Genomic DNA, 72,089 nt, shown 5'->3' on the forward strand with positions numbered 1-72,089 from the left:
CGTCTGCCTTCTTCAATACTCCAAACAAAACTGATACCAACTCTGCCAAGGTCTCTTCAACCGCACACACAGGAACTGCAGCTACTCTCCCAGATTTCCCATTGCCGCTCCCGTTCTCCTGCTTTGCTCCAGGAGAGCCCTGGCAGCCGAAGTCCCTCCAGGGAAAGAGCATTTTTTGTGTCAGCTTCCCTCGGGACTGCCACAGCATGTCATTTCCAGAGGTGAACTGCATCCATCTTGTAGTAGATACAGGTAGGATACGCTGAACTACAGCACACATAAAAGCAGTTGGAAGAAGTTGTGCAGCCAAAAGTTTTTAGCTGCACAATTACACCCCTCAGGGCTCGAGCTGTGTTATTTATAGCTTTCCATATCCTCTCATTCTGCCCCTTTCTGGTTAACAAATCCCAGATATGCCTGGGTAAGTACTTCAAAATTGTAAATTCAAAGAACAGTTACAATAGACAGCAAATATTTACAATTACCATGGAAAATAACTATACTCTCTGCCATGCTCTGTCATTTTAAATCTCTTTTAGGCCTGATGGGCTGAACAACCAAGGTAATTACATTCAAAATACACCTAACCAGAGTCAAGTAACTATTCTTTCCTAGACTGCAAAGCCATAAAGAAGATGAGATGCAACATTGATGGTAGTAAACTCAGTGATAATTTTAAGGCTAAATCTGCTTCTCTCTTTTCCATTTACACGTTTTTTCTCCAGATGGGTCTTAAAAGCTTGGTATCATTTGCTAACTGATTACTGGCTTAACTGACACCCAGTTACAACCAATGACAATAAAACCTCCAGATCTTTCAAAGGTATTTCAATACTCTTTGTCTTACCAAGGAGTCACTGATGATCCTGAGGTGCTGGGCCATCCCTTCCACGCCGTGGCTGGGTGACACAGCCCTGCCAGCAGCAGCCATGCGTGCTGAGTGAAGCCTTTCTGCCCCTAAGACCAGGAGGAATTTGTCATTACCTTCTGAAGAGAGACACCAAAATCCTTTCCATGGAAGACTGACAAGGATCAAAGGAAGGCACGGCACAGTCAGGTTTCTACTGCTCTCATCTACCTGAATCTTGCAAGAAAGCAGATTACCTGTATGCAGATGCTTAAGTACTCCAATAATTATGGAAAGTTGTTTGCATACATTTCAGCAGGACCATCTGAAGCATCTATACAACTCTTAAATACTCAGTTGTGCAAATGTTTTCCAAAATTGCATGATAAAATGGTATTAAATTAGCTGTCTTATGGGCCTCTTTTGATGCCAAGCCATTTATCTCTTTTAAGAGGAGAATTTGGAAGTTTAAAAACTTATGGTGAATCACTCCATATATCCTCTAGAGAACAAGCTGTTGAAAATGAGTATATTTACTTTGCCTAGTTGATCCTTGAGAAAGAATTAGAAAGCAGCTTATCCCCGAGTTGGCCCTGAGCAAGTATGGACCTTTAAGGGTGTCTATCTCTGACTCCAGATCTAGAATTTGGATTTTATGTCAAGTTTGTCTCTATCGATAACAGGTCAGAATCACGCAGTCATGTGGTGGGTTAACCCTGGCTGGACACCAGGTGCCCGTCAAAGCTGTTCTATCACTTCCCACCTCAACCGCACAGGGGAGAGAAAATATAATGAAACACTTGTGGGTCAAGATAAGGACAGGGAGAGATCACTCACCAATTACCGTCATGGGCAAAACAGACTCACCTTGGGGAAATTAGTTTAATTTATTACCAATCCAATCAGAGCAGGATAATGAGAAATAAAACCAAACCTTAAAACACCTTCCCCCCACCCCTCCCTTACTCCCAGGCTCAACTCCACTCTGGACTTCTCTACCTACCCCCCCCCCCAGCAGCGCAAGGGGACATGGAACGGGGGTTGGGGTCAGTTCATCACACGTTGTCTCTGCCGCTCCTTCCTTCTCAGGGGGAGGACTCCTCACACTCTTCCCCTGCTCCAGCGTGGGTTCCCTCCCACGGGAGACAGTCCTTCAGGCACAGACTGCTCCAGTGTGGGTCCCCTGTGGGGTCACAAGTCCTGCCAGAAAACCTGCTCCAGCGTGGGCTCCTCTCTCCACAGATCCACAGGTCCTGCCAGGAGCCTGCTGCAGCGCGGGGTTCCCACAGGGTCACAACCTCCTTTGGGCACCCACCTGCTCCGGCGTGGGGTCCTCCACAGGCTGCAGGTGGAGATCTGCTCCACCGTGGACCTGCAGCCCAGCCTGCCTCACCATGGTCTTCCACACGGGCTGCAGGGGAATCTCTGCTCCAGCGCCTGGAGCATCTCCTCCCCCTCCTTCTTCACTGACCTGGGGGTCTGCAGGGTTGTTTCTCTTACATGTTCTCTCTCCTCTCTCCGGCTGCCATTTCTGTGCCAGCTGCAACTTTTTTCCCTTCTTAAATATGTTATCACAGAGGCGCTACCACCATCTCTGATGGGCTCGGCCTTGGACAGCGGCAGGTCCATCTTGGAGCCGGGTGGCATTGGCTCTGTCAGACATGGGGGAAGCTTCTAGCAGCTTCTGACAGAAGCCACCCCTGTAGCCCCACCACTACCAAAACCTTGCCACACAAACCCAATACAAGTCATTAACAAAGTAGGAGTTAATTACATTTCTTCCCCACTAGCCTTAACAGGTAAGTAAAAAGGTGACTGCATATGTACTCTAACAATCTTTATGGAAGGGTGAACTGAACAAACATGTCAAATAAGCTAAAATAAATAGTTATAATGATGTAATCAGCTGTTGGTTAATTCTCATTTTCAGATCAAGTCCTGTGTTAACTTTTCTACTGGTTACATTATACAGTTCAAGGGGTAATCTACGTAGCTGTTCATACTCATCAAAAGACACATGATACATATTTTTTGTAAAAAAATTAAAATACCACTCATTTCCACCCTTAAAGATCATAATTTTGGGTGTTTTTTATCATCTGTAACACTGGATAAAATCTGGGTACACTGCAGTTTAGTAATCCCTAAAGTGCTGCTTTTCAGGCCAAAGAAGCTGTGCAGAAAATTTTGTGAGGTCATCAACAGAAAAGCCTCTGTGCTGGTGAAGGATAAAAAAGAGATTTTAATCATGAAGTGTGGAGCTGTAGTATACTTGCTTAAGGGTCCTCAGATGCATTAGTGAAATTGAATTTTGCCACTCCGACGATGGAGGAGCCAGGGCTTCAACCATGGGAAGGGGCAGAACCGCCATGGGAAGCTGGCAAAGGTGCAAAGTTTGCTGGGTTTGCTGCTGTCAGGGAGAAGGACTGGGCACTCCTATGGGGCTGGGCTGCCTACATGTGCCCTCATCCTCACATTCCAGCAGTGACTTTCCCCATTTTGCCACAGGCAATGTAAGCAGGAGGGGCATAGCCACGTAACAGCCTTCAGCAGTCTGCTGTCCTAAGCAAGTACCAACACTGCGCCTGCCCACAGCTGGCGATAGGGTTTAATTATCAAGATGTCCCCGTGGCAGACAAGTTCCTACTCCTAGGATCAGGGCCTGCTATCACCTTTTGAATGCATAAAGCAGTAATTTTGCAATCACTGGATACATGAGCGCAATAAAAAAATACAAGCATGCATATCCGATGTAGAAGGATCCTCAATTTTCTTCCCAACAAAAGACTTGTTTCAAGTATTAAGGGCAGATACTCAGTTGCTATAAATTGCCACATGGTACAGACATTCAGAATTCATTTGAAATTCACAGATATATGACAATTTTCATTATCAAACAAATCACACATAGTAGAGCATGGTAGCTGTAATTATTTGTTTTGTGGTGTACATAGATGGCTGGAGCAAGTGGGAGCTGCGTTATGCAAGACGACAGGCAGGCACCCAGCCGGCTGCAGGCACCACACAAACAGACAGTGTGTAACTAGTGGAGAAGATGAACAAAAATCAGTGTGTGATGAAGACAGGACAAGTTGGATGATGGGTTAACATAACAGCAAGAACATGGTTTAGTATCAACTAGTCAGGTGTATATTTTATATAAAAAAGAAGCCACTGGTAGCAGCAAGCACAGTATGAATGTTACAGCTAGGAAAATAAATACATTTTAGCTGATTTTAGGGCCTTTTTAATTTCCACATTTATTATCAAATTCAATTTCCCTGAATTTGCTCACTCGTAGCTATATTTGCTTTCTAAAATAGCTTCATGAGAATATCTGGTTCTTTGTTGTCAAATTGGTTATAGAACCACTCATGAACAGTGTTGGAAGTGGAGTTACACAAAGTTTGGTAACTAAGGTATTTGGGCAGCTAACCTGCTAACTTCAGAAATATATTTGAGTTCATCCTGCTTACTCATCTGTCATTAATGATACTCAGATTCCCTTTCCCTTATTTTCAGCTGACCAGAGATGAGAAGCAATCCCATGTGGCAAGACTTGACAAAACCCCTATTACCAACAGTGAGGAAAAAATAGCCAAAGCAGGGGAAGAAGCCTTGGGCTGACGTACATGCTACGCGTCCTCACACAAGCATTTCTAAGGCTTAAAGACATTTTGTGAATAGTTTGCAAACAGAAACAACTGCAAACTGAAAAGATTATTTATTATGAATGGCTTGATGGGATTTATTTACCATATCAGCTGGGAAATGTTTATTATTTCTAACATATTTAGTAAAATATTTAGATTTTTGAAGTGGAATCAAATAGGAAAATATTCAAGCTATGTAATTGTCTTCTACTCATGTTGACTGGAAACATCTCAATATTTGCAACTGAAATAGTTATTAATTAACAACGCTAATTTTCTAGACTTGTTCAGACTACACTGTTGATTAAACATCCTCAGGACCCAGTGAGAATAAAAAACGAGCACGTTATGACTTGTCAGTTACACAAACATGACTTTCAGCTACCAGGAAAGTCTTTGAGCTACATAAATACTTACTGCATTCCTACAAAACACAAACCACATGGTGAATCGCCTCCGCTTTAAAAAGAATGGCAGCACAATTGGATGTAACTAGTCATATGCTCTTTCACTGCTTAAATTATAACTTATTAATAAACAAGAGAAAAAGCAGAGATATTGCAAAGTGGTCAACACACATTTGTGAATAAACCTTTGTGCCCACACATCTATGCAAATATGATCCACATTTGATTTCCATGAGTGTCACTTTTTCCCCACATTTTTGTAGTTAAGTCCTGCATTACTTTCTAAGATAATAAGTAGTAGGAAAGGAAAAAAGTGATAGAGGAGACAAAGACTATCTAATTAAATAAGGTATCTACCTCCTCCCTGGTACTTCCATTACATCACATTCCCAGAAAACATTTTCTGAAAATCCATTCGTTCCAGATATCTCCTCATCTCCAGCTAATATACACATAGCTAATTCTGCTTTCAAAACACTTCAGTCTTAATTTTTTAACTGGTTCACATTGGAACATTTGTCTCGATCCATTCACGTAGGTTAGAAATGGCAGAGATCCAAGCACAAATCCTTGCAGCACTCTGAAGTGTATTCTTGCTGGGATAAGAGACCTGTTCTTTTTTTGTGCTAGTCACTTCTTAACCGAAGCCTATGCTTTCTTTTTCTTGGATGCTGGTCCTGCACTGCGTGCATGAAGACAAAGAAGCCTGTAAGAGATCATTTATACTACCTGCAAGCTCAGGTGCACTGGACCACAGAATGTTCCTCTGAGTCATTTCCTCTGCACTGCCCTTAGAAATAAAGCTTCATCTCCTTCTTGTCTGCTTCATTCTTTTTACTACCAAAAAAGTACGGTAATTTGTTGGTCTATAATACAGCACACATCAAGGATTTGGCCTCTATTGTGTTAGAAACTACACAAACAAGGACGAAAAGAAAATCCTTGCCCTAGAAAGCTTGCTGTTCTGACAATTATGTATGCTAAGTTACAAAACACTAATGGACTAGATCGATACGGCATTTGCTATGTCTTCCCTTGCTTTGTCCTTACGGAAAACAAGGAATGCACTCAGGTCACCCGCAGCCAAGCTGTAATCAGGTAGCAGGGAGTCACAATGGAGGTAAATCTTGTGGTAGATTTGAAGACGGCTGTATGAATGTCTGTGGAGAGCACAGAAAAAAACAGAAGTATATTTGCAGGACTTGCATGCAATTACTATAAATTTATGATGACATAGGTATTACCCTTCAGACGACAAAGGCTGACACAGCTTAAAGACCAGATGATGAACATTCACAGAGACGTAAGATCCATTCAAGCCTAGAGGCCCAATCAGCGCGTAACATTAGGACATGGCAATGGAAGGAGAGAGGCGGCTGCCCGTTTGTGTAGCGGCTTGCAACTCCACAGCCCAAGGAACTAGGTTTCCATTTGCACTTGGATCGATTAAGGAGCGCTGTAGAAAGCTCAAGCTGCTCTCTGTAGAGCCATAGCACGATACATCAGGTTGTCTACCCCCACATCCTGACAGGGTCAATGGCACAATAAAATCGAGTGACAGCTTTTCTAGCTCATCTCCTCTCCTCTCATTCCATCAAGGCATTTGCCTTCTAGAAACCATTCACGCAGGAACACTTACTCCTTGCTGCCCAGCACTTTTGCTACCGCAGACATAAATCAGAGGCAGCCATTACGCTCTGATCTCAGGCTCCAGGGCTCCGGCAGCCCAGCCAGGACATCCCAGCCAGCTGACTGCCAGGCTCTGTCCCCCCATCCTGCTCCATCATCTGCTCCCCTGGCCTCTGCCTCCCCCCTTTTATTGCTACCACATGCAGAGATCTGTAACCGCGCAGCTGGTATTTCCTTGGAGCAACAGTTATTTCCTCGGAGGGGTTTCTTTTTTGGTATTATGGGGCAGGTCACAGAGCATGACTGTATTGAGGGCAGGAAATGGGGCGCAGGCATAAGCAATCCCCACGTGCAGGCAACAGAAGAAAATGGCCTAGGAGCATTCAAAGGAGAAAAGAATTAAATTGGCTGCACTGCTTTTTGCTGCATGCCTCAGTAATGCTTTCCCAGGAGGCGATGGGGGCCTACTTGATCGACAGCCAGAGGCATGAGTTAATTCTACATCTCTCGACAAAAAAAACTTGGAAGATCTTATTAAAACAAGCAAACCCCAGCCTTTTTAAAAGGTCCTTATGCAAAGACTGCCTGGCCCAGGCTGTGCAGTGCCTCCACAGTAACTTCATACTGACCCCCACTGTTCACATACTGTGAATACAGAAGGCCCTGGGACAGCCTGGATTTCCTGTGCATGCAGAAAAGTTAATGTACAGCACAAATGCTTCTTCCTGAAAGTGCTGGCAATCACTCTGTCGTGGAGTTGCTCAGGATTTGGAGAGACACAGCACATGGGCTGGAATACCTGAGGAATTACTCTGATCAGGTTGCTGCATGCCAGGAAACCAGGGACAAACATGAGAAAAAAATTAAAATCCACCTGGGAAAAGTTTTCAGGCAGGAGGAGAATGTGTCCAAGATAACCTAAATATGCAGTAGCTGTAGTCTAGAAGATAACCTTTCAGCCCTTACAGATGACCGGAGGATCACTCAGCCCATTGGGAAAGGAGAGTGTCAATCCTTCCAGCCTTGTCTGCATTTCCTGATCCCACTGGTCTCTTCCTCCCCACCCCTCACTTCTCCCTGGGATTCACCTGCCATTGCCCTAGTTTCTCTCTCTCCCCACATCTGCATTTATTCACCCTCCTGACCTACACAGGGATCTGTCCATACTGCATGCAGCTCCTCCAGCCCCTCCCTGTGATCATCTGTACACACCATTTCTGTCCTTTCTGAGAACTGAACATTTTCTGAATTTTCCACTGCACAGAGACTACACCTCTTTTTATACCCCTGTGCCTTCGCCCTCTCACCATCCTAAATCACTTTTCCCCCAGAACATAAGGAACTTTATTTTTTCCCCCTTTTTTTCTGATTATGGTTCCAGCAGCCACTGCCTTGGGTTGAGTCAGGGTCATTTCCACTTTCCTGTGGAAAAATCTACCCATCTCACATAAAAGCTAGCAGTCAAAAGGTCTTTTGGCACCTCTGCCTCTCATTATAGTTTAGATTTGCAAGTGAAAAACTCTCCCCTGCTTAGAGAACTTCCCCCTTTTCTTTTTCCCCATGTTTTTTTTATAAATACCATTCTTCATGTTATTCTTCATGTTATTCTCCCTGTAGGGCAGTTGAGTGACAAGCATTAGCTGGGGTAAGCTTCAGCCATCGGGAAGCACCATCAAAACATGTTTTTATTTCTCTGGGTTTCTGGAAAACTGCAGCAGAATGTGACAAACGTTAAGCAAAGCTATTTTTAGCAGAGGGCTTTATCCCAGAAAGCTTTTACCAAAACCATACCAAGCGCATCTTGCTGCCTGGGGCATGCCGCGCTCCGCCAGCGCCCAGGCGGCTGTCAACCATTTCCAGAGCTCTGACCTTTCAGCAAAAGTCTATCAGAGCTGGCATTTTGCCCCAAGATGAGTTGTGATACCTAGGCTGGAGCAAAAGGGGGGAGATCCTTAAAGGCAAGGAGAAGAAGTCTTTATCTAAAGGTGGAAAGCGTAATCATATTTTTTAGTGACTGGCAGGTGCTGGGAAGGTTTTAGTGACAGGAGGAGCAGCAGGTATACCAGTCTATAACTTCCTTTCCGAAGACAAGGATATAAAATAAACCGAGTGAGAGGATGCCAGTATTCACATAGAATCTGGCTTGTGTATATCAGCTCGATCATTCCTGGAAATAAGTTTCTTATTTTCTGACCTAATTTCTTACAGGATTAAATCTTGCTCTGTGTTTTGCAGAAGATACCTGTTAGAAGAGCTCAGGCTGCTCTCTCTCTGATGAGGAGTTCAGGATTTTGTTGCAGTTTGGTGTGTTCAAGGTCAGCAGTCAGGCTATGCTGGAGCCCACAGGCTCCCTACTAAAAAGAGAGACTTGTTGTACGCTGCGGAGCTATTTAACAAGGTCAGTTTGTTCAAGTAAAGGTCTCTTTTTCAAAAAGATTGTTTGTGACACAAGCAATCCCAAATGTTTTCTGCAAACCAAATTTATCATAAAACATCATGTCTGCATGTATATTTGTTTCCAGTACTTTAGAGGTAATAAATACTAGGATGTTAAATCACCATAAAAGAAAAGGGAAATTTTTCTAGTCTTCTACCAACAGACCATGTCAGCTGCTTACTGGAAGCCCAAGGAAAAGGAATAGCTCACTGAACTTCAAATAAAACCAAATGCAGGCTGAAAAGATTGGCATTGAGTAAAGAGAAATACAATGCACATATAAAAAGCAGCAACTCTACTTCCTACTTGAAAATTTTATATAAGATTTCTGTAATATGACTGAGCTTCAAATTAGACATCTGTTTAGACAGATTACTTAGCACCTTGGCACAGATGTTCTGTGTTTTTTATTATAGCACTTTAATTAAAGAACATTCATCAGCATTCACTCAGCACAGTTAAGTGCCACTTTGAATAGAGCTGCCCTGGGAATGAGTTCTATGTGCCATTTGTAATAGCAGCTTTAAATCAGATGGTGATGGCAAATGATTGCCACGAAGCCAGTCACAACCTTTTTGCCACTACCGAGTGGAGAAAGAAGTCAGGAGGGGACTCGCACCCTCACATCTGTGCAGCAGATGCTGACACACCTTCCACCCCCCACTATCCCCAGTGTCCCTGGAGGGAGGGGAGCAGGCACTGAACAAACCAGCAGCTCTGCCCTGCTGCCTCCCCCCGCTGCTTTCTGCTCTCTTCCCACTGGCAACCCAGCAACGTGTGCTTTAGCAGTGAGGGGTTTTCAAAGTAAAAGTGAAGGTGAGGGGAAAAGGTGACATAAAATTTGTCTTAGCTAGGCAAGGTAACTGGGAGTAGTTTAGGCTAGATCCCAGGAAAACTACAGAATGCTAGCCAGGGAGGGTATGGAACAGTCCTTCAAAAATATGTGCCAGGTGATGGAGTCCAAAAAATAAATTCTTAAACACTATGAACCCAGGATAAAAGTTTACAAGTTTAATTCCACATCCTTGCAAAGTATTTCTGGCAATTCAGTGTATTCATCTCACAAATGTTTCATGTCAGCCTCTTGCAGGTGCAGCATGCCTTCTACCCTGGGCTCTGCCTGGCAGAGACCTGCAGAAATGACTGCCGCATACCACAGAAATGTGCTGGGTGTGTTTGATTTGTAGAGAGCCTATAATTTGCTTCCTATCTCTTTTTAAACCCATTACATCCCTAACAATGGAAGCTGTCAGGTGAAGTGATTTTGTCAGCCAAATTTGAGAGACTGCACATTTTATGACCATTAAAGTTTCCTGTAACTTCTCACTTGAATTTTTCCACGTCTAAGAACATGGATTTTTTTCATTTGTCAAATTCCAAAATAAGCATCGGCAGTGATAACAACTTGTCAGCTCAACAGGGAAAGAACTGGGGATTTCTTTCCCGAGTTATTTCTATTCTTTTAATCTAATGATTAAAATGTTTAGTATAAAATGCATAGACAATCTAGGTCATTAAGTTGCACTCACACTCTCTCTTATGGTACTCCCATTTTTGACCCCATGGGTTTGGTTTGAGTTACCCGCAGAGGAAGTTCTTCAGCAGTAGGAGGAGAAATATGTTCCCCAAAGCTTAATTTCACCCCAGCAGTTATAGTACTTTTCTAGATTGTGTAAGGTGCACACTTGTTTCAGCCCGAGAAGATGCTGAACCTTAAACTCCCCTAAGGCGTAGTCTCACCTTCAGCAGAAAATGCCGACCTGGGTCTAAGTGGGGAGTAGGTTTACAGCAGCCTGAAGCTGGTGTGTCAGCTTTTGCTACCCATACATGTTTTAAGTAGACATATCCATACGCTTATGTTCTCCCAAAGCAGTGCGCTGTTGGGAGGTAGGTAGCTTACCCACCAAGCAGGGAGATCAGTCAGCTAACATGTGTCTTGAGCTCCACCTTGCCGGACAGGATCCCAAGTGGTCTCTTTTTATTAAACTCATAGTTTCTTCTGAGAGTTACTCTTAGTTGGACCCTGCCCTGCCTTTTGTAGTTTTTTAAACTGCTGTCAGTATCTAACCGTTGAGGACAGCTGCCTGTCCTTTTCCTCCGTGTTAGTAGGGCACACAGCAGAGGCTTGGCCGAGAAGTGCAGTGCTCCCTAGTTATTCTGCTGGGGCACCCTAGGGTAACTTGCTGGGGCTTTGGGGCAACATACACCGTAACTCTTTTTAGCATTGTTTCTAAAACGGTTTTGTGAGTCTCGTTCTGCAAGTGTCCTTTCTCTTTACTCTTGTGAGGGTTTTTTCTGTGCTATTTTATATCAGTAGAGAAATACAATATCAGAATTCTGCAGGCCCTGTGTACCCTGCTTCAAATCCTATTTACCTTTCGTAACTACATGAAACAACAAGTTGGATAAATATTTTTCCACGAGGAATGGATGAGAGAAAGATGGAAAGAACAACATGTGACAGGTCTCAGTGAGTTCACTTAATGTATTACTGGAAGGCATTCAAATACTTCAGTAAGAAAAGCAGGCCAAAAGGAGACAAGGATGGAGGTAAGAAGCATTGAGTGTTCATGATAGAGTTTTTTTGAAACCACTAGAAAGACTGAAGTGACCTTGGTTTTCTTACATACAGGGCAGGATATTTTGTGGGTACGGCTACTTAAAACAGGGTTTAACAGGATCCAGTCTTTAGTTAAATATCAGTGTGGCTGTATGTTAAGATGCCATATTGCAAGGGTAGGTACAGTTTCTCATCAAAGTGTCCTGTTAAAAAACAAAGCGGAGAAGAAACCATTTCCTGCCTAATGTACCCGAGAAACCTGATCCTACGGGAAGGTGGCCATTCTGCAGAATAATTCACAGTTCAGTCATTGTTCATTTTTATAAATTGAAATTCTCTGAGACCAGTGTCATATACCTGACTTGCTTTGTGCCTTATGGCAGAGTGCAACATTGCCCACCTTTCTGATGCTAGGCCTGCTATCCCTCTTGCCTCCCACATTTAACCACTCCATCAGCTGTACCCTCTGATTGCATGCTGCACGCACACTGGGATGAGCTGATGCAAGCAAAATACACACATTTGTTTGGGGTAAATTTCCTCTTCCATTTAGTAAGCTGAAGAAAAAATCTATTAAACCAATTTTGTTTGTTTGGGGCAGGGAGGAAACAGATTTAAGATTTTTTCCCTAAATTTAATCTCAATTTTATTTTGATATTTCAAGAGAAACCAATTCCGAATTAAACAAAAATCAGAGCATTTCTCAAAATTACCTTCAATTGAAGGCTGAAACTTGAAATGAAGTGTTTTATTCCATCCCCATCAAACGTTCTCTATCTCAGAAGTGGTCTGGAGCTGGAAATTCAGATCCAATGTACTCAGGCACACAAACTTCTTCCTTATCACCCTCCCTCCTACACTGCCTCACTATAACATTTCCCTGTGGTTTTGCAGATGAACCTTTGAGCCCTGGGGAAATCACAAAATAAGCATTAATCACCTGCAGGACAGGATTCTGTTTTTTTCCTTCACTCAGTGCCATCAGGAGCAGAGACAGCTTCTTCAAAAGAGTGGATCGCTGTTTCTGTGCCCTTCAAGCTACTTTGTCCATGACGATGATCTGGTCTGTGTCAGAGTTCATTTCATTTTTTCTGCTTTCTGACTTAGTTTCAAAAGTCCTCTTAGGCTTGTATGCAAGCTAAAAGTAACTTAAAGTCACAACTTTTATAAGAGAAAGCATTAAAAATAAAATGCAAAAATCCCTCAGTAGTATTTGCAGCTTGGAAAGAGAGAAGAGAAAGACAGTGGTCCCCATCAGCTTGAATGAACGTAGAGCAAGGCACAGACAAAGCTCTGTCTGCCTTCTCACTCCTAGAAACCAGAATGGTCAGCAAAATAAATGGTGACAGATACTGGAAAGGACATGCAGGGCTTAGTTATGTAAGCTTCATGGGTCAGGGAATTTACAGACTACCAAAACCAAATGCCGATGTTCAGACCTGTGATCTCCTTTTTAACCAGCTTGGTTATGGGAGTAGGCAAAGAATACAGCAGCCTGCAGTGTTTTGGAGAGGTTTTTTTCTAGTGTGATTTAGTTATTCTTAGTATTAACATAGAAACAGAAAAAGACACACCTACATCCAAAGAGCAGCAAAGGATGAAGGGTGCTACCTAGCATCCAGATACTGCTAGGAACAATAGTTTATAAACTGTAAAACTGGAGCTGTCTCCAAAGGACAATTCTGAAATTCTAGAGACAGGTCTTCAGCAAACTGAAAGACACAGACATAACTTTAGAAGTAATGAATTTCCCTCAGCAGCAGCAGAAGGTATCTCAGTGTGCAAACAGCATCATGGTCAGAGCCTGACCCCTGAAAGAAACAACAGGCTTAAAACAGAAGAGTGGCTGAAAGTTACACACAGTGGCTTACACATAATCCCTTTCTACCAATTCTGATGCCATTATGATAAGATTCTGACCCACATTTTTATTTACTCAACAAATTTGTGTCATTGCAAAGGAAAATTCTGAAAATTTATAGATTTTTATATATATCTATATTTTCACAAAAACAATTTGTGATCTGTTATGGAAAAAAAAAAAAGAAAAAAGTGGGTTTAATTGGCTTCCTTGTTAGAAAAGGTAATTTTGAAGCCTTGCTGCACAGAGGCATGAATGTGTACTTTGTGTAGAGTTCACTGTAAATGTGTAAATAATCTTAGAAAAATTGGTGCTGAGAGAATTTTGGTTTGAAAATCAGTTTGCATGACTATGAATATAGAGCTGGTTAGGTTCATGTATTAGAGCACAAAATAACTACTTTTTAAAAAAAGACAGGAGTTCATGCATACAAGGCCCATCAGCTGGATGCCTACGTGCAGAGAGACACAGAAGACCTTTGCTTGATCGACCTACAGCAAGTGTCTGAAAGAGAAGTGTCCAGAAGAGATGTGGAAATATAGATGAAGAGCGCCGTGCCTGTATAATGTCAGTCACCGCTTCACGGGTCACCGCAGGGGAAGAAAAGGAACAATCGGGCTGCAAGACCTGTGCTCTGTACATACTCTTGCCGCTTGGGTTCTGTCTGTTCATTATGTCGTAAATACTACACTGCCTTCATGAAAATACCAGGTTGCCTAAATAGCGCAGCCGGTTAGATCTGTTTCATAGATGATACACGCACGCAGCGTCTTTTTTTTAATCCTGCAAGGGGTCGAATCTTGTACTAAAAAGAAAGCGTGCCGCAGTTCGCTTGAATTTCGGGACAAACTCCTAACCGGTAAATGCCGCCGGTGTGTTTTCACCTGCAGCAGAACCGAAAGCGGCAGCGGCCCCGGCGATCTGGTGCAAAGAAGCCGAAGCGCCGCGGGCGCGGGGCAGGCGGGGCGGGGCGGGCGCGCGGCGGGGCGGGGCGGGGCGGGGCGGGGCGGGGCGGGCGCGCGGCGGCGGCGGGCGCTCAGCGCTTGCTGCACAGCGGCCTCTCGCGGCGCCCGCCGGGGCCGGGGGTCCCCGCCCGGGGCGTGCGGAAGGAGCCGAAGGTGCGGCAGCCGCTCCCCTGAGCTTCTTCTCTGTAATTTGGGATTAAAATCTGCTGGCGAGCAATGAGCCCCCCGTCCCCGGCTGTGAACTGCCGTGAGGCGGCCGGTGCTGCCTGCTGAGTTACGCAGCTTTGAGCATAAGCCAAAGGAGCGGGAAGGGCGATGGGAATGCCTGCTGAGCAACTCTGACCCTTCCCGAAGAGACTCGTCTCAGTCAGCTCTGAAAGCCTCACGGTTTTGGCCCCAGCCCAGCAGTCCACCCCTATTCAAGTAAAAGTCACGCCAGCCTGCTACTAACTTCATCGTTAGAGGTAACAATTTCCCGTACTCCAGCGCTCCCCATCCAGAATGTGGCTGTGTGCAGGTGCAGAGACAGGTCCCGCTGGAGAAAGCTCATTGTTCGAGCAAAAACAGGGAGAAAGAGAAACAGGAGCTGTGAAAGTGAGACAACTTGTTGAAGAGTGTAGCATAGGCAATCAGCTGTTAATTTGCCAACAGTTTTGCTCATGTCTCGGATTAGTGTCCCTTCACTAATGCCAAACAGGTACATCCATCTTCATCCATAAATGAACAAGTAAACAATAAAATGCGTTCTGCCAGAAATCAAGGAAGATAGGAAACTACGTTTTCCCTTTCACACAGTTTGCATTTATCTGACCAAATTCAAAGTCCGTTCTGCGGATGTGTAGATCTGTGAATGCCGTATGTTTAACGCTTTGCTTTCATCATTTACAATTTACTGAGCTGTTCAGTAAATATTATTTACACGTGCTGCAGCAGCCCAAGCTGCAGGACTGGTTCTTCAGAAGTACATCTTGGAAGTGGATCCTTCAGGCAACAGAGCACATTCTGCAGCATGCCAGCACCATCAATCTCAATGAAAATCCATGGACTGACTAGCTCTGGATTGAGCCCTTGAGACATATTTTACGAACACACAAGTTTGGTCATCCATATTAGCATAGCAGCCAGCAGCACTTGAGTTGGCAATAGAGTTGCATCATGCTGGAGGTTGAATAACCTTTCAATAAGCATGATTTTTGTCCTTAAGACTGTAGACAAATTGAAATCAAAGTGTGAGTAGTGTGCGAGACTAACATGAAAGGCACACAGACTGTAGAATGAGAAACGAAACAGTAATAACCCCACATTTTAGCTGAACTGCCATACCAATCCTATAGCAGACCTGCACTGTCTGGATCTAGAACTAGACCATAACTAAAGTTTCATCCCAGCTGACAGTCCCCATTTGTGCTGTCTCCTAAACTGTTGTGAGAGATCCTGTATTTGTTATCACTGTCTTGGAAAACAACTTCAATGTGCTGTCAAAGTTCCCAGCCTCAGGGACAGAGGGTGTGCAAAGCATGCTGCCCGCCCCTAAAACATGGCAGTGGAGCTTGGTGGAACCTAGAAGAGTGGCCTGGGATAGGTCTTATTCTGTAACATGCCTTCCGTGTGCTGATGTCTGCTTTGCCCATCACAGGTTGACTGATAGTAAACTTTTTTTGCTCCCAATAGTTCTGCCAAGCCATTCCTGACAATCCTGTACGCTGCATAGACTGAATCATATAGGTTGAGTAGTGATACAATAAACAAAACATGATTATTTGAACAGTTTTCCATTTAATTTCCAATTTTGTTTCTACAGTAGAGGCTGGATATGCCAAACAGATCTCTGTAAATTCTTTAATACTTGTAAAAATTGTTCAAAGTTCAAGTTCCCGAAGCTGAGGAGCTTCAGCCAACATTGTGCAGCAGTACTCTGGATCCTTATTCTGCCCAAAGAATTTTTCCAGAGATTTGTTTTGTATGGCCCTCATTTTTCCCCTGGACTTTTAAAGTTAATAACAAGCAATTTGTAATAATTTCAGCTCATGAGTCTTGGTATATTTATTCAACAACATAAAAGAGCTGCTCATCATCCAGTTTTGTTAGTGTCTCATAGCTCTAATCTTGACCTAGTTTGTGAATGTTTTATTTATCGACAGTGGGCTATGCAAACAGCCTCATCTCAGAGGGATTGCAAATACAGGCTCAGTCCAAGAGGACGCAGCTTCTCCAGCGCACCCCCACCTCCCCCATTTTTGTTTTTGTCAGCTACTCCCTCCCTCCTAAAAGGTCTTTCAAGCTTCATTTTTCCTTGACAATGTTTCTGTCTTTCTTTCATCAAGAAACATTGCCAACAACATATACTTAAAATTAATTTCTCCTTTCTCCTACGAACTATTGACTACAAATCACGCACACAAATCTTGCAGCATTCTTGGGAAGTGTCTGTGATGGTATGACTCATTTCTCAGCTGAGATTGCAAATACTTTGCAAGCTGGGGCTTTGCATTTTTCTCATCTTTCAATAAAAATAATCCAGGAAAAGAGACAGTCTGGAGCATCAAGGAAAGAGGAGCAACAGAAACTCTGAAAGTAAGTTGAGCACATACCACTAGCTTCATCAAAATCCACATCTAACACTGTAAATCTGTTGCACTGGGCTTCCTGGTGCTTTATGGCACTTCTAATTTAGAGAACAGACAGACTTACTAAGTGGATGAAAAGCTGGACATGAGCTGACAATGTGCGCTCACAGCCCAGAAGGCCAACTGTATCCTGGGCTGCATCAAAAGCAGCGTGGCCAGCAGGTCGAGGGAGGTGATTCTGCCCCTCTGCTCCGCGCTGGTGAGACCCCACCTGCAGTACTGTGTCCAGCTCTGGAGCCCTCAGGACAGAAAAGACGTGGACCTGTTGGAATGGGTCCAGAGGAGGGCCACAAAAATGATCAGAGGGCTGGAGCACCTCTCCTATGAAGACAGGCTCAGAGCGCTGTGGTTGTTCAGCCTGGAGAAGAGAAGGCTCTCGGGAGACCTTATTGCAGCCTTCCAGTACCTGAAGGGGGCTTATAAGAAAGATGGGGACAGACTTTTTAGCAGGACCTGATGTGATAGGACAAGGGGTAATGGCTTTAAACTGAAAGAGGGTAGATTTAGGTTGGACATAAGGAAGTAATCTTTTACAGTGAGGATGGTGAAACACTGGAACAGGTTGCCCAGAGAGGTGGTAGATTCCCCATTCCTGGAAACATTCAAGGTCAGGCTGGACAGGGCTCTGAGCAACCTGATCTAGTTGAAGATGTCCCAGCTCATTGCAGGGGGGTTGGACTAGATGACCTTCCAAGGTCCCTTCCAACCCAAACTATTCTATGATTCTATGATTAAACCCTTAATGTCAACATCTGAGAACATTCTTCAGCCAAAAGACCAAAAAAACCAAAAACCAAAAACTGCAGTCAAAGAAAAAAACCTACACAGAGCCACAGAAGGGGTTTTTGCCATTTAGTTCTAAACCAGAACATGACGTTTCATAGTTGCACATAGAAACTAGCCATTTACACCCTCCCCCTTTTGCTATACCATTACAAGAAGCTCAGGGAGGTGGACTCCTAGCAAATTCTGAAACTACTCGGACAGAAGGTGTCTGCTTTCAAGATAGCCATAATACTGTTTGCAATACCAGAGTAATGCTGTACCTAGCAGCCACTGCCTGAGAAAACCAACATCAAATGAGAACAAATAGAGACTTCCACTGCAGGAGAAGTTATTTCAGGGACAAATGTAACAGGCTTTAAATGAAGCAAATTGACCCAGGAAAAGTGAAATACTCCTGCCTGCAGAGTGGCACAGGTCTCCCCCAGAGAGAGCTACAAAGCCTCATGGACTCCCTGGGGAGGCTCGGCTCACCACCCTGAGACCCTGGGTCAGGCTTGGCCACGGTGGCACCTCAGAGCTGCTTCAGCTCCGAAAAACCTCCAGAAAGATACTACAGCTGCTACAAATTCCCACGAGAAAAAGGAGCCATGGCAAGAAATGGGCAGAGCTTGGGGGCGAGGGTGGAAAAAAGAAGACAACTCCTAACCTCTCTAACCAACCGTCTCTCTAACCAGCCATGGCTATTCTGACTCTTGGCTCCCCATGTGGTCTCAGAGCAGGTACTGCCTCCCTCTGCCCATAGCATATTTACGCATTGAATTTACTTTATTATTTTCTCGTCATGTGCCCAAGGTCCACCTTCTGGCCCAACTCTTTGTCTTTACCTCTCCCCCAGCTGTTACCTTCTCAGCATCTCATCAGTATACACTTTCAATTCCCTTTGAGACTGTTTATAAAGGCGTAAAGGAACATAAATTCACAATATTCCCCCAAATATATTAGAGGTTTGACTACTTCACAGCATACTAAAACTGGACTGATACAAAGAGGCTTGAAAAGGTAAAATTCTGTGAATATCCAGTTTTTAACTACATTATATTTGGCTTTGCTTATACTCTTTTTTGTGTTCATTTTGTCAGGCTATACTAACAAATGAGTTTGCTGATATTATTTATGGGATAGTAAATCTTATGTGCAACAACATAAAATTCATACTAATGAGCAGAAATCCATCACTGATCTGTATGTTCAGTCAAAACAAAAATAAATATCTAAGACTGTGAATATCAAATTCTTAATAAGTCCTGAAGATACAAAATTTGAGGATTAAATTATTCATAAAATTTCCACTGACTTCAAATAATAAGTATATTTGACAAATTTGTAACTCATTTGTGGTTAATTTGTGAATGGGAAAAGGTGAAAATTGCCATATATGTGATTCTTGCAATTTATTTCAAATAATAACCTCCTAATTTTAATCAATTTAGACTCTTGAAAGTTTGCTAATGAAGCCCACTTCAATTAGTTTAAAGAAGATTTTATCACATTCCAAATTGATTTACACTGATATGATTTCCCTGCAGTCAGTGGAGCTAAACTGATTTATTTCTGATGAAGATCTAGCTTGCAACAAGGTACTAGAGATGGGCTGCACAGAAAGTGCTCACAGCTGGAGGTGCCTGCAGTGGTGCCCCTGGGGCAGGGGAGCTCTGGCTGGTAGAGAATTCATGCAGTTATTTCCATCACACCTTGGGTCGCTGCTCCTCTGCACATCCAGTGAAAGAAGGGTTTGTTGGGTGTAATCCTGACCTGGCATGGAGATGACACAGCGGAATTCATTGCACCCATCTCATTTTATTTTGAGCATCTGAGGGTCACAGAATGGGAATCTGTGGATTTCTCCACGCTACAACCCTTCAGCACAGTGAGATCTCAAACTTTGCAGTGAAAATGTCACTCCTGTAATACATTTAACATGTACTAACATGTAATTTCATCTTAACAGTCACTCAGTGAGGGATGCCTTATTTTTATATAAACCTTTTTACAAAATCTTTGCACTCTCAACCAATTAAATGGAATTGGAAAGAGAGAAGAAAAAGTGAAGAACAGAAAGCAAAACCAGAAAGAGAAATGAAGAAATGAAATCCAGGAGGAAAATAACAGAGGAAAAGGAGACAATTAATAAATATAATTAAGTGTGAGTTGAAGATGTTAATGAATGTAGTGGCACTGTGGTCATCAGCAGAAGGCTATAGCATTCAATAGAGATTGTCATCTTTTGTGATTAAAGCCTCCTAGAAAAGAGTTTGTCATTAGATGTCTGCCCTTGTTCTGCCCTTACATCATCTTTTTTCTTATCCTCACAGCCCTCAGCCATGCTGCCATTCAGTTCTCTGGGGGTTTTGTCCCCTGTCCTCTTCTCTTCTGCTCCCTCCCAGCCACATTTCTGCTTCTTTTACCATCCCTATGGCTTGTGCAGAGGCACAGCTTGCCCAGCCAGGCCTTCTGCACCCAACAGCAGAAGTGGGCTTGCCTCTCTCTTACTCACAGGTGATACTAAAGAGAGCAGAAGGACAGCTGTAACACCCTCCCTGCTTCCCCAATTCTGCATGAACAGGCCCCCAAAGGAGAGGGAACAATTTTCTTCCATCTCCTGCAGTTACCCCTGTTGGCTGCAACCCTTTCAGAGGCAAACGTGGGGAAAGCAGTCAGGTACCCAGCGCTCCGCACCGCCCCATGCTGGGAAATGATGTGCATCCCTTGGGTGCATATCCAGGAGCCACTGCAGCCTGTTATGCACACTCTTTGTCTTGGAAATTTATGATTAATAGTAATTTGTGCTGTAAGCAATCTCAAGATTGAAACCTCTTTTTAACCACAAGCTATGTCTCTCCACCCCCAATCTAAGTACACAAAATAAGGAGGAGGCTGGGAGGAACCGACAGCTGGGGAGGTTTGCCCAGCACAGGTCAGTGGTGGTGGCAAAAGCAGAAGGCAGTTCTCCTGCCCTCCTCTGTCTATTTACTGAGATCGTCCCCCAGTAAAGCGAATAATTTATAGCTCTGCATATTGCTAAGCCATTACAGCTCTGGGCTTTTACTCTGGATCATAAAAGTACCTCAGAGGGTTGAATTGATTATATTAAATGACATATCATCAGGTGTCTTTTGTGCCAACGCTCTCTTCTCCTCCACTGTCCCCCACACCCCTGCCAATGACTCACTGATTTCTGAAGTAAGGAAGAGAAAAAGAATGAGAAGGGAATAGTAACATTGCTTCTTTAGATCCCGATTACTAATGCAGACCTTGGATTTGTCTTATAGATGGTGTTTGGCTTCTAGCAAAGTTAGTGACTACTACTGCTCTACGTCAATGTGGGGGAAATCAGTTTGACTGCACAGATCAATGGCTCCGACACAAAAGCCTTCTGCATGCAGGCTAAACAAAGATCTGTTAAAATGAACCATATAATCCATGTTCAGAGAGCTGAAATTCTCAGAAACTAGCTAGTATTTAAACCAGACCCTCGGTGCAAATAAATCTCAGTATCTTCAGCTGGAACCGGCAGAAAAGATCTAGTGGATTTCCTAGAAAAATGACAGTCTGCTATTCGGGAGCTGCCAGAGAATGAGGATGTTTCCTGTATTGATGGATGCTATAAAATACTCACCCACAACCAACTCAAGGGTACTCCTTCCAAGAACACAATGCTTGTGACTTTAGTGGAAATGAGAGATAAGGAGAAGATCCTTCAGGCAGCCTGGAAAGAGAGAAGCATTGAATTCCAAGGGCAAGTGATAACAATTTCTCCAGACTTCAGCCAAAAGATACAAGAAAGAAGGAATTGGTAGAACTCTAAAAAGCCTTTGTAGATTTTAAATCCAAGGCTGTCATCTCTTCTGAAACTGGGAGTTCTACATGAAAATAAAGATTACCTCCTCCGGGATGCAGATTGAGGGAAACAGTTTGTAACAGATATTACCCTTGTTGTTGCCCCAGGGTGTTCAGATGGATTAATTCCTCGCGTTTTGCTGGCAGAGCCCAGGTAGCGAGTCCCAGTGACGTACTCTCTGTGCAGAGGGACCCGTGGGAGTTACAAGCAGCCCACCAAGTCTACTCCATCACGGGGACTGAGACAGATGGTACAGCTGCCAAAGCTGGCAGGGCCAAGCATCTGGTAAATGCGTTGATTTAAAGCAGTTCTCAGGCAGTGGCCAGTGCAGTGGCTGAGACGAGCACGGTTCAGAGCTGCTTCCCCAGCTGGAGCCCATGGGGGAGCTGGGGCAGTATTGCCACAGCCTCTTCTTGGAAGAGAGTACCAAATGTTTTGGAAGATGAAGAAAAGCAGCCTCCCTTGTGGACAACCTGTCAGGGACTGCTGATATCGGGGAGGGAGTCAGTAATGTGGAAGGTTACTGCTACCACTATTTCACAATGATATGTAGATTCCTCCAGGAAGGCTCTGGTCAGGCTTTCATTTTATTTCTTGGCTTTTTCAGCATCTTCTGGCTCTCCCTCTCTCTTTTGAATAAACAATGTCTGTTTTAAATATAACTATAGTTCAGCTTCTGACTATTCATAGCCAGAGATGAGTAACGATTTCCTGGGGTACAAAGAGCACACAGGGAGAGTTTACCAGCCCAAACCTGAGACTACAGCTTTTGTGGCTCCACCCCAGCTAGTTTTAGACTGGCAGTGTGGAGGGCTGGGCACGTTGTTCTCTGTTTTTATTTGGAGTCTGAGACAAGTTTTGTCCCCATTTGTCTATAATTGTATTGGTACCAAGTGATAACACACTGCTTAAGGGCCACATAAATACAACTTTAATGATACCAAGTCATCAGAAGACCAATGGGAGGGGACTGAGGAAAAGATTACAGGCTTGCAAAAAGTACTGCAGTTTTTTAATCTACATGGGCAGCCCCAGAAAAGGCCATGAACCTACTATTAAATGCTGCTGTCCTGCCCAAGAAAGAGAGCACCCATGAGCTATGAGGCCATATTAGCCCAAACACCAAAGCCATTCCCACAAATGCAATGGGAGGCGGCCCCTCAAATCCATAGATACTCTTCAAAAGTACACTGCACCACTCTGGAGATGTAATTATTTATATGAAGAATTAATTTCAGCAGAAAACAAATACTTCTTGTGTGTGTCAAGCCCACGATGCTAGAAAATTATTGCTGACAATGCTGTCAGGAAAACTCTACCAGTATGCCTCACCTGAAAGGCTAAGCGAGACAGCATGCTTGGTGGTCAGATACTGGAGGATCAATATATAACTGTAAACCTTGTCAGTTTTTACAGCTGAAAGCTTCTTCTTCACCAAGAAATCCCTGTGAAGTGGCCACCCTGCCAACAGCAGTGAGATCACTCTGCTTCTGCCAGCCCTTTCTTGGATAAAAACTCTGCAAATGAGGCCAGAGTTTGCCTATGCCTTTTAGTCATGCAGTCTCCTCCATCCTACAGGTCCCTTCATTTCTGTGACTTTTGGTTTACCTAAAGAATTAATGCATGATATAGTAGGGCCTGGTTTGCACCTTAAGAACTGAGGAAATTTTTGCACGTTGATAAAATTTGACATGTTTTATCTGTGCCCTGCCATCAGAGTACTAATGGGAATCCAAATGTTTTTAGAACTTTTTAACTGCCACACAAACCATCAGGAGAGATACCCTATCTTTAAATCAGAAAATAGCTTCTTTCCTGCTATCTTATCAAAGAGCACCACATAGCCCTACAAAATGTACCCTGGCCAAACTACTAATGGGGAGATGTTTACATACTAGACAGGAAGCTATAAGACCCAATTTGGGTAATCATAGGAAATGAGAGAAGCAAAGTGTGGTGGAGAAGGCATTCCAGAAGTGATCTGAAGAGGAAAGAAATTTGGATATGAAGGCTCCTCTTAAAAGCACCAGGAGAATGGATAACCAGGCTTGATGAATATGAGTGGAAGAGATGTAGTGACCACTGGGAAAGTGATTATTTCACTGGTACATAGAAGATCATGAGAAATTTGTTAATATTAATTTTATTTGTCAGTTTGCCATTTCCCCATCATTTATGTTAAACAACATATGTAACAGTTTATGTAAGTGCGGACAAAGAAGAGCTAAGGATTTGTGAATTAAAGGAAGCACACGTGGACTGTATATATTTGTATGCAATACACTACTTTGCCCTGAGACAGAAGGATGGGAAAAGTCAACAGATTTTGTTTAAAAAAATAAAAGAAATTAGAAGATACTTATGCTTCTAACAATCCAAGAATATTGGCATATAGAATATAATTATATATGAATTTATAATTTTCTGGTTACTCTTTAAAAGGTGTAGTTGATCCTTACTTGGAGAGAGAAATAATAGTATTAATAATAGCCAAAAGCACAGCTCTGATCCTCTGCCCTTGGTGTTTTAGTGATCTCGTAGAGGAAGAAAGGCACTGCTCCACTCCATAAAGTGCATGGGCTGCAGTAGGCTGATGGGACTTTATCCCTCTCACCTCATTTTGCTCCTGTGTTTTTCTCACTTCAGCTGTCAGGTCCTCTCTCTCATCCTCCATGTCTTGCTTTGGTTTTGACATGGTGGATTCCTACCTCCATCAACCCCATGAGTGCCAGCTGTTGCTACCTACTTTTACCTTTTGCCAGAAGCATCTTCCCTCTCTCTCCTATGCTGCCCCCAGGCTTGGGAGATATCTGAGAGAATGGTCTCCTTAACCTCCATCCTTAAAACCCCTTTGTCTTGGTGTCCACAAGACAATCTGATGCTGTCGGTATGTGGATAACTTTGTCCATCACCTGCAATAATTGTCTTGTTCCTTCAAACCTCTCTATATCCATCTGACTAATAGGGCATGTGGGGTTCACTCCTATTAATTCTCTTGCATTTGTAGAGCTCCTGGGACAAGCCTCTGACCAGAGCTGGGAGACACTACCTCAGTCGCCTATATATTGCAGCAGAAGTATGTGGTCTTTGTGTGCAAGAAAGCCCACTCCTGATCTGAAAGTTTAAATATAGAAAAGACAGAGTGTTTTATCCTTGCCTTACAGAATATCCACTTGGATTTAGGAGCCAGCTCAGAGAGCCTTGTTCACTCGCTGAGTTCAGCATGGCTGTAATGTGCTTAGTTACAGTCCTGCTCTTGAAAAATTGATTCCACTTTCAGAAATATTACTGATTCTCGGGGCGTTCTCCACTGTAAATATAAGCACTACTGCAAAAACCTGGGAACCTCAATGATCTTAAGAGTCCTTTCCAACCTAAATATTTCTATGGTTCTATGAAATCATGAAAACCATGGTCAGCTTTATAAATGTGCTCATCAAGTGGTCCAGTTCACGTGAAGGGAAGGAGCACAAGCCCCAGGTATCTGCAGGCTCATTTCACCCAGACTGCTCTAGTCCAGGAATATCTCAGAAGAAGACATTTTCTTACGTGTTTTTTGTATACTTGTTACAAACCTGTTGTAAACAATACTGAAAAACAACCTTTCTCATCAGCTCAACCTTTCCTGGTTTGTTTTTAAATACAGCTGGCATCCCATAATGCTCTTCCTCCCTCTCCTGAGTGTGGCCAGCACTGAAGATACATCCAGAACTTCACACCTGAGAGAGACTCTGAGCCACGTAGCCATCAAGGCACCATGTGCCCTGAGACCACTTCATCCAGGACCTTAAAATGGAGGGGTAACAACCCTGTGTGTCCCTTGGTAAAGAAGCCTTTGTAGGAATCTAGCCGGCATTTGGGAGGCGTGGGCCAGCACTTTTGGGTCCAGCTGGGCTAGCACCAGGCTTGAGCAGCCAAGGGGCGAGTGCCTCTTTCCTGGGCACAGCTGTGCTGAAGTCCGTGCTGCTGTTACTTCCCGCATTGCTAGCTAAAGGATGCTGGCTGAGAGGTATGTGCTGCATACTGTGAAAAGGTTTTTTAAATCCCATCTCTTTTTCTACCCAAACTATAGAAAGCATAGAAGAGTAGAACGAGAATGAGGGGAAAAGGAAGAAATCCCTCCCTTCAACTATAAACAGGCTTTTGAAAGACTGTTTTTAGTGTGTAAGATAAGTTTGGATTAAGTATGAGGGGTTTTTATTTGCCTGGGTTTTGTTACTGTGTTGCTGTCCATTGCATGAACAGGTGTGGGAGCATTCCGTGACCATCACACCCTGCATCAGGCTGGTTATTTCTATGGGAAGGGAATGTCGCAGGTCCGAGTGGTAGTGACAGGGCCCAGGAGCTTCTCAAACCACGGTACCTGCTGCCGTGAGCACACAGCACTTTATTCTGATCTTGCTTTTCATAGTTAAAATTCAGACCAATATGTGCATATGCAGTGACAACAACAGACAGAAATTAACAGGAACCCAGTTGGACTTACAAGCCACTCTTCCCCATGATATAGCCTAGTTAAACATGTCCCTAAATATAATTTGCTACTAAAGAGAAGGTAGGAGAAAAATACATGGCATATGTTAGTCATATCACTTAGTGTTCTCCTTAAAGATTCTCATATACAGTGGTGAGGAGGGCAGTATAAGGACATGAATAGAATAGAATAGGGTAGAATAGAATAGAAAAGAATAGAAGCAAAGTGGCTTGTGAAGTGAAGAAAACCAATCAGTGGCCATAAAAAAAATGAAATATGGACATGTCTGTGTCTATGGTGTGCCATAAAATGAAGACGCCTAAAACCTCAGAGATAGAAATCTTCTGGGTTTTGTTTTGTTTTGTTTTGTTTGTTTGTTTGTTTAATTTAAAAGACTAGGTTTTAGGAGGTTTTTTAAGAAGTTCTGTTAATCTTCATCTGGACGCTAGATGGGGATCTTGAGTCAGCCATGCAAGAGACTCCTTTATCCTGCTTTTTCGTTATTTTAATCTGTATTATCATGGACAAAGTACATGCAATGCAAGTTTACTCTTCAGGCATTTATATTTTTATTAAGGTTTTTTTTGGGGGAAGGGTAATCTGCAGTAAATAAATATTTACTTTTAAACATACAAGTTTAATTAAGGTTACACTGCATCTTTCAAAAGAGAAGGGAATGCATCTGGAACTGTAGAGCACATGCTCTTCTTCGTCCTAATTATTTGTTTAATTTCAATGGCACATTGCAATTGTTTTCTCACTTTTCAGTGCAGGATGCAGTTTACAGTGACAATTCTCTCACTGCCATGTAACACAGATTATGACAAGGGGAAAGACGGCAGCATCGCTCACTTGCGGCAGTACTAATGACCCAAGCATTGTTATTTCCATAAAATGGGATCTTTGTGTGCTAACTAAACCTGAGCAATACAACTGTGAAAGACACTTTCCTTCAATCTTCCCCAAATCTCCGTATGGCTTGTATGCACGATAATAAATTAATCTCTCTTGTTAACATGTTGTTGTTTCTTTAATAAGTACCTCTTTCTTTCATGCAATGTCAAGCTCAGCCATAAAATGTGAATCATATTCTGAGCCATTGTCTTAAATAGTTCCTTTCTTGATGGATTCTTCCTCCTCCCTTCAGTAAACTGGGCTTTGCAAGTTGCTTTGCAGAGTAGCACATGAAGCACTGACCTCAAGCCTTCAGACAATGCTACGGACTGGCCTTCACTAAAATGAGTTTGGCTGTCTCAGCTCATTTCGTAGGGACACGCTGGTCCACACCATATAACATGCAGTTTGGGATTGTTGCCAGTCTCTGCCCAGAAGACACCCAGAAAGGAGTGAGTGCAAGGGCTGAATGACTTCTTGCTGCATCTGTACAGACAGGGTATATCCAAGGTGAAATGGGATCAATCCTCGGGCAGCAGAAAGGAGAGACAGTAAAAAAACCAGCCCTGCAGTGGGCCTGTTGTTCTCAGTGCCTCATGCCATTAATGTTGGAACACTCTGTACTGAAACATGCTGGTGGAGGAATAATTCGTGCTGCAGAGAAACAAGCCGAACACCAAATCAGTTATTTTAAAAGGATCAATTTTTAGAATGTATTATAAATAAACAATTGTTTCTCGATATGGGGAATGATTTTATTTGATGGCACACAGTGCTGCTTCTGCAGAGCAGATTGCTCTGTCAGAGCAAAGAGAAAAAATAATATGTTAAAGACATGAGATGCATGAAAAATGTCATTAAATAAGTCTTTACTAGCCTTGAAATGGGGATGGTTTGCATAATTGATTAATCATAAGGGGACATTTTTGGTCACAGAAATTATCATTAGTAGAGCTCCAAAGTTAAATAATCTTTATACTAATAAAAAATGCCATTTTCCCCTCAGATCTTTCCAAGATCTGTTCTTTCTTTTAGTCTCTCTGACTTTTACAGGCCTTAATAATTGAACGATATTTAACTAGAAGTGTGGGAGATGAAACCATTGTGAGCAAATTTATCCCCACGGCACTCTGCAAGAGCACGCTCGAGCCCAATCCTGCGAGCTCAGCTGTGATGTTCCACCTGCCTGCACCAGCAGTTTGGATCTGGACTTTTCCCTCCAAACTCCATGCAATGGGAGCTCCCTGAATTTCCTTCTCGTAAAGGAAAAATATAATCATGCCAAGCAGCATCTTTGTGCACCCTTTTTCATGCTGGTGTTAAAAGGCAACTCTCCTGATTGTTCCAAAAATTATTCTGACAGATAATTTCACCTCCTTGTGAAACTGTGGGCTTGACAAACAGGAACACATGCTTTGTGAGACAGTTTGTGGTCCTTTAGGATGAATGTCACTGCATCTAATTCAGAGATATAAAAATAAGTATTTTTCTATTGCCAAGAATTTAATTAAGGGAAACAGCTTTAGAGACACAGTTCTCAGAAGGATTTTCTTTAGCCTGCTTTCTTTAAGGTTGTTTTACATTGAATAAAACAGGGGTTGCCTGGAGCAGGAATGGGTTAACCAAAGCTTGCCATACCTGATTTCATAAATGAAAAATAAATGGAGTATGGGTCCTAGCCTGGTCCCACACAATGAAGTGGCCATCTTCTCTACTTCTCATTTACTGCAAATCCGTCAGGAGGTACAAACGGTTGGAAATCACATCCACAACAAAAGGAGGAATGCAGATGTTTGGCATCATACAAAAGACTTTCCTATTTGGTATTTTTCTATGGCCAGTTTCATTTGGTTTATTTAACAGGGAAACGATCCTTAAATTGAGACATATAGTACCTTCTTATCACAAATGTCCTTCTCAGGACATCTCTAATCAAGTGTTGCAGTACACTGCAAACAGGAAAATGTGGTCAAAAGCTCATTTATTACTCCAATTTTTTAATGTGAAAATAGGGAGTATTCATATACCTTAGTAACATATTGTAATGGCTTCCAAACATGAGCATAAAATTAATACCAGTCTGTAAAACTTTCTGATTTTGTGTTTGTGTATTTATATATGGAACATGATATATATGTAAACACAAGCTCACTATTCACACTAGCTTATATATGTACTGAACATAATTACACAGAATTGAATATTGATACATATGGGAAGTACCTGGAGTAAATATTTAAAGGACAATGCAATGGATTTATTTAAGAGAGAATTTTAATGCATTCAGATATTAATTGTACAAAACCAGGATTTCCTTCATGAGTAATAGTGGTCATATGTATAACTGTAATGCAATGTGAGGAACTGTTCTCTAAATCTGTAGTTACAGTTAGCCAAGTTCAAAGCTGAGTCTGAAGGTTTTGAAGCAAACCAGATTTTCAGTTTCTTACCAGTTGTTTTTAGTAAAGTGGAACAAGAGCAATGCAGAGATTTACATCTTTTGAGATTCCATGGGGCAAATTTATATACACCTTTGGCTGTAAAGAACACAAATGGCGATACTGAATACCGTAACTAGTGCTTAAAAAGCCCTTACCATTCTCCTCCAAATTTGCTTCTATTGTATCTATATTTTATCAGCTCAATTTCTCAATCTGAGATATATTTATATATTATAAATTTCTTGAGATTTATTTCATTCAGGTATGTAAAGCAAGCATATTTTAATCCTGTATATGTTTTAAAAGATCTCCTCCATAAGCAGGGATTTGCAACCTAGGCAAAAAATGTTTTGTGTGCTTTTTTATCAAGCTTTGATGATGGCTGTATTGAAGTTCATCTCTTTCTGCCTCTGTTTTGGTACTCTTTTCTGTATCAGCCTGCACTGGCTGTTCACTATTATCAAATATTTGTATGAACAGGAACACATTGCAATGCTGCAATATGCTCAACCAGTGTGACATATATTTATTTTGCATTTTGTGTCTGAGGTTTTGCGGTAATTTAGTCTCTAGACCCTCAGCTGAGATTTACTAACATGGTATGACTGCATTAGAGGTGCAGAGACACCCCTCCCTTCTGAATCCACCTGCCAGTATGTTTTAATAACAATCCTAAGAGCTCATTGAATGCTGTGATTATTTTTTTTCCCCAAAGAAGTTGTTCAGCAGATATATCCTTTCTTCCACTTCATGTTTTCTTTGTGTGCTCCAGTTCAAGAAAGCTTCCCACCTTCTGCATTTAGGCAAGTTCTGAAAAGCATACTTTAATTTTGACAGGCTCAAGCATTATTTTTTTTTTAAACTTGGTGTGAATATTCCCAGGAAATGAATAATTATTTAATATTTACATTATGAATGCATGACAGCATGCATACTATCATGACATTTAAAATAATCAAATATTTACAAAAATAGTAGTCATTTTTGTCCAGCCCTGGAAGAAACCAGGGTTCAACTGGGGTTAGGGGGAATACTTTCCCTTAAAAATATGAGGTTATCATGGTCTCAACCCATGTAGGGTACTAAAAAATCCGTTGGATAGCAATGACTTTCAATCACAAAAATACAGGTTGCCTTCAGACTAGTGACCTAGATAAGATGGGATCTGTATTCTATTATCACTCCCTAAACTACCTAATCATGCATGGCACTTTATCACCCTTCATATCCCAGTGTGTTATAACATGCTGCTAGATCATATAGCATAGGATACTGCAGCGTAACGTGTTATTCCTGTATTTGTTATATATTTACTGCACCTTTATGAAAGAGAGGTCTAGCCTACTGGTCTTGCTGCAAACTATAAGAAAAATAAAAACAAAATAAAAGGGACTTTTCCTGAGACAGTGCAATTAAACCCCCAATAGAATGAAATTTCTCTCCTCGACACGTGGAGGTCCATATAGCCAGACAGGACTGACTTCAATCTACCTCGTCATGCACATTCTCCTAATGTGTATTAAATGTACATTGATTCAGTCAGCTGCTGATTCAGAAGCCTGAGTGAATTGTCCATGGAGGGAACAGAATATCTCTACCTGGAAAGATCGGAGTTGTCCACAACCTACTGGGTTAACCTATTCATAGAAAGCCCACGTTATTTCTGGCACAATTCTGTTCAATACAGATACTTTTCATGGAAAATCTGTTTCCAGTATTGTGCACATGCCACTATCCCCTCTCTTGTCATAGTTCAATGCTGACATAAATCTTTTTCTAATAAAATGAACTATTCAAATTATTTCTTTACTGAATGATGTCTGAAACAGATGTATTTTAATCTGCTGGGCATAGAAAATGAAATTTACATGTCAGTGAGGTCTTTCTGGTTAATAAATGTTTTAAAAGAGAGAAAGCAGGAAACTAAATATATGTAAAACTGCACTGCTTTGCATAGGGTGTTTTTAGCAGAAAATACAATATTCTAATACGAAATTATATCTTATTTATGAAACAAAAAGTGTATACATATTTTGTGATAACAAATATCATCCCTGTAGGGGTGTCATATAAAACACTGGAAAGAATTCTGATTTCACCAGCAATACTTTCCTTGTGCTACTCCCTGTAATATTTTTCATGCGAGAACAGCATCTGCACAAAGCATTTTGTTTATTATCTCTCTGTGTGTGTAATTTTGAACTCATTATGTTTTCCTATTATTTTAGCTGTTTACATAGCACCAATTTTAGTACATTACTGCAGCTTTCTCTTACTCTGAGAGAGCTGGATCCAAAGACCACTGAAATCAGCGGAGGGACCCCGCTAGCTGAAGTTGTCTTGCTGTTGGGGATGGAGGTTAAGACAACAAAGACGTAGCTTCAGTGTTCCCTGGAGATTCAAATGGGTTTCCAAATAATCATGAACACTTCCAAAAATAGCTGGCTATGTTGTTGAATTTTTAAGTTTCCCATCACAATAGTGTTACTCATTTTGTAGTGTTATTTAGTAGGCAGGTGAAGAGCATACCTATTAAAAATGAAGCTTTAAACCCGATTTACTTTACTGTCTGAACTGTTGCCAAATTTGATAAAGATGCAATAGCGGAGTTAGCCTAAATTGCTTGTACGGAAAGCCCACAGACAGCCCCTCAAAAGGAGGGCTGCCTGGCTGGGCTGTGCCACGCGCCGATATCCTCAAACAGGTCCTTCTCCCAGCCCCTTCCTCCCTCCCTCCTCTCCCTCCCCAGTCCCAACCGCTCTCCTCCCAATAATTAATAACAACAACAATAACAATAAAATGAAATAATAATAATAATAATACAATTAAATAAGAATAGAAAATAATCTCTCTGTGCTCAACACCCAAGGGATTCATCCCCGGGAAATAAAGTGGTAGCTGAGGTGACATGAATTGTGCCTCAAGAAGGACAATGCTTTGAGAGAGTCTCTTTTCATCAGTCAATGGTCGGACAATGCAGGAATTCTCTCCTGAACACACCTCTTCTCCCTTAAAAAATGGAACTTCAACAACACAGTAGAAATCATTCCCCAAGTGTCTCAATAAAGAACTCAGTTGTTATCTCATCCTGATTAAAAAGTGCTTGAGTCTGTATAAGTTTTCAGCCAGAGGAACTCAGCAATGATGTCCACGTTCATTTTTTAACAATTAGCAACTCTGAGCCTCAGACAGATTACCGCCGTTTGGCAGTATCGCCAATAGACAGGGAGTTGTGAAATTGTAAGACATTATTCTATTGTTGGTAGCCTGAGTAAATCTAAATCTTTTCAAGCTTTGCTTCAGTGGGTTAATTCCAGGACCTGTATTACAAGTGCAATTTGAATTACATTGCAAAGACCGAACTTACTTCACTTTAGCAGTCCTTTTTCTTAAGACTTATGAATTCCAGTTATTTCAAAATTCTGAAATGTTGGAATCTTTTGATACCTTTCTTATTATTTCCAAGGAAAGACGGGTAAAGTTTTTCACTGACTTTCCCTGACAGCACCTCTTTATTTAGGTAAGTGTGTTTCTTTGACTCTCCCTTTATTTTGTGGTATCTCAGCTGCTGCTACACACAGTGTACATCCACAGTGGCTTTTTATTCTCCCAGTCCTAAACCTGAGATATTAAAATAGCAGAAGGAAAAAACGTTAGCAGAATCAGAAAATAATAAAAAGAAGATGAACCAAATAAATGTTCTGTGTATATTTAGGGCAACTGTAGAGACCTGCAAAAAACAAGAATGATTTCAGTTTGTCTCTACATATTTTGTCTGGGAATTTTAAAACAATCAACTGACTCTAACTAATTAAGTCTCAAAGCTTGATGCTGAGCTACAAGAGACAGGCAGAGGACATCACCCATTTTGTTGGAGAATGAAGTGAGACGTGATTGCATGATTTGCTGGGTACAAAAGATTATTAAATATTGGATTTGTGAATAAAGATACATATTCCAGTTACAGTTTAACCATTAGGATTGATTTTTTACCAAATAATAACAAGAGCAGTGACAACAGAGAAAATAGATTCTGCAATGAAGTGTCTTATAAAAGAATTTGTTTCATCCGTAGCTTGTTGTTAAAAGAAGCCTGTATTTGACAATCACACATATAAAATATTATTTAGAGTAAAAGGGATATTATTGACTACTGGCTTGAAACTACAGTTTTTCAGGTTATCGAGGTATTTATTATACATTCTCCACAATAGGAATACTGACTGAATAATTGTTGCAGAAGGCAAAAAAATACAGGTTAATAATAGCAGTTCAAAAGATCAACAAATTTTTATAGAGAAACAGCGAAATGGGGCTGTGGTCCTGCAGCTGTTTGCAGTAATCAAGGACTTTCAATAGACAAATCCTTATTCAGTTTCTCACAACTGTATGGAACTGAATAATCAGACTGGAAATTGGGTACATAATGTTCAGGTTTCAGCGTGGTTTCTGAGAGCTTCAGTTTTCTCCAGCATAGCACTAGGATTTTTAAAATCTCAGAAAACTTCTATCCATGGATAGTAACACTATGCTGTGATGATACATAATTCTGCATCTCTGTATTTCTCATGTTAACAAAACAAAAAGAACAGGAGACAAACAAGATCTGTTCCTAGAAATGTTTAGTGTTCCACAACTACCAATTGAAATTTTCTCCTCCTAAAATGTATTTGTGTTTTTCTTAATCCAGCTTTAAGAGATTGAAGTGATGGAGCTTCCTACATTTCCCTTCAGAGACCATTGTGAAGTATAATACACACCACTATTCAATATTTTTCATGACTTTCTGGTTATGTCTAGCTTTTTATGTGAATTCTATAAATCTGATATACAGTCTCTTATTTGTAAGAACCCCTCATTATGCTGGAAAAATATGTGCTATTAATATTTCCAGCCAGTTACACTAGCCTCCCTTAATTATTCTTACTGACATGTATTTTCAGTGATTTTAGAACAATTTAATGCTAGGAAAATGTGTCTGCAAAACAAAATTTTGGTAAGAAAATCTGAGGAGAGTATTTTTACCTTATTCTGTCTGGAGATGAATTTAAGATTTGGCTCAAGTTGAATTATAGGCACAAAGACCTTATGTGTGTGTTGTGTGCCCCTGTGGTATTTGGTCTGTTTTTCTGTGTTGTTGTCTTCAGGTTCTCAGATTTCTCTTACAGTAAATTCTTGGTCATTTTGGGATATAATACAAATAGGGGTAATAATAGAGGAACCTAAGATTCAAATTCTCTAAAATTTGGTTTATGTTGTGCAAAATCCATAATGTTTCATTATCTATAACTCTTATATGCACTGTGTTCCTTATTTATTTGCAAATTCACTTACTCCCCTACTCCCTTCTTGTTATATAACATGCCGTAAATCTCTCCGGGTAGTGCACTGCAGCCACTGAGGTACTGCAAGAAATGCCTTATGCAGGCTCTGAAGAATGTATTGGAATTGGCTCATAATTACCTTTAAACACATATTATTAGATCTCCCTCTGATTACATGTAAACTGTCACCTGTAACCATTTGAATCTGAAGCTGGAAGGGGAAGGCTGCCGCATTCACTGTTTCCAGTGGGATTTAGATTTCCGAAAGACCTAATGTGTCCCAGATGTGGAAGGAAGGAGGCTCTGACTAGGACTGGTGAGTAGTGTCACTGACAGCCACATTACATCATACCTAGAATGTTCATCACACAGGACACCCTCACTGGGGGAAGGGAGAAAGAAATGGAAGGTCGTTCTGAGATTCAGGGTCCGCAATGCTACACAAATGCTTAATGTCTATAAAATACATCCTGGAGACAGCAGCAAGCTATTTTCCCTCAACACAAAGTTTTTCAGAGGTTGTTTCAGAATCTGTTTTCCTCATTATGGTTTTAAATCTGTCGCTTTAGTTTGATCTTATTGCTTGACATTAATTCTTATTTTAACCTTCTCTCTGTTTTTTTTGAGGGTTTTGTTGTTTTTTTTTGTTCTCCCCCCCAATTCAAGGTATCTGTCACTGCTGCACCTGAGTAAATGAGCAACCATTTCCCAGGAGAAGGCATAGACAATTCTGCTTTCCCCCAGGCAGGGAGGAGAGAAACTTCAAAACCAGAATGAGTTAGACCCCACTGCCAACACCTGGACACAACCCTTTGCTCTTGTATTTATTGCATTGCACGCTGGATTTTTGAAACTTGATTTACACATAAGACTGTGAGAGAACAAGCTCTGTGAACTGCCCAAACCACCCTTTCTTTGGTCGGCTCCAGTCAGCACAGCAGTAGGTGGATGGGTTTAGAAGAGAGAGAGAAAGGACCTTTCCCTCGATTAGGTGGGCTTTGACTGTTGAGTTTTGTGTGTGAATGTCACTAACATTTCACAGCAGGTCGTATGTGAGGCATGTTGTGGTGTAGCCTAGGCAAAAGAGAAGTATGGCTGGGAATGGGGACATCTGCCTCTGTCATAACTGCAGAACAGAAACATGTATGTGGATTCTTTTTATTTGGGAAACCAGAAGCAGAATGAATTTAGCATGACCACATATCTACATATCACCTTATAAATGTGCAGGAAGATATTCTTCCTGAACAGAGCTGTTGTAACTTTTACTCGTTTGCTACTAGGCTTTCCTTCGCCAGCATTGCCTCCATGCCAGCAAGACCTTTACCTGGCAGAATTTAATTCAGGGCCAGGATCTGGAAAAACAGGAGGCCAAATGGAATATCATCAGCTCTACATTTACAAATTTGCCCAAATTTGCTCAAATGACTTTCCTGCTTCCTAGTTTGTCTTCCCCTTAGCACAGAAAAAAAAAAAAAAAAAAAAAAAAAGAAAAAAAAAAGATTTAGGCTGTCAGGGCTGTATTTCAGAGTCAGTCCCAGCAAAACCCCTACAGAGGAAAAGTGAATGATCATCACCCATCAGGATCGTGTCCAGAATAAGAAAGGATAAACTAATTTTTCTAGCCCCTGTCAGGTTCCACAGTCAAATAAACATCACCTGACAGTCTCTGGAATCGAAGATAGAAGGTCACTAAGACCTGGAGTTATTAGTAAGGACACTGAACATTGTCCCATTGCCCTAGGGAGATTTTCAGTCTCTGAAACTGATGCCCTTCAGATGCCATGTCAAGGTCTGAAGCCTGACTGATTGGTGTCTAAAAATTAAGAGCAGATGCTGCTAGACACTATTTGCTATCTATCATCTCTTCAATAATCTTGCCCAGAAATGGGAGGTTTAGCAATCAGACAATAGTTGGCAAGAAAATTAATATCAGGAGAGGATTTATTGAGTAAGGACCCAATAAATGCATGCTTGAATGCTTCTTGCAGTCTGCCTTTTCTTAAGGAAAAATTACCAAGAGTAGGTATTTTCCCCTAATTTTCACCATTGGAAATATACTTCTCATCTGTTGAGTGCTTAAGAAATTTTCCTTAGAGTATCTAGGACATCTAATTGAAACAGGGCAAAACTGATTTAATTGAATTATCTGGTATCTTTATTCCTTTTTGGTAGTTTTATAGTGACAAATCCAGACCCAGCATTCAAATATAATGACAGCTTTATGCAGCATGAAATAGTACAAGCTAAAACAGTTGGAGGTAATCTTGGCTAATCAGATAGACTAACATCCGTAATAGTTTACTGACTTTTTATGATTGCTTGATATTTGCAATGGTAAGTCCAGTCAGGACTGGAGTTTTATTGGAAGAACATGCTATCCAAATGCTGTGGTCCATGCCCTGCAAACTTGCTGTTCATTGTAACTCAGAAGGAGAAAATGAATGTTAGATGTGCATAATGATAAAGAGGCCACATCCTTAATCTGATGCATCATTTGCAGAATTATTTACAATTTCTGGCTCAGTGGAGGAAAAAAGAGAAGAAGGTACAGATAAATTTTGGAAGGTTGGACTTCGCATTTATTAGACTTGATGAAAAAGAGTTTTCTCTTTTTTCGTCAAAATTGTGACATCTTCTTTATGTGAGACAGCCAGAAGAAGTATTTTCTATTAGGTGTTTTGAGGACATTTTATTTGAATGTAATAACCCTAGTTAGAGATCCACCTACCAAATATAGCCCTTGATCATCCTTTGGGGGAAGGAAATGCAAAGTTTTTAAGTCTAATGCCAAGCAACTTAAGTCCTACAGACTTATTGAGACATACATTTAAAATCTGCAGTCTTAATTCATCCTGCTATTTAGATAAGAACCAACCATAGCATTTGGATACACAGAAAAACAAGAACTCTAAATCTAAATATCTTTGGGCTCGTGTTTTTACCCAAGTCCCTATATAACACAATTACGGGCTTAGCCCTACTGAGTTTTAAAGGGGTGAGAAGTATGGGGAGAACAGCTAAAAAGTAGCTTAAAGAAAGAGGACCTGTAAGTTACTTATCAGAAAGACTTTATGTCAAATTCTGTACTTTCTTTGTTTCAACAGTAGCAGTTCTTTCTATTTCCTTTCTTCTGCTACTCTACATTAGGCATCTGAGCTTTGTTCTGTCTCATCCAAGTGAAATTGTACTTCTGGGAATGCCAATAAAGCATGTCTTCTCCAGGCAAAGAATTTTTTTGTCAGAATATCTATATTGGAGTTGAAAGACAAAAAGCCCTGTTACTCTAATTTCTGTTCTGAATTCTGAAATGCTGTTACCATTTCTCAGTTCTCAGTTTTAAAAGGTTATGTGCATCTTGACTTATTACTTAAGAAGTCCAATTAGTCCTCAAAAGAGTCTTTGCAGTGTCCCACTTAGTGTTCACCAAGAAGTAATGGCTCTTTTTGATGTTAGGTGGCCTTGCCTTTCCCTAATGTAAACCAAGCATAGTAAAGATGGATCCAGCCTGCACTGTCTTGGGTATGATGGGGGCTAACAAGAACAGACTTGCCTGTATATTTACAAGAAAGAGTCCAAAAGAATAGACATTGGACAATGAAGTTGGAATCAAGACAACATATCACAAAATAAAATGGTGGAAGTTTTCATCAGTACAGGAGTAAAACAGCCTCTTGGCACAAAAAGAAAAGATGTAATTTGCTCAAATAGTGATCTGTTCATAGTTTCTCCTAAAGTGCCTCTTCAGTAGCTCAAGGCTGCAACCACTGCTTTACAAAATGCATTTGAAACAATGATATTAAATATATTTTTTGTATAATACATGATTTTGTTTTAAGCCTCCTGGGTAAAGAACAATGGTTCTTCAGCAGCTAAGGAGGGCTTGATTGTCACCCATTTTCACTTGTTACACGACTGTGTAACTTTGTAGATTTCATGTTTGTTCTTCTTTATTCATGCCTGTGTAAGGGCTTCATCCAAGGACTATTGTATCATTGGAAAAATTTTGATTAACTTCCACAGGCTTTAGATAAGGGCACAAATGAAAGACGAACTCTCTGAATCATTGTGCTTCATTATTTCTATTACAATTACGGCCTTGATCATGCTGCTTCTGACATAGGGCATAAAAAGAAGGACACATCCTCCAAACAATTATTCATATGAAAGCAATTTGCAGGAAGAGTATTTAAAAAATAATATCAGACCACAAATATTCCAGATCCATGTATTCATTCATCCATTAAATTAATTTCATTAAATTCATATGGGTGTGGATGAGGATTTTCCTCGGTTTTGTTCTACGCCTACTGAAACACTGGAGAGGCTTGGCTGACATTTCAAGCAAAATACCAAAGATAGGATCATCTTACTTTATGTTGTATTCTGCCAAATTGCGTTTGGATTTTAGAGTAGATATTTACTTTTTACAAGATGCACAGGGAATTAGAAGTATTTACTACTTATAGAAAGTGACTACGGCTGAAGATGTGCTAGTTGTCCATTTATCTCATGCAATGTATATTGCAGGACATCATAAATTATGCCCTTCTTGGAGGAAAGGGCCTCTCTTTATCTTACAAACTAATGTACAAGACTCACAAAACCTTTCTATTATAACTAGTAGAGGAGCTGAGTCTACAAATCAATAATAAAAAGTGGATTTCTAGTGATAGTCAAATATAATGGTGAAGAAGGAATTTTGTAGAATCTCCTAAGTATGCAGATTCCATAAGTTAAATGTCAAACAGCATAAATCCTCCCTGGGCCAGGGAACAGGGAAAAAAAAGATTGTGTTTTTATTTTTCCTGTTGATTGTTTTGCTATGTATGTATAAATGAATATGCTATAGTTTTCTAAGTATGCCATTGTAACACATTTTAATATTTAATTTTATACCGTAAGTGAATAAAAAAGTTTTGGTTTTGTATTTGAGCATGTATTGTAAGAAGAAATTTATTGAAAAGTAAAATCATGGCTGCTTCTGCTAACATATATAAGCAGTTTGAGATGTATCTGTTGGAAGCCTGTTGAACCAAGCTGAGGAATGTGTGCCTGCCTCTGAAGGCTCTTCCCTCAACCCAGTCTGTGGTGTGCCCGCTCTTTGATGACAATCTATACTGGGGCGTCATTGTATTGTCTTCTAAGAGAATATATTTTTGTTTCATAACATACTTATTGGTACAGAAGGAGCCAGTGAAAACATTACTTTATTCAGCAACAGAAGGGTACACCATTATGAGCCTGGCCAGTTCTGGCAACTAATATTTAGTCCCAAAGAACTGCCATTGGGGTTCCTGGGCTGTTAACGTTTGTGGACTGCTAGGTAGAAATCAGAAGTAAACTTTTATGAAAAAACTAGCTGCAGCATTTGACAGTAGGTGAGCTTGTATACAGATTCTCTGAAGGTGCCAAATGGGAACACAAGTTTCTTCTGCAATGATAAATGTAGAGTGGACTCTGTTATGGCACGTTTGTGTTGCTGTGCAAATGTCTTGCAAGTTTCGAAGCCTTGCACTTCAGTTTTGTTAGCCTGTTGGAAGAAATCTCATTTAACTGGCATTTTTACATCTACATTAATTCTTTTAAAACACTGAAGTGAGTGTTTTACAGCTATGTAAAGAAACGCATTATCAAAGCATTAAGATATGATTAAACTGACATTTTCTTAAGAAAACGAAAGGAGCAGGAAAAAGCCATTCTAAAAGGACTGAGTGCTACATACTCCAGATATTATCTTCAGTGCTTACTCAGGGATCTTTAAAGAAGCTTATTACCAAGTACCCTAAGAAGACAAGTGTGGATGTGTACAGATCAGAGGAATGCAAGTTAATGCACCTGCCAGATTTTACTATCGTACAAAGCATGTCAATCAGCACTCAGACCTTGCGTTTAAAAATGTGTTCCCTCAGATTTTTTTCAGTGCTGTATCTCATACAGCTAGAATTTCCTAGTCAGTAGCCATCCAGTGTTGCAAATGTCACAAATTATGCTACTGAATATGCATCACTGAAATTAATGTGAATAGTCCTTCATTAGCCTCAGTAATGGCTTATAAAAATACTAGTGGATATGGTTGCTGTGGGTACGTATATTTACATTTTCCTGCTATTCTCGATAGGACAGAAAAATAACATTTGTAACGTAAAAAAACCCCAGACAGTTCTAAATATGTTTGCTTTAAGAAAAAGAAATTAAAATGCATAGTGAGTTGAACAGATTGGGCAGTTTATAACACATGAAAGTAAAGTTGTTTGAAGCACAGCTACTTGATAGCTACCTACAGTTCATATCCCACAGGGCCATTCCTAAAGTGATGCATCAGTTTCAGCTTGGTCTTCATTAGGAAAAATATGATCAGAAACCCCTCCTGAGAGCTGAGAGGTCACCAGCTGGAAACGCCTGTAGCAGAAGAGGGCCTGGTGTACCAGATCATCCCAGGATGGCTGCAGGCTGCTGAGATGCCACAGCCATGAAGAAGACAAATACAGAAGAGAACTTATGAGAGATAAAAGGCATTAGGGCCATCACACACTATGCTAATAAGGTGTCCTTTGTTGCTCTGTACAAAATTCTGGCATCGCTATCTAAAAAAAATTAATCCAAACTGGAAGAGGTGTGAAAAGGGCTACCAGTAGGGTGTGGGGAAAAGAAACTCTTTCAGAAGAGAAAAAGCTTCGTTTGCTTTGTCTGCAGTATTCAGGGAAGATATGACTACTGCCTATAAATGGGGTCAGAGAGAGGAGCCACACAATCCAAAGCCCACTGCCTGCACAGGAACAAGCAGGTCTATAAGAGCAGATGGATGAAAAAGCTGGTGGCAGGGCAGCAGGGCCCTCAGGCCTAGGTTCCCCACCAAAACCAGGAGCCCGAACCTTAGCAGGTTCCGCGGTTACCTTCATGTGCTCACGCTGTCTCACTTGTAGCTCTCGCTTACTCAGGGTGAAGGGTGTTCAGACTGTGCAGAAGGGCTCAGCACCTTGCAAACCTGTCTCCATTCACAGTTTAAATTGGTTTCGGGATTTAGCCCAAATAATATTTTATTGAGTGAGAACTCAGTATTTACTGAGTTAGGATGTCAGGTTCTGGTGTTAGATGGAAGACACGTTATAAAGAAACTAAACATAAAGTGACTGAAGATATTCAAGTGACACTGTTGTACTGAAAATATAGTCATATAAATAAAGGGGCTTTATCAGTTTGCTGGTACCTCCAGCAATGTTGACATTTGCATTCTGCTCTCCTACCTCTGTCAAACTTTATTTCTATTAAAATAATGAATTCTCATACTGATATTCGCCTCTTAGCATGAGGCATTTAGAACAAGTCAACGCATTTTCAGGGATGAATTTTGGAAGTTATTAAGATACACAGATTTAAAAAGGAGAAATCTGTACCGATGTCATGTGTTACAGATTTCTCTTTTTATCAGTTCTCATAAAACACGTCCATATATGCTGTGTTTTCCAATAGGAGACTGAAGCACAAATCCTATTGGGATCACCAGCAGTGTCTGATGTCCAAAGGCAGATATTTTATTTAAATGATCTTATACTGCTCAGTAGGAAATACCATTTTCATTGTGTTTACAAACATGTTAGCATTCATTAAAATGTTTTTGTGCTGCCCGTAAGATATGTATTTTAAAAGGCATATTTCTGAAAAGCTTTAGAGAAGCAGAGTTTTTTAAGACTGATCATTTGACAGGTGTTACTTCACATTGAAGCTCCCATTGCAGAGGACTAGAAGCCAGGCATTCAGAACAGCTTCAACACCAGAGAATGACTGGACCATAATGTACTTCAAAATAGCTGTTGCTTTACAACCTTGTGGCTACTTTTGAGGTCAGTGTAATGCTTATCTACCTGGGATATGACATACTGCCGTGCAATCTAAGCCAGTGATTTCCTCAGTCAACCCCATGCTCTGCTTGTACCTATCAGTGTCTCAACACCATAATTTCCTTTTCATGAGTTCTGCATACATGACTTCAAATGCAAACAGCTACTGGCTAGTTTTGGCATCATCAGTTTTTGTAAAATATTCATTAAGTCCTTTGATAAACTCTAAATATGTCATTCTTTGAAGACTGTTCATCCTCCTCAAATTTTTTGTGGGGCAGACACACCTTGTAAAGACAGAAGAATGATCTTAAACGCTCAAAAAAGGGAGCATCCCAGTCCCATCTTGAGACATTCTGGCCTATTCAAAACTTATTCTCTTCACTTTACCTGGCTTTTAATATAACCACCTCTTCACTAAGTGTTCACCAGCTGGGAAGTCAGGAGTGCAGGAGAATGATGATGCTGTAATAGGTGTGGTAAAGGCAAGCAGGGAGTGACTAGGAAGAGAGGGGTGAGGCTCGTATTGTATGTGGGGACCCCCCCCCCAGATAGTAGGTTATTCACCTTCAGTCCCTCAGAAAACATCACTGATTATTGATTGATTGTATTGTGCTGATGCCTGCAGACACTAATCACTGCTTTCAAGAAAGAGAGGACAGAGTTTACATGCTACAGGGGAACAGAGTGGTCATCTTGAAACAGCAAGGGACAGTGCAGAGCTGGGTATGGAGGAACATCAACGCAGTTCAAGGGGGTTCACATATAAGAAAAACAGGTATTGGAAAAATTCAATACTTAAGAAAAAATACCTGTCTGAAATCTGACTGAGAATTGCCTTTCCTGGTATTTGAAATCAAATTACTTTGTTTAAGCAATGATCCAACTTTGCGTAACTTCAGTGGAGTGACATTTTCAGACAAATTTAGCCACAAAAAAAGAAACTTCCAAGTAATATACAGAAACTAGGGCTAATGCCACTGATGCATGTGTGCTTAAAGCTGATTTCCAAAATTAGAGCTAGCTGAAGAACAGATTTTGTGCCCAATTAAAAGGATATTTTTTGTTTCGGGACAAAATCCAATATTTTATATCTGTTTGTAAAACAAAGTTAATTTTTTTTTTTTTAAATGAGGGGACCATTTTTTAAAATTTCACTAACAGCCATTTGAATCCTTTTTTTTCAATAAATTGGAACTATTTTAGGTATCTTTAAAGCATATTTGTATTTTGAAATGTATATATATGTATAAATCATTACAAGTAAAACATTCATACTGAAGAAGTCAAAACAGGATTCTTAAATATTTTTAAAGCACTTTTCACCAACTTTTTTTCATTAAATATTTTTAGTCAAATGAGCATCTGATGCAGGAAAACTTTGTCATATTTCTTATGAACATTTCTGTCTTAATTTGAAAATTTCAGGCCTCAAAAATTGATCCAATTTTAATATATTCTCAAGACACTGCAGCTTCTAATTCAGAGAATTTAGGAACCCAACTTAAGTCACTGATAGGTCCATTTTTCAAGAAGCAGGTAGCCAGTTCTTTGACACTACAATAATAGTCACTGAGGATTTCTCTATAGTAAAGAAATTTTGGGATGACATGCAATGTCTTTTCAGACCTACCCCAAAGCTGTTTGTTGAGGCAAGGAGGGAATGACGACAGGTAGAGAGCAGGGGGTGGGGTTCTTTTCTGTTCCGAATGTGATACCCTGATATAAGTTTTCGTATGCAGCCCAAAAAGCCAAAAGATTTCTAGCAGAGGCAGGAGGCTGCTTGTATAGCACTGCTGAAATATTTTTTAGAGCTGGAAAGGTCACTTGGTGGTCCTTCTCTTCAGGTGCATGAAGGATTGTTAGAGCAGATATTTCTCTCAGTCTGTAATTGTGGTCCTTTAATCCTTCTGGCAGAAATGGTACAATTTATTAGCAAAATTACTACCACCAGCATTGTCTCCATATGGAGAATTTCCACAAGGATTGATTGTTTCCATGGTGCAATACAAAAAGTACTTATTACTATCTCCTGTGACTTTGCCTGAAATTAGGGGTCTTGCAGAATGTTTCAATGAAGGGAAAATAATTACAGAATTTAGGTATTTTTTTTCTTACAATCGTGCCTAATTGTAAAGAATATTAACTTCCATACACCTGCCTCATATGGGAGGTCAGATGACATTACCAACATGATTCTTTGTAACATTATGGCCTGGGAATGCATGAATTAGCCACCAAATTAAAATAGCTTTATATTTAGAAGGATGCTGAAAAGATTTCAATACTTAATTTACTTTGAAAATTAATATTTAATTTCAATCAATAGCCATTGTTCTATAGTATTTCCATTACAACATGCAATGCTTTGAATCCAATCAATCTTACTGGTACATACATTTGAAGAGACCTCTGGTCTCAGGTATAAGATGGATTTCTTAGTACCTGGCAAAGTGTGTATGTACTATTTTCTGCTTGGATAGTGCATGTTTTGAGAATGATTGTTCTGTTGAGTACCTTAAATGTACACCATAGTTTCTTACTTTAGGTATATAAAATTGATAGGCAAACTTTCCAACACAAATACCCTTTCTGACAAATTTTCTGTGATGATTAATGAAGTCATATGCTATATCTTCCTTTTTTATTATCCTTCAAGCTTCCTGGGCTAAAACATACGACCTTGAGATACTTTTAAGTGAAAGAGGTGTTTCCAACTGTCAGAGATGACCAGCTCTACCAAGACCTCATACCATCCAGCAATTACTCTATAGCATACTGAAAGGTTATGATTATATCCTGGAGATGCTAAAGTTTTTTTATCCATTAGGACAAATGGACAGCTTTGTATGAAATACACTTTTTAGATCACAAATCAACTGGAAAACAGCTTGAGCAACTGTTAGTACTTGACCCTCTGTTGGACAATGTTCCTTTGAATGATTTCCTCAAATCCATAATTTTCTCTACTTTCTTTAAATAATTCTATTTTTTGAAAGGGCTAATTAATGTGCATGAATAACAATGAATATTCATGACTAGGGAGAAAGCTGCATCACCCTTGTTGATTATTTCACACTAGCAAAAAGGGTTTGTTTTTTTTAATAGTATAACCATGAGATACTGGGAGTTTCCAATTTTGGGTCAGTGGTGGTATGCAGAATCAGAGGCAACCACTGTTACAAGAAGACTGTGAGCCTGATTGTGTGCTCCTTGTTGGCAAGTAATTACTCCTAAAAGTAGTTCCAGTTGGATCACCACAGTTGTGGGTGTGCAGTGTTCCCCAAAGTAAATTCAGTCTACTCGTACAACAGAATTTATGCGTAAGCCTGTTTGGTGAACCCATTTAACTTCTTGAAGCAATTTAAGAATTAAATTATTTCATGTCATCAGATTCTTCCAAAATCTTAAATTATTGTACCCTTTTACCACCAAGATCTACTCATTATTTACTGGCAAAATTCCAGAATTTTTAGAGTAAGCTCAGTAATCCAACTTTTACACAAAACTTTCATCATACCTCTAATTCTAAACTCCTTGAAGATAGAAAAACCTTTATACATCTTCCCACTGGTCCAAGATAATAAAGATTTAGTCATAATTTGTTTAGATACAGCTACAAATGAAATACTTATTATTTTATTTGGCCCTCATATCATTCATTCATGAAGTAATTTCCAACATTCCTCTATACAAGTAAAAGTTTTCTTGATCTTCCTCACATCAAATTTTATTCTTAGCAAGTGGAAAACTTCTTCCTGATTGAATTCTTTACCAGAAACCTAAAGAAGCTTGTATATTTAAAACAAAATAACCATGATCCAAAGCAACCATCCCACAACAATTCCATTCTCACTCTAGAGAGAGTCAACCCATATAGAAAATATAAGTTTAATGTACAACTTGAATAATATTAGGATGTAGGAGATAGAAGAAAGTTAGATAAAGGTATTATATTTTATTTTCACTGTGTGTAGAGAATAAAAATGGATATGCTGTAACGTGTTGCATAACATTTTACAAGCGCTAACTAATCTTTGAAACAACACTGATTTATGTACACAGTAACTATTTGCATCCTTCTACTTAGCAGAGAATTAAAAAAGAGATTAAGACCAAGGTTCAGGATGAAGTTGCCTAAAGCTAAGTATTTGATTTTGGCTTTAGAACTCTAAATAAAAATGGCCTAGTTTTTAGAGCTGCTGAGCACAAATACCTCCAAATCAATCTTGTGATAGCTATAGCTCTTACACAATGAGGAACCTGTCCATTCTTTGAAGTGCATGACATGGGTTCAAGTGTCTGGTTGATGTGCTTAATTTTGAAAATGTTGGCCTAATGAGCTTGCCCCCAAACAGGCTAAGCAGTTAATCAAAGAGAGAAGGAATCCCACCAGAGGGACAGCGAGTTCCTGCTCCCGTACAGCAGGCAGAAAAAAACTCCGTGGGGCAGGGTAGCAGCAAGAGCAGCAATTAATGGGGTTGCTCTTGCCTCTGCAATATCCACTGGATCTTAATGGACACCTGCATGACACTATACAATAACACATAGTAAGCCCGTCTAGCAGCTGGGAAATACCCCTGGCATTAGGAGGGATGATCTTCAACAGCATCTATATTGCTTCTGAGTCCCAAAGCATTACCTTTTCACAGCATCTTTCTTTGCCGTGTGGGTACACATCCCAGCTCATACTTAACACAGGTGCCTCTAGGATGAACACTGTTGTGCCATGGGGTCTACTCTGGGTTTATTTGTTCTGCTGAGTTGAACATATTTAAAGATATCCCTTTTCCCTTTGATTTTCTCTACGTAACATCAGTCTATTTCACTTTTGTGAGCTCTTTTCCACATGCCAGTCATGATTCCAACTGCAGTTTGAAGAAATTTATCACACATATGCGTAGGAATAAATATTCATAGGTAATGCTCCCCTTATTCAACAGACTCTTTGCTTTTACCATATCCAGTTGTCATTCTGGTGAGGCAGGATCTAGGTAATGCATCAATATTTTGCACATCTGACTTCTTCAGCAGAACTATAATTTACTCTTCTTTAGCCATTTTCAGTGGCTACTCTAAAAATACAAGCATGTGCAAGCTAACATTGTGTTTCTCCTGCTTCATGGAACACCCTTAATTTGTTGCAAAGCCTCCAAGTATGTAGAGGCTTCGTTTAGGTTTCATTTTCTAAATTGATCTTGTTTTACACTGCAGAGTGATCTTGCTTTGCTGTGTCATTGTAATCATATGTGCATTAATAAGCACAAAATCAGGCACAAGGATGGGTTTGAACAGAAAACATACTATTTCAACTTGATAATGGTAGGGATGTTCCTACACACATCAGGCACTAAATTGGTTCCAGTGAGAGCTGGAAGGTTTTAATACCACATAACTGTTAAGCAGAGATTGGCTTTTTTCAGCCTGTCCCAAAGACACCGTTCATTTCTGAAGACTGCCATCCTCTGCCCTGCTGGAACAGAGGCAAATGAAGAGGGACTTCTGACATGCCAAATGCTACCAGCCCCACGTCTCAGTTACCTCTGGCAATTGGCCTCTTTTGTCTTCATCTGAGGGAGACTGCAGTAGCAATATGCTCAGTATTTCCATGTCTCCTTCTAACAGAAACCTCCTATTCATTTAATCCTGACTGCTTCTTCCCTTGTGATCCTTGCCAAATAGACCCAAAAGGGGAAAACAATCTTCCCAAACTCTAGACCACGTCATTTGTCATGATCATCATGTCCAGGGAGCTCAGCTCTGCAGAGACAGGGGTCAGAGCAGGAATGGAAGAAAGATTCTGGATGCCCAGGTAGGAACGGAAGACACCAAGAGGATCAGTCTGCTTCTTGTGGAAGGACTTAGGAAAGTGATAAGCTAAATCCTAAATCTCCAAAGTCCCCATGACACAGACTAAGCACTGGTTTTGACTGTATACTGAAGTAGTCCTGCAGTTTAGGTACTGCTAGGCAATACTAGACATCGGGGCTCTCTGTCTTTGACACTGCATTTCACTGTGACCCAGGCAAAGGTATTTGGCCTTTGTTTCCTTGGGAGTAAGGGGATGATGCTGCCTCTTCACCTCACGCGTGTGTGAGTCTCCATACTGAGGGGCAGGGCCATGTAGACAAGTGATGTTCAAAAATTGCCCAGGGTATTCCTGGGGCTGGGTATTTTAACAAAACCCACACAAACAGGGTTGTGACTCACAGCTGTCACTTGAGGGGTCAGGAGAGTTTTCCCTGGCTCCGTCTTGTTGTAATTTAATAATAATAATAACAGCAGTTAACAATTCTCTCCTACTTTACAGTCTGCAGAACACAATATAAATATTAACTAATTAGCCCACCCCAATCAGGACAATGATTGCCACATGTTTGCCCAGAAACATACAATGAGGCTGGGATATTCACACAAGCCTGAGGGAGTTCCCTGCCCAAATCACACTGCGTGTCATGGGGAGGTGGATGCTAACTCCCTGAGGTACCCTTGAAAAACCCAGCTTTAATAGATCATGTCTACAGTCAATTTAGCATACAATTAAGCATTTGCACAAAGCAAATAGCACCAGAACTGTTGAAAATGTAATCCTGCCCCCTTGTTAAAACATGCTCGGCTGTTTGGCATTATGCAGAATGACTGTCACCACAGCGCTTTGAAGTCACTATCGCTAATGCAAACATGCGCAGGTACAAATAATTCAGCAGCAGAACACTGATGCTCCCCAAGTTTCTTACGCCATGTATGATCCTGAAATCTCCAGGATCATATTTTAGTCTATTTATTCTCCACACAAAAGGTACTTTACAAAATCTGCTAAATAGCTGGGCCTACTTACTGTGTCCCAGGAATATGCCCTGCACATGTCTCATCAGACACATCTGTTACTTCAGTTCTCGGCTTCTCTGTTCTCTTTCACCAGCAGCTGGTCTCTGAATGGATGTCGGAGACTGATCTCTTTGCTTTGCTTAGGCTGCGGGATTGTTTCCCTTTTGGTCTGCAGAGATCTGTCAATATTAGCTTAAATGCAGGTTCTTTTTTCTTGTGAAAAGAAAAGATAATAGTTCTTCCTCCTGATGGTGGCTTAGAGCACTTCAGATTATCCCTTGTTATTTCTTTGCAAGAAGAAATGTATATTCTCTTTTCCTAAGTATTATACCAGTTAACAATCCTCCAGCCCAAACTTTGTCCCATGAAGAACTAACATCAATCGGAGTTAGCAATATCCGCTACGGGTAGAATTAGGATTCTCACAGAAGCCTTTAGGTTCAAATAAGACAATCTTCACTGGTGTAACCATAGCAGTTGTCATGTCCTACATAGTACTTTTTCAGGATATCTTGGTCAAACATAGCTTTCAAAGTAAAACATTTTTTTTTCTGACTCTAGGCCATGTGCTTTTTCTATCTATATGTCTCTGTTCCACAGAGCACCAAATTTTTATTGGATGTCAGGAGTTCTGGAGGATATATCAGCCTGGTTATTTATTTGTTCTTATTTCAGTCTTGTTTTCCAGATTATTTCCCAAATTCTAATTTAACAGTTTAGGAAAAAAAAAAAAAAGGTCAATTCAATTATTAATGATTGTGTGCTGCCTTTGTACATTTATTAGTTATTTGTATAATTAGTTTTCCCGTTTCTAGTATTCTCCTTGGCTAACTTTACATGCCTAATATGCATGCCTAAATCAGGAGGCTGGTTTTATTCAGCTTCCAATATAGCTTATGAAGACAGAGTGTCTCCTCTAGAGGAAACTTTAGGCTGCCTAAGTTAATTTCCTGCCTGAAATGTTTGTTAGAACCAAAGACTTCCAATTTAGGCACCTAAAGTACCTAAGGTTTGGTGCTGGGAGAGCCTTTTCCTTCTTTGTGGTTTTCTGCTTCTCTAATGACAGTGGGTGACATACCCCCTTACCTAGTCAACGTACCCTACCTATGCGGACAGGGAAAGCCCCTCCACATGATGTACCCTGCCGTTTGGGTTTGCTTCTGACCAGAAGTTACTAACGGGCTAGAAACAATGTGCTGAAGTAGGGCCAACACACCGCGCGGCTCTGAATCACTGACTTGCAGCCAGTGAGCTGGGCTAGGACCTTGCCAGGGAATCTGGTTTCCAGTATGACCAGTGGAAAGGAGGTAACACATATGATTCCCTTTTTTAACACCACATTTATTAATCTGTACTTGGCCAAATTATGAGATTTTGCAGGCTTGAAGAAGCACTTGCTATACAGATTAATGTTTCTGTGGCAGTTTTGAGGGCTAATGATGAAGCATCACTCAATACATGCAATTCTGCAAGTGGAGGCAGTGGACTTGTTCTAGAGCACCAATTTTGTTTATCTTAAGGAAAATACATTTAATCTGGGAGAGAGTTGAAATTGGTATATGATACACTGCTGATGAAACTCAGTACTAAGTTTTAATGCAAATAGGTCACGCTGCCAGGGAGAATGGGATAAATATCCATAAAATAAACAGCACAAAGACTTGGCTGAAATGTCAAAAGAACATGATTGTAAGCAATTAACAGCTTCATCCTTGTTCGCTTTACTTATCTTCCAGTTTACAGGACCAGTTGTCCAGTGTGGGAATAAGAAGCTGTTCACTGGGCTGCAGTAACAACTATAGTAGCAATGGGGAGAAAATAGGCAGCAGGGTCAACTTTTCCTCAAAAAGAGGTAGTATAATTAGAATGAATTATAAGTCTTGTAAACTGGCTGAAGATTTTGCCTGTCATCAGTGTTTTCTCCTTGATCTATCATTCACATTACAGAGCTATGGCGATGGTAAAAATTTCTATTTTCTTTTTTTGAAATGGAGGATTATTCTAATTTTAGCATGTGAATATCCCAAATACTGTCCTTATCCTATCATCTAAGTATGTTATATAGTAGTCTGTAGCCTGCCTCTTTGATGCAGATTGTACAGTAAGCATGAACAAATGTGTTAAATCTTTAGTCCATATGCCAGAAAAGTGAAGACAACTTTCTACATTTGAAAGGTACCATAAAGCACCTGGTTGTAAAGAATCTATAGGGACACTGTGTGCTTCGGCCATTCTGAAAGCTGAATGCCAGATAGCAATGCGCACTCCCTTCCCTCAATGAAGATCTGTAGCAAAAAACAGATATGCACATGTACAGTACTGTTAAAATGAATAGTTCCCGAAATGTAAGTGCATTTAATTATGGAGTATATATGTGTTACAGGATCACATTCAGATACATGTGCCTTCCACAATGAAAACTGGATTTGCAATTTTCATTTTCCCTAACTATAAATATTTGTATACCACTTAATTTAAAGATTATACTGACAGATAGCGTTTTCGATTAATATGCTGTATTTTACACCGTTTACATTCCATTTCAATATGCTTGCCTTCTATAAAATGTATTTCAAGACTCCCTAAAAAAAGAGAAAATAGGCACACTTTAAGCAGTTTACAAGAGACAGATCATTATCTCCTACAAAGGAAAGGAAACAGGAAAGCTGTAAATAATAAGTTCTGAATAGGAATGACATAAACAGCCTAATCAATGTCTTCCAGAACTGGCAAGTGACACCTCTTTGTTTTTTGCAAATAAAAACCTTCTTAACATCACAATATAAACCATTATCTCTGCAGGCAAGGTATATTTAGAAATGTACAAAATGTACATTTCCTGCCAGCCACTAGATCAGTAGGTGGAGATCTAAAGTCATGCAAATATTACAGTAAATGCAGGCAACCAATTTCTAATTATTCCATATCAGCAGATTTGTGAGGAATATAATTTATTAAAAAAGAACAGTTTATGATCAGCAGACCTTAGTTATGACTGTTTAGGAATTCAGTGCATTTTGATCTAATCACAAAATCAAAATATTCATGAAACACAATGATATCTCCCCAAAGCAGCCGGGCAGCCATTAATTTTGAAATTCGGGTAATTTATTAACACTTATCTGTAGCTGTAAAAGCTTACCTCTGTGTTTGTAATACGGGTAAAAGTGAAAGCAGTTTTAAAACTGATTCCTAATGATTTATAATGGTTTGCTGTAATTTGAGCCAGAAATTCAATTAAAATGTATGTCTAGTTTTGTTTCAAGATCTTTAGTTAAAAATTCTATTAAAATTCTATTTCCTTCTTGCATTAAATGTATCTGTTATCTGCATATATGAGAAATATAAGAAAATTCTATCATTTATTCCCCAGACTCCACAAATGCCTTTAAAAGCATTCATTTTTATTTCATAATTCTGCCAAGGTACTATTTAGAATTTATATACAGTAGAGGAGGAATAAGTGTGCATGCTATTTTCTTTTGAAGAAAACCAGCTCTCTACTGAGTGCTCATGCAAATATTCAAGTGACATTTATCAGTTCATCAAAGAAAGGAAAAACAAATAACACTGAATTATCGGATGTTTTAAAAGCTTAATTACAATACCTAGGGTATAGCTTCTTTCTATATATTTCCCATTATAAATCCCTCTTGTAAAGGATATGTAACTTCACTCCCAAAATTCCCTTCTGAGATAACACTTCACATATTTATTTATAAATAATGAGAAGTAAAACTGGTCACTCTCTTGCTTATTTACGGGGAAACAAAAACAAAGAGACAACTCGTTGCTGATGTTGGTGGAGTCACTCCCAGGTAAACCAGTAGTGAAAGACTGAGTATTACTCGCTTTCCCTCTGTGATGGTCTTATCTCAGAAGACTTCACTACTTGTAAAGGTGAAGGACTGACTTTATAGATGAGCACATCTGTTAATGTTGATGAGAGTGATGTGGCCAGTCCTAATTCTCTGTGTTGGGAACTGATCTTTTGTAATATGGTTAATCAGTAGCTTCTAGATAAAGAGAAAAATATTCAGGCACCCAAAGAAATGTTACCTTGTGAAAAATACTTCCTATTTTCAAATTCAGTTATTCAGCATTCACCGAACTCCAGTATAATTGACTTGGAGTAGTGGTGAATCAGGACCATGTAACAGCAAACTCAGGATGCAGTTCAGCAGACTAAGTGGCACTGAGAAGGCACTGAGGGCTTTCTTCTTTCTTCTCATTGATGTGGTTCAGTAGCAGCTACTGACCCTGTGAAAGTGAGTTTTACAGAAGACTGGGACTCTTCATAGTCTCTGCAGTAAAGATAAAGCCGAGAAGAAGAAGGGGTAGACCTCTCAGTGTAGGATAATTACTGCATTGGATTTACAGGAGAAATCATCCACTAAATTATTTCATCGGCTTTAAGACTCAAGTGTTTCTGACTAGACAGTAGGGGATCTCTGCAAGTGAGGAGCTTCCAAAAAGAAAGCATTTCATAAGAACAAGGAATGTTTGCTCTGGGACATACTGATTAACAGAGACAGAGAGGCAGCTCATCAGAAGAAATTGCATGATGCAAGCTTTCACAAGAAGAGCAAACAATTAACTTTTCTGTCCACTGTTGATCAAGTGGTAAAGTTAAGGAGGGAGTATTCATTCATTGCGTTTTACCCAGAAGCAAAAAAATCAACAGCCAGTTGGCACTGGATGTTGAGAATAGATGGGCAGGGTTTCTGAGAATCTTCATTCCCTAAGTTATCTCCCCAGTATATGGAACACACCATTGTCAAGTTTCTGTCCTTTCAGACCATTGCACTGACAGTCAATGGTTTCTGCCAGATGAGATGAAGAAGACTCTCCATAAGGTGTGGCTGTTACAGAGATGGTATTTTGGACACACCTGAGTATGTCTGCCATTCTCTCCTGTGGAGGGCAGTGGTACTCTTAAATAGTACCTCCAGCCTTTAATAGTGTAATTAATGATCTTGAGATGAAGCAGCAGCCAGCATGTTAACAATATTATTGTATACAAAGCTGGCTGAGAGATACTGCAGGAAACAAGAAATGATACAAAGGATCATAGAGAGGTTAGAAACGTGGGCAAGGCAATAACAAAATTACTTTATCTTTCGAACAAAATATGTAATTTTCTACTTGTTTCACACTTGCAGTAACAGATCACAACAGACAACAGACAACAACAGACTTAAGGAGTGGGTGAAACTTGGAGAAACCTGCTATACCAAGAGATATTTAGGGGTGAGAGAACAAGAGACCTTAGCGTGAAAGAACAAGAGATATCGGAGTGATAGCATTAGAGACCTTATGGTTATAGAATAAGAGATGTAGGAGTGATAGAAGAAAGCAAACTGGATGATAAGTGAAATGCACATAGGCATATGGGACCTGGGATACAGAAAAGACTCTAGAAGCACTAAATGAAAAGGAAGGGTTCCTAGAGCTGAGTATGTGCATTTCAGCTTCTGGTGGATGAACAAAGCTTTTACTGTTTTACTAGGTAAAGTCAAAATGCCAATAAATAATTTAGGGATGAAGAACAATTATAATTATTGGGATGAAGAAATCCAAATGTGAGTAATTTGAAGGGACTGCGAAGAAAATCCTGACTCCCAAACTTGGGGCAGTTAGAAAGTATTTACAAAGGACCTTGGCAGAACTACTTAAGATATTCAAAATCAGCTAGGGCAAAACATTTATTTTATTAACATCTAGAGGGAAAATTTGGCTCAAGGGCTTATTTTGGCTCTTACCTCTATTATTCTTTTAAGAAAATTGTCTGCATCTCATTGGTGAGAGCACTGTCTCTGCCTGTGCTGGGGTTATCATCTCCCAGCTTGTCTTCCTTCTTGGAGCAGCCTCATGCTTGGTGCTCCCTGACACCAAGTCCCATTGAAACTATCAGGAGTATCTTCACTGGACTTCCGTTTAGAGGCATGTCGTGGTTTAACCCCAGCCAGCAACTAAGCACCACGCAGCTGCTCACTCACTCACCCCCCACCCAGTGGGATGGGGGAGAAAATCGGGAAAAGAAGTAAAACTCGTGGGTTGAGGTAAGAACGGTTTAATAGAACAGAAAAGAAGAAACTAATAATGATAATGATAACACTAATAAAATGACAACAGTAGTAATAAAAGGATTGGAATGTACAGATGATGCACAGTGCAATTGCTCACCACCCGCCGACCGACACCCAGCCAGTCCCCAAGCGGCGATTCCCCTCCCCCACTTCCCAGTTCCTATACTGGATGTGACATCCCATGGTATGGAATACACCGTTGGCCACTTTGGGTCAGCTGCCCTGGTTGTGTCCCATGCCAACGTCTTGTGCCCCTCCAGCCTTCTCGCTGGCTGGGCATGAGAAGCTGAAAAATCCTTGACATTAGTCTAAACACTACTGAGCAACAACTGAAAACATCAGTGTTATCAACATTCTTCTCATACTGAACTCAAAACATAGCACTGTACCAGCTACTAGGAAGACAGTTAAGTCTATCCCAGCTGAAACCAGGACAAGGCAACTGGCTGTTTGCTTTCTCCAGTTGGTAGAAGGACTGACATTTTTCACCTGAGTTAATAGTATCTTTTTCTGCTCTTTGATTGGAAGGAATTTTTAAAATAGAAAAATGATATATGAAAAATAGTGAATGAAAATTGTTATATGAAAAATAGTGAATAAAAAGTAATACTGTTCTGATATTCATTCCAAGACAACTCCTGCTTGTACAATAAATTTCAAAACTAAAAACATTTTTACAAATACTAGATGATTATCTGAATACTTGCAAGAAATGAACACCTAAGAATAAGCATGAGGTTTGTCTGTTCATTTAGGAAAAAAATTAATCATTGTTCCTCAATTCCCAGAAAAAATACAAAGTACCATCAATAAATGCTGACAATTGTGCTTTAGGCTGAGTCAGTTTCCTCTGAAGAAGGAATATGTAACCACCATCTTTGTTGGCATGCAATCCGTAAGAACCAGTTTAATTCCTTTATGTAACTAGCAACTTGCCTTCCGACTAGAGAGACATGTCTCTACGCAGAATATATTTGCAAAGTGTAAGTACAAAGAGTTTCACTAGCTTTTATTTACTGAAAATTTTGTGCAAGGGCAAGAAAGAGCAGGAATGCAAGAAAGGAGAGGGAGGAGACACAGAGCCCAGTTCTGCAGTGGCATAATCCTGTCTAGGTGGGATCTGTAATGGCCTTCCCTTCACCAGCTCTTGGTTGCTTATTCCTGGTCAGGAAATTGCTCTGTGTGCTGATTCAGGGGATGAACTAATCTTTTAAAAAATTAATCACTGTTTTGTTATCATTCATATCACTGCTCCCTTTACTGAGTCACCATTGTCAATGGAGTACAAATAGGTGATTCTGGAGGGAGCACAGGCTCTAATTATGACAGCTCCAACTTGGAAAGTCTTATATTGTGGCAGGGCTGCATCTGCAGAAACACTGACAACTTGGCCTTGAGAAAATATCTGTGAAAGACCTTTAGGGAAAGGTACTAGAAAAATGAGGCTTGGAGATACAAGCAAAAAGTTACTGCCTGTTGTTTCTTACAATATTCAGGAAAATTGGACCTCATACCTTCTTGATAAATAGACGGGCTAATACAGAAGTAGCTAATACTATCATCAATTTATTCGCCTTTGGGCAAAATTTTTATCTCCCTGAACTGTGCTGGTACATTATTTAGCTCTTACAACTGTGCTGGGTGTTTCAGATATGTAAAAAACCCAATCCAAAACAATTCCTGCTCCCCTTCTTCAAAGCAGGCTCCCAAAGAGCTTGCAATGTCATCTTCCAGAGACCTATGATGTAGCCATATGTCTCACAGACATTAGTGGGCCAATAACAAATCCCATCCTACTTACTGAGCCATCCTTCTGACAACATGTTAGTGTTTAACTCTGGCAGTGCCTGAAGCCTGTGGGAAGCTGGTAGAACTATTCACCTGATTAAAATAAGTGTCTAAGTCTTTGTTTGCAGCAGCCTAGCACATTCAGCCTTCCTTGCATGAAAGCAGACAGTCACCCATACACACGAAGAATCAAGCGCTCTCACCTCTGTACTGTTTGATCTTCGCTTGTCTCCACCTGATTTCAGTGGGATTTGGAGCAAACTATGAGGAAAGAATTGAAGGTGCCTTTCATGCTTTCATAAACATGGTTTACATAGGAGAATAGTGGTCTAAAATATTTTGTAGGCCATCCTTTGATTTTCCACACCTCTGAATGAATGGTGCTGGCCTCATCTCTGAATTCGCCATAATATTTTATAAGCATACATAGCTATGCTAGTCTCTGTTTACCAACTGCAGTTACGCTTTTTTTCCCCCATAAAACAGGGACATGGCATTATGCATCAGAAAACTCTATTGTTTTCTCATAGAACTCTATCTTCTCTGTGATGTATTAGCAGCCCCTTTGCAGTAGGAGAACATTTTGTATAGTATGTTTCCTAATTACTTATGAATTCGTTGCTTTTATTGTTCTATGTCACAGCCTTAAACATCCCTTTTAATGTACTTTTGTGTGCAAATTAGAATAGCAAGAGTTAAGAAGTAAGACTTTCTGTACATGGTGGCAGATGTTCAGAGCAATTCAGCATGTCAAGCTAGGGTCAAATGGAAAGGGAATGTCATTACTAAATGGTAACATTTTCTGTGGGTTTTAGAGAAATTCAAATCCTTTTTTAATCTAAATTTATTTTATCTTTTTTTCAGGGTCAAGGGTTGGACTTCAAGTTCCTGTCAGACATTTGTATATTAAAATGACTTTACATTTAATTATTTTCTAAACTAACTTTCAAAATAGTTATTCACAGAATTGCCATACCCGAATGCAATCTATTTCAATAGGATCTTTTATCCTGACTCACATATATTTTGTATGATATACTTGCCTACTTGTAAGGCATAGATTCACATATCCTCTAATTATTTTTTTAAATCTCATGCCCAGGAAGTGTCTACTGTCATTCTAGAAAAATCTGGGACACGATTCTATATCTACCATGTATATTCTTAACAATGCCTAAGTGATGCCTAAATATCACTGATTTACTCTGAGTAGTTGAGTAAGAAATTTAAGACACAGTGGTCAGCTGCCTTATTTTTATTTTTTCCCAGTTCTGTACTCAGTGTGTGGTTAAAATTCCTATTTTCCTTTAATTCTGCAGTGATGTGGAATGAGTTTGAGGTGGGATAATGTATTCAAAATCATAATGGTTTAGAAAATTACTTTCTATTTTTTTAGCTATTACCACAAAGTCTTGTAATACATTATCATGAAAACCAGAAAAGAAAGGACAAGGCATGACAGGTATGCTGTAACTTGGTCATAATTCTACTAATGCATGTGGGAGTCTGTGGCAGTAGATTGTCCCATATATCTTTCCCATTATTACCCATTTTAGCTAGTCAAGGGCAACTATCAGCACCGAAACTCTGCTTTCTATATGGAGGACGATTTCCGATGGCCTTTCATTTCCCTGCCTATCCAGTTTTCCTCCACTTCAGTCCCAGGCACCTTGCTAAGCCATGGCCAGCAAGTACTGCTGAGGCTCTAGGGTACTCACTAAACTGCGTGTGACACAATGAGGAAAAAGGGATTGCTTTCTTTTAGTACAATATGTTATGTCATTGCAGACCTTCCAGTTTTGTTTCCAACCTCTCCTGTTCCTGCTTTGAATTCTGATTTCTCAGCAAAGCAAGCCCCAGTGGAGTGCTTATTGTCACCTAGGTCATGCAAAATGTGCTGGCTGAAGAAGCAAGGGATGGGAGAGAGACCTGAACTGAAAAAATAATCCTGTCTATGCCACTCTGTCAGTGAGATTCTTCCCCAGGGCAGTATGATGCCCAGAACAAAGACCTGAACACACAGTCCAACAGAAAACCTAAACAGGTTGAAGACCCAAGGGCAGATGCACATGTATTCCCATGTATACATAGACATTTTTGAAGTTCAGTGAGGTTGCATTGCTGATGCAAACTACTCTGAAATGTGTCTGAAGCTTTTTAGAAGACTTCTGTATGGATAACTCTCCATCACTCCTTATAATGACTGTTTTCTTTTACAAGGCCTGCAATATTTAAGATATATAGCAGATTAGCCTTGTAAAAATAAATATATTCATCTGGTCATTTCCCTGTGGGGCCTCTATTTCATCAATAATTAGCATTTACTCTATCCATATTGTAGAAATTCCTTGTTTTGTTACTAGCAGGAAAAAAAGAACAAGTTCATGTTGCTGACATGTTCAAAGAATATATTAGCAAATTAAGTTTTGTGGCTTTCTTTTCCAGATTACAAATAGCTTTATAGTTAGAAAATTCTGGCATTCTGAGACAGTGACCAGATATAAACAATTGTTTTCAAAATAATTGTTCCACTGCAGAAATGATTCACCAAGTATCTGCATTATTTTGAAAATACTGTGAAGGAACAAAAGGTCTTCTAGTTCTCCCATCTTGATAAGTGGCATTTAAAGAGTGAAGATCAATGTTAACGAGAAAGATAAATCCCCTGATGGGGGGCTGTTTGAAGCCCAGGTGTTGCTTATTGTATTCAGCCTGTATTTCTGCACTTCAGAACAATAGCTCAGATCTGTAGTGAGAAGAAGTACTGCTTTGCTTTTCTGTAAGAACCCCACCTGATACTCAGACTCCAATGCTGTCTACTGAGCTGTGACACAGGGGAGAAAAGACTTCAATTTAAAGTCATGAAGATGGCCATGGTGTCATTCTTTAGCTGAAAATTTCTAGTGAAAAAGAAAACACAGGCCAGATTTTGTACTCATCTTCACAGCTGTAAACTCAGACTGACTCCACTTAAGTGAATCCAGATGTGCGTTGTGCTAATTCTACAGTTCCCATTAATTGATTTCTGGAGTGTAAGTATCAAAGACAAACCTGAAAATTAAATGTTCGCAAAGAAAATGAAAATTTAATTTTTCTACATTTATACAAATTATTAAATTCTTCATACATTCAAACTGAGGACTGATTCCTCTCCCTTGCTGGCACCTCTAGCCTTATTGGATCTATAGAGTTGACTCACAGAAGTAATAGGAGGTTTTGGACCTAATTCAATAGTTCCTCTCTATGAAGGAAAAGTGCGTGCTTTCTTTTAATAGCACAACTGGACACATTATGCAGGACCTTCCAAGGTTTTTAAATCATGTAGCAGGAGGAGTCCCTTTGAAACTCCCACTGCTACACTGAAGTGGTAAAGTGTCACCCAAGGCTCTGTGTGCTATGCTATGAGAACACTGTTGGTGAAAGAAAAGGAAATATCACAGCAAAAGTCAAGTTCAGCTAACCCAGAATCCTCCTGCTCTAACTTGACTATATGAGATCTAGAACAAATGAGAGGGAGAATAAGGAAGATCAGTTTTCATGATAAAATCAGTGTCCCTGTTATACTACCTTCTCTCTAGCCACAGAGACAAACAATATCCTGAAGGGGTCAAGACAGAGACTGCTGCACTGAATCACCCGCCGACATAGTCTGTAACTCTCTATTGACTGTGAATGAAGTGGGGACAAACTTTTTAGCCTAAATTTCCTTCGGCTTACGCTGGCTTTTAGGATTCCTATTGATTAGGCCCCCACAAAATATGGTCATCAGTATAAGTAATGATGGTTGGGGTAACATGGTTATAATATTTTCTGTATTATGTAATTAGTATATAGGGTTTTATCCAGCTTGTTCTTGAAAAATGGTGCTGGCAGGATGCTCTTAGGTGCTGAAACTGCCCCTTCTTCAGGCTGGAGCTCCCCCAGCCTTGCCTTACACGGTGAGTGCTCCAGCCTGACCAGCCTGGGGGCCCTGCACTGAACTGGCCCCAGTTTTATCAGTGTCCTCCTTGCACTGGGGTCTCAAACTGCATGCAGTGTTTCAGATGTCTCACTAAGCTTCAGCTCTGTCTGTATGTTTTGAACAGAAGTCCTTGCTGAATGTGTAACTGCTTCCCAGTGTATCATCTTCTACAAATGCCTATCTAATCCAGAGACTCTAGAGAAAGTGAAATGAATCATCTGGTATTGTGGACAAGTGGAAAGTCTTTTGCCTGATTTTAAATCTAGGAATAATTGTTCAGAATAAATTTCTAATTAACAAAGGCTAAGCAAACACTCTAGTTGTTATATCCCTTCACCTTTTTGTGAGTTCACCAAATTGGAAAGAATTGCTAGAAGACTATAAGGGGAAAGAACTGGAAAATCTGCTCCAATGGGTACCTTAGAGGAATTGCCTGTTCTTTTGTACAGGAAAGAATCTGTTTTGTTGGGAGGTTCAGTCCTCTGGTTTAATTCTCCACCCTGTTTTGCCTAGCCAGCTCTTTGCACAGGGCAGACTGTGACACCTCTGAAATCCTTTTAGTGTCATTGTGATCTTTTTTCTTATTTCCATGTATATCACATTATTTTTGTAGAGAAAATAAAATACCAGAAGTTTATACCTGATGGAAGAAAAAGTTTTATCTTCAGAAAGAATGCCCAAGAGAACCTTTTTGGATCTGGTGGATTATTTTTGAGCTGTTCTATTAATTCTTTTTTTTTTTTCTCCTTTCTCTGTATTTTAGAAGTGTTTGTCATGTTTTGAATAATTTGATTCTATAATTCAATTGTCTTAGCTTTCACTATAAAGTAGAGAAGTGATTCTGCATGTATACCATAAGCAAATGTATGTTTCATTTTCCAGTAAAGATCATTAATTTAAAAGAAAAATTGAGGTTCTGCATTAATTGTTATATTTTATGCAAATATACATCAATTCTCCTGTTTCACAATGCTATTGAAGTCCCAGATATATTTTCTAGAAAATTTCTTGTGGTTCCAATTTTTTACCCATTACGTCAATAATTGCATTATAAGCATGAGTAACAAATTTAGTTATATCAAGTGCATTTAGCATAAAGTATTCTATCCCATTAGTTAAGGGTGGTGTATTCAGATCTCTATGAATGGAAATGACCCAATGCTGTATTTGATAAAAAAACTGTATTAGGAAGAGAAAATTGGATCTTGAGTTGCTTGAAATCTTGAAAGGATTTAAAATAATATGAATCAGAAAGATCACCTATAAAATTAACACCACTTACCTTCCATTTCTTGAAATCTGAATTACCGTAGAGGAGTGGTGAAAAAGAGTTTTGCCTCAAGGATTCAGGATGCCAGGCTCTTCCATTGGAGAAGAAGGATAGCCCTTCTTAGTCTAGGTATTTTTCTGAGGCTAAGAGACGGATTCAGTTCTGCGGTGCTAAGTTTGGCTCAGATTTCTCCAAGTCATGTATTCCTGTTACTGCAGTACCTATGGTCAAAATAGTCAGCTTTGGGGGGGAAGATTCACATTGCCTCCCCGCTGAAAGTTTTCTGTAGGGAGTGCTGGATCCTTAACCACATTGAAGAGCTGAGCATGAAAGTTATAAAGCTGGGGAAAAGTGGAGGTGGCAGGCATTGCCCGCAGCCCTCACTCCTCTGCACTCTTCTTTGCTGGTGGGCCAGTGGACTGGTCTTGAGAAGAGCTCCTTACAGAGTGGCTCATTTTTCTATTGAATGACAGGTACAAATACCACCACAGCAATGAGGAAAGCTTAAAATAATTTCTGAAAAAAATAATCTGCTGTTATTTCATATTCAAAAATGATGTGATTGAATGAGTGCTTCATGCTCCACTAGCTTATACCTTTATACTAATGCCCCACTGCATAGAGCAGTCTAGAGGATGCATTTACGAACTGGAACTTCTGAAGATTCAATTTCTGTTGGAGCGTTTCATCACATATACTTTTATTTTGAACTTGAAATAATGGGTTGGCAGCTCTGTTTTGTGAGCTTCTTTACACTTGGTTAGAGCAATTTGGGCACTCAGGTGCCTTCATGCGGAGTAAAAGTCCACCACCTGCTTGACAATAAGGGACCTTGTCCTATTCATTATTGTGTTAACATAACAGTGTTTCATGAATGGCTAAGTAGCTCGCTTTTCAACAGCTTTATAGCTATGGCGGTATGACGCTTATTTCCCTAACATCCACCATTTAATGCAAAGCCCTGATTAGCTCTTCTCTCCCCCTTCCCAGCTAGGTGTTATGCTACCTCTCCAGCTCTGGGCTGTTGTGCTCTGGCAGGGGTGAACGCCGCAAGGCAGTAGGAAAGTGACACTATTAGTCAGCTCTGTCTTGCCTGACCTCAGTGACCAAGGCTGGAGTTAAAAGCAGGGTAGTTGTGTATAAAGCAAAGTGTTACAGACATGTTAATAGCTTCCTCTCCCCACCCACTGTATCAGTGGAGATGCCATGTTCTCTAATGCTCCAGTGGTAACCTGCTGGCTTTTGACTTTGCTTTGTATGAAATGAAATTCCAAATTAGAGGTTCGTTTGAAGTTAATTTAGTGTTCTCACAGTAAAGGGAAAGTTCAAACAGGTTTCAAGAAAGGCTACAACTGTGCTGTTGTTGAGAGAGGTGCTCTGGAGATAAGGAAGGGGCTGTGGAGTAGAAATATATCCCATATTTGTGTTTGTGTGTTTGTGTCTATAACTCTATGTGAATATATATCTAAATGTGACACCGATCTACATCTATATGCATAACAATTACTTATTAATGTGCTGTATATGGTTACATGTAATATAAATATCTCCCTTTGTATTTATTCACTCTATTTTCTTATTTTCTGTATGAAGGCTGTGGCATCCTGCTTGCCTTGTCTTCCATCGCAGACCATAATGTAGCAAGGGAGAAGCCCAAAGTGACTTTTTCCTTCCTTTTTGAACTAACTGCAGTTCTTTCTCCCAGTGGCAATCCTCCTATTCAATAAACCTTAGTGTGAAAATCCAGAGGTTAAATACTGCCAGCGGGAGTTTAATGGTAGCAGGATTTCCTTCTTGTTTTTTACATGCAGTTTAAGTGGAGCATTCAGCATCTGGATTTTGAAGCATGCTGGTCACTTGGCTTTGTTTGGATATGCACACCCATTGTATGCTTTTCTCTTTCTTAAGCCAATGAAAGTAAAACTTTGAAAAAAACACACTGTTGGTCCTACTTAAGAATTTCGACTTCTCTTCTGTTTTGTCCTGAGGCTGGCCCATGAATTATGCTGTCGCATAAGCCATGTCCAGGTGTTGTCACAAAGAAAACTACATGGCATGAGTGAAAATTTTGCTAGGCAGTGCACTGACAGTGAAGCAGTGTGGTTGCTTGTATTACAATGCTCAAAACCAGTCTGTCACCATGTCGACCAAGGCAAAGCAGTTTACCTACATCTGGAAGAAGAGTGAACTATCACAAGAACTGGTATTGATTGAGATTTGATTGCAAATATATGTTTTTCTATAAATCTTTTCCTCCTTCCTACAAAACTTAAAAAGCTAATGAGTCTCTAATGGTTGTTGAGAAAAGCCTGAAAATGTGAACTAGGTCCACACCGCAGGCTCAAAACCCAGAAGGCAAATGAAACAAACTTTGTAAGACACTTTAAAGCCATATTTTAAAGCCAATTTCATGGTTTGTAGGGGCCTGACTCATGCGTGTTGAGTACTTGGTATTGGTAAGACAGCATCAGGCATCCCTGTCTGTGATTTACCAAAGTAGGGCTATCCCACTTTTGAGATCCTCACGGGAGCAGTTCAGCTTTCATTACCATTAACAAATTTCACATGATAATGCAAAAAAACCCCGCTTACGCATACCTAGAGCAAAGCAGTACTTCGTTCACATTCTGGCTCACATCGCCTTGACTTTGTTTATGCTCAGACATTCATCTGAACATGGGAAGAACAGTTACGTTAGTCTCCAAGGTTCAGATGCTGCAGTGAATTCCTGCCATTGATCAAAAACTGTGATATTGGTCTTGGTTTATGTGGTGATTGTTATCAGCTACAAAATCACAGAATTTTGTGGGTATCTAATTCACTGTAAGAAGTGCTGTAGAAGGCTACCAACCCCGTGGACATTGTCTTTATGTTCATTTTAGCCACTTATCAGTTCATGGTTTGACAAGCAGTCATTTTTCTTCTGAGAAAAAAAAAAATTTCCATATTTCATAATTCCAAGAGAAATGTGTTCATTTCACTTATGTGAAGAGTAAATAGGACATCGTCTTACTCATTTTATTCATGTGTGTAAACTCACATTATTTATTATTTGAAGAATAAGCACAGTAGAGACCTTTACTGGGGACATTTGAGCTCTTTAATTTCTGGGACACGCAGGACAGTCCACAATGCAGTCATACAAATGACTGTCAAGAAGCAGTCTATAGATATATCCCCCAGTATCCTTTTGTGTGTCTGTGGAATCAATGCTTCATTGTCATGGGAATCACAGATATATAGGGCTGGAAGGTATCTACAGACATAAGCTAATTCATTCCCTATCCTCACTGTACATAAAACAAACCTGACATATCTCACTTGTTCTTAAAAACCTTCAGTGAAAAAGAATCTGCAACCTGCCTCAGTGAACTATTTCAACCCTTAAATGCCCTTTCAATTGGAAACCTTGTAGCCTCAATCTCCGCTGCTGCAAATTATATTGCTTTCTTCTTGTACAAATCCCACTCAGGTCCTGAGAATAATTGATCACTGTACTCTTTGTAACAAGCTCTCTATTTTTGAAGACGTTATCATGCTTCCCCTCAGTCTTCCCTTTTCCAGACTAAACAAATCCAACTCCTTCAACCTTTCCTTGCAGGTCACATTTCCCAAACTTCTTATCATTCCAGTTGCTTTCCTCTGGATTCTCTCTACATTGTCTGTATCTTTCCTGAAATGTGGTGACCAAAATGGGAAACATCATTCCAGCTGAGGTCTGAACAATACCCAAGGAGAACAGAGCATCAAGAACGTCACATCCAATAGCTTATACACAACACTTCTGACTTCCACTTGAGCTCCAGACCTTATTGCAGCAGCAAGAAAGAGTTTAGTTTGTGGCCCATTATGTTTGTTTGGTTTACATTATTCTTGCCTATTTATTCTTCATTTAACAATTGCTTATATAGCTTCTCTAAGTTTGGTATTTCGCATGTATACTGACTGCATTTCATATTCACTTGTGAATGCTTTTTCCAGGACTTGAAGAGTGGCTTGTATTCTGACTGAACTGCCAAAATGCTTTGCAGTTCTTGTCTCAATCCCACTTACTCTTTGGATGTTACCCACAAATGTCAAGTATAAAAAATACAACTGTGTCCTCCATCCCACCATCAAAATTGTCAGTGAAAATCACGCTAGAACAGAGGCACAGGGATAGACTCCTGCATGATCCTATTTGAAATACCCTCCAGTCTGACAGTGAACCAGTACTAATTATTATGTTGGGTACTGTTTTTCAACCACTTGGTCACATGTCTTTTCATGAAATCATCCAGACCACATTTCTCTTGCTTATAAGAACAGTATGCAGAGCAGTATTGAAAGCCCTACTAAAGTCAGGATTTATCAAATTTTCTGCCTTCTCCTATGCTGTTATCCAGTCATCCTGTCAAAGAAAGAAATTAGATTGATGTGATCTGTTATAGACAAATCTATGCTAGCTATTTCTTTCACCTTGTTATCTTCTTGGTGCTTTCAACTGGATTGTTTAATAATTTGTTGGTGTGTCTTTCTGGCTGCCTTTAACTGGGCTATAGTTCCAAGGTCCTCCTCTTCTGTTTTTTTAAAAACAGTTACTGTATTTGCCCTTCTCAGTCCCCTGGAACCTCCCCCATACTTGACAAAATCTTGGACACAATCACTGATGGTCCAGAGATTGCTTCATGTAGTTCATTACAGCCTGGTGGCTGAATACCATTTGGCACTGTAAACATGAATACATGTAACTTATGTACACACTGGGTCTTTAACCTGATTTAATTAAGATTTTGGTTGGTTTCTTCTTAATATATTATACTATCATATCAATAGGACATTTTCATGAAAGAAACATTGTTTTTATGGGGTTTATTTTCTGCCATGTTGAAGTATATGTTTGAAAGAATATCTAAAATCTGTTTACATTTTAAAGAGGCCATATGGTACAAGCACTAGTTTAAAAAAGTTTTGGCTTCCAGGAGTATGTCTATGCTCAAGTGAAGGTAGTGCTCTAAAACTGGTCAAAAGAAATAGGATGGGGAAACTAACAGGAGGAAAGTAATGGGATTACGGAACTGCGAGGCTGCAAGACACCTCAGGAGATGGTGTAGTATAACCATTTTCACAGAAGGAAGATCACAGGGGACTAGACAAGCTCCATCTGATATTTTATACCCAGCTCTTAAAACCTCTAATTAGGTAGTTTCTATCAAAGCCCAGTATTTCACAATTCTAATTATTGAATGCTTTTGGTAAAAACAATCTATTTTTTTTTTCTTTCTGCAAATTAAAGCAGTTTAATTATACATATAAATACCTGAAAGGAGGGTGCAAAGAAGACGGAACCAGGCTCTTTTCAGTAGTGCCCCATGGCAGGACAAGAGGCAATGGACACAAACTGAAACACAGGAGGGTCAGTCTGAACATAAGAAAACACTTTTTTACTGTGAGGGTGTCTGAGCACTGTTACGGGTTGCCCAGGGAGATTGTGGAGTCTCCCTCCTTAAAGATATTTAAAAAACACCTAGGCACAGTCCTGGACAACTGGCTGTAGGTGGCCATGCTCAAGCAGCTGGGTTAGACCAAATGATCTTCAGAGGCCCCTTCCTACCTCAACCATTCTCTGATTCTGTGATCTCATCCTTCTTCCAGAAGTCAGAGAGAACATTTGAGTATTTTCACATGTATCCACAATTTAGGCTTTTGCAGTTGAGTTTTTTCTAATCTAAATAAGGCCATTCCCTCCAGATTTTCCTTGTATCTGCTTTTAATTTCTAACTGTCCATAGATTTGGGTTACTAAGATAGTTTGATATCATTTTTTCTCTTTTTTTAGCAAGGCTTTAAACATTGTCTTACATGTCATTTTCATAAGCAATGAAAATGTAATCACCACTGCTGACTGAAAAATCTCATCCATTGCCAAATTTGGAGGTATTTCAAATGAAGCACAGTAGGAGTCTTTGCCAGGTCTAGATTTATTCAGAAGTTCCACTCAGGAGCTTCTCTAGCTCTGTCTATCTTCACATCAGCTGAGCATAGTGGTACCATGCATCCCTGGGGTTTGTGTTCAAGCAAGGTGAGGAGCAGAGAAGATGCACTCTTTGATAGGTAATTCACAAAAGAGTTAAAAAAGTGAAAAGGTTTTTAAAAGAAGATGTGGGGAAAAAAGCTTTTTTTACAGTAAATCTGATGATATGCCTATAATTAAGTCAAATAGGTTAAAGGCTTGTTATGCTAGGATTAACATATGGTAAATACATCCATTGAATTACACTGAGATTCATGTGATGATTACATATAAAATTCCATGTAATGAGATATATTTATCATCAAAAGGTCTTTGGCCTTTAAGAAAATGTTACAACAATTATCCTGTGAACGTGAAAAGTCAATAGAGGTATAAATGCATGTCTTTATGCCATTATTGTGACTGGATTAATTTCAACAAGACCAGCCCTGCTGACATTAAGCCATCAAGGGGGAAGCCTAGTGTTACTGATACAGCCTCTCAGCATGCCCTCTCATCTCTCGTTGTCTGCTTGGACAGCCAGAAAGAATTTTTTTCCTCAAGTCCATCCTTTTAGAACCACAAACATCAAAATGGAGTTTCACAACAAATATTACAAGATACACAGTCCTACAGCTCTTCCAAAGTTTTTTTTTCTCTCGGATGTCCCAAATCTCTCAATGACAAAAGCTGTATTTGACAGCAGCCAATAGACTTCAGTAGTCACTATTATGATTTGGAGTAACATATTACTGTTAACCAGCAAGTTCAGCCTCATACTCACAAGGGCAAATAAACTGTGGAGTAATAGCAGAAAAATAATTTTCTGCCATCACTGTGAAAGTGAGATGCAAAAATGAAGATGAAGTAGGATTCGTGCGTAGACATGGACAATCAGTAAAGAAATTTATCAGATTGATACACACAAAGGTAGCAGGCCAACCTGCGCTTCCTTCCCCCTCAAAACAGCAAAAAACACCCATAGAGAAACATTGTCTCTTCTTTTTCTGACCTCAGGTGTCTTTTCTTCCTGTAATATAATGCTTGAGAGAGGAATATTCTTCTATAGGTTGATCCCTCTATGTTTATTTGCACCATGTTTTGCATAACAACATCAAGTGAAGTCCTCTTGTTCCAATCTCTGTTGCTTAGTATCTATACTGATCAGTCTCAGAAAGACAGTCTTTCAGTCACTGGTACTTAATAACATGTTCATTTGGTTGTTCTGCTGGATTTGAACAGAAACACTGCATTTAAGACTGAAAGCAGATTTGGAGTAGAGGGTCTGCCTTGGATCCTGAGAGTGCTCGCACGTTGGTTTCAAGCACAGAACCAATCAGGTGTAAATCTTATTTATGAAACAATTTTTGTTTTAACATTTCTAGCAGCAGTGTTATACCACTTGACTGTTTTACATCAACAGCAATATTCACCCACAAGGTGATATAATTATAAAAATCAATTACACTGTTCTTCAGTGGACTGACTAAGCAAATACACTGTATACTTCTATTTCAGTTTGCAAAATGTTGAGAATTTGACAGAGACCTAGATGACTATTCACTCATAATATATTTCTTTCTCTTTCTTTAGTAATGTTGTACATTGCAGAATCTTGTTTTCTACTATTGTCTTGCAAAAGCCAGTGAAAGACAGGAGAGGAAAATATGCAGACATATAACCACTACTTATCATTTCACATTCTTCTTTTTTCTCCCCAAACTGATTTTTACATTTAATAGGATACCAAGCAACTAAGAATACTGTTCTTGTCTACAAATTGCAAATTAAGTTTAGCTACGAGCTCTTGTTTGGAAGTATAAAAGTTTACATTGTATTATATTTAAAGGCAGCTGTCTTTTGTGGAATTTTAAAATACGCTAATTTTTATCAAAGGTTCTCCTTTCATGTCCTTTGATTACTAAGCTATATAAGTTAACCAAAAGATAACTAAGCATTAACCCATGTTGCAGTTTTTATCTCCTTTGGCAATCCCATGAGACTTCAGCTAAGTACATTAAATGGAGCATAAATCTTTAAGTTGTTTTCATTAAGTCACATATTTAGAATACATATCCCAGTTTATTTGATCAATTGTAAAATATTAGCTGCTGCACTGAAGATTTGTGACATGGTTTGCAGCAAGTGAACAAACATTTCTGAAGAGCACTGAAAATTTTTGCTGGAATGCATGGATAAGTTACAACAATTAGGGTTTGGAACATTCATTCTTTTTTTTTTTTTCTTTATGTATCTTGCAAATGTATGCTTAAAGGCCAGTAATACCAACAGGCAAGCTTTGAAGATAATTCTAATATTGGCTTAATATTCTCGGTTTGCATTTCTGTTAATTTTCCCAGTTTTCCGATCTTTTGTTCTTTTTTTTATTTGTTGGTCAGCCCTAAACCCCAAGAAAAACACTAGCTGTAAAAGGGCAGGTGTTAGGAATAGCAGTGTTACTGTGTGTCTTGGCTTACCATAGCTTCCTAAACAACTCCATTTTCAACTCAGTACTGATGTTAAAATATGATAAAGGAGTAGTTACGATAAGTATTAATGCATTAATTATGTGTGTTGGTGGGTGGTCTGAATATAAGATTTGTATTGAATAATTTATTGAAAGTTTTTGTCCTTGATATAATATGTTGTACTTTCATATTAGTTTTTGTCTAAGACTTTCACGTTGTTCTATGAGCATTAGCACTGTATGTCTCAGTACACACCAGAAAAAGAGCTGTTTTTCCATTTACAGAAAGTGAAGCTCAGGTACTAAGGAGCTACACAGTTTATTCCAAGTCATAGCCAATAGCAAAGCTAAGCTTAGTGCCAAAATGGATGGACTTCAGACAGGGCCTTGCACTGACATGATTGTTCATATTCTTGTGTCTTTTGTGGCTCCTGCATTTTAAAAGAGGACAGTTTAGCTCCTTGGCTAAATTGCTTACAATAGAGAGTCTGGTTTAAGCACTTTCCTTACTCACAAGGATCTTAAATATTTAATCAGGTCTCTGTCCTACTAATTTTACTCACAGAAGTGTTCTTTTCTTATGTGAGCAGCTCTGTCCGAAACCAGTAAGACAGTCCATGTAATAGAAAGTTTCCTAAATGAACAAAGGATTTTGTATTAATTCATTAAATACATTTGAAATCATATTTTAAGCTTGTGCCTGAAGCATCTTGAATTTCAAACCCTCGCTGCCAATGGAAGTATTATAACAATATTTACATGAAAAGTGTTCTTAAACTACAACCTATTTTACTGTTTCAGTATTTCTGACCAGATATGTAGGATGTGTGGATTTGTCAATACAAAATGGTATTACAGAAATTCAGACTAGCTGCAGAACTCCATGATAATTTGGCAAAAATTACATATATACTAAGCAGCATTCACTTTTAAAACATGTAGAAAATGTCATATGGACATCTGTCATATTTTCTTTACCAAGATAATCCTGCAGTAATGCTATTTAGTTTTACAAGTGTTCAAAGAGAGTACATGAATGTCCAGTTTTGGTTTTAAAATTTTAACTCTGTATTTGATATGACTGTTCAGTTGGCAGCTCAAATACAAGCAT

The sequence above is a fragment of the Buteo buteo genome, chromosome 3 (genome assembly GCF_964188355.1).
Source record: "Buteo buteo chromosome 3, bButBut1.hap1.1, whole genome shotgun sequence".
In the NCBI taxonomy this organism is placed as follows: domain Eukaryota; kingdom Metazoa; phylum Chordata; class Aves; order Accipitriformes; family Accipitridae; genus Buteo; species Buteo buteo.